Below are 72,089 nucleotides of genomic sequence, written 5' to 3' on the forward strand. Positions count from 1 at the left end.
AGCTGGGACCAAATTAGTGTTCTAAATAGGTTTGGCTAAACTTTTGTGCTTTTGTTTTAGGTGTCTTTATTTTCTGAAACCCAGAACCGTGTGTTTTATTTCTGGCTTGGGGAACCCCTTCTGCCATGTTTGAAGATTAGTGTATAAATGCCCCAGGGCCAGGATTTTACATTGCTCAATTGTGTAATGGTCTTTGATGGGCTGGTCTGGAATCTCGATGTTGCCATGTGAACAAAGAACATTCGACTTTGTTTTATTAACAAAGTTATTGATTACTAACACTACACTAACGAATAACTAAAATGTCTAAGATGAATACAGTTGGAAATAAATGTCTACCACTAACTTACACTAAGATACAACTGAGCTGCTCTAATCTGCGACTGCTATCAACTCCGTACAAACACCTTCTGAAGGAACAAATGGTGCATCCGGGTCCCGGGTCTCTGTACTCGCTCCACCTGCTGGTCGGATGCTAAAACTACAACAGTAAAACATATAACTTATAATACACATGCAGATCATAGATCATAAAATATACAGTGATGATAAACTACTCATATTATACACAGATTATAGTCTACCTACCATCACAAATTGAGCATGCGCCAGACCCAGGAGCCCGCAAAATCGCTGAAGACATTGGGTGCACTTACTGACATCGTCACGCACCCACACAATCTTGGGCGCACTCAAGAATTGGAATCGAGCCCGCCCACAACAAAACAGGCAACTTGGTTCATTAAGGAACAATTGGGCGCAATTTTAGGTGACCTGTCTGCTTTTATAGTTGACAAGCAGGCTGATTGGCTAGGCAGCATTTACATTTTAGCTGCTACCTCAAAAAGTCAGGGCCTGAAATAAACTTTAAAAGGTTTCTGGGGACTGAAGTTTCTGTTTGAATGAGTTGTCTATAATAATTTTTATTATTGTCACAATTACATCCCCTGTGAAAATCCCCTAGTCGCCTGGTCGGGTACACAGAGGGAGAATTCAGAATGTCCCAATTCACCTAACAAGCACGTCTTTCAGGACTTGTAGGAAGAAACCGGAGCACCCAGAGGAAACCCACACAGACACGGGGAGAGCATGCAGACTCCGTACAGACAGTGACCCAAGCCGGGAATCCAACTTTGGCACTCTTTGCATAGTTACTTTCATTCCTATTTATTTTTCTACCTGCTTAGAACCATCTTGGAGACATTGCTGAAGCTAATGTATTTGTTACCCTGAAGCTTGGCCTTCCCTATGTTTTCATCACCGGCCTTCTGATGCTTACCCTCTATCCCTTCCAAAATGCCCCCAACACCTCCAGCTCTTTTACCCATCATCCCTGTCCATATTTCTTTTTAATTATTCATTTTTACGCGATGTGGCCTTCGCTGGTTCGGCCAGCATTTGTTTTCCATCCCTAAAATTCCTTGCAAAGGTGTTGGTGAATGGTCTTCTTGAACCGCTGCAGTCCATGTGGAAGTGGCATTGTATGATCCATTGTATGATTAGGAAGAGAATTCCAGAATTTTGACCCAGTGACAGTGAAGGAGCTGCAATTTAATTTCCAATCGGGATAGTGAGCGATTTGGAGGGGAACTTCCACGTGGTGGGGTTTGCAGGTATCTGCTGCTCTTGTCCCTCTTATTGGTAGTGGTCATACGTCTGGAAGGTGCCTTGGTGAGTTACTGCGGTGCATCTTGTAGATGGTACACACGGCTACTTCATCGGTGGTGGAGGGAGTGAATGTTTGTGGAAGGGGTGCCAATTAAGTGGGATGTCTTCTCCTGGATGGTGTTGAGCTTCTTGAGTGTTGGAGATGCACCCATCCAGGAAAGTGGGGGATATTCCATCACACTCCTAACTTGTGCCTTGTGGACAGACTTTGGGGAGTCAGGAGGTGAATTTCTCACCACAGGATTCCCAGCCTCTGACATGCTCTTGTAAAAACAGTATTAATGTGGCTAGTCCAGTTCAGCTTCTGGTCAATGGTAACCCCCAGGATGTTGACGGTTGGAGATTCAGTGATGGTAATGTCATTGAATGTCAAGGAGTGAGATGATCATTGCCTGGCATGTGCATGGTGTGAATATTTGGGGGCCGCACGGTAGCACAAGTGGATAGCACTGGAGCTTCACATCGCCAGGGTCCCAGGTTCGATTCCCCCACTGGGTCGCTGTCTGTGAGGAATCTGCACGTTCTCCCCGTGTGTGCGTGGGTTTCCTCCAGGAGCTCCGGTAAGACGTGCAGGTTAGGTGGATTGGCCATGCTAAATTGGCCTGAGTGACCAAAAAGGTTAGGAGGGGTTATTGGGTTACGGAGATAGGGTGGAATGAATGAATGAAAATCGCTTATTGTCACGCGTAGGCTTCAATGAAGTTACTGTGAAAAGCCTCTAGTCGCCACATTCCAGCGCCTGTTCGGGGAGGCTGGTATGGGAATTGAATCGTGCTGCTGGCCTGCCTTGGTCTGCTTTAAAAGCCAACAATTTAGCCCAGTGTGCTAAACCAGTGTGAAGGCTTAAGTCGGTCGGTGCAGACTCGATGGGCCGAATGGCCTCCTTCTGCACTGTTTGTTCTATGTTACTTGCCATTTGTCAACCCAAGCCTGGATATTGTCCAGGTCTTGCTGCATTTGCACGTGTACTGCTTTCGTCTCAGAGTGTCGCAAATGGTGCTGGACATTATGCAATCATCAGCGAACATCCCCACATCTGACCTGATGTAGGGAGGTCATTGATGAAGCTGCTGGAGATGGTTGGGCCTAGGACACTGTAGTAATCCACGGGAGGCAGGAGTTCCGTCACCACACCAATATTTATTTACAATAACGATATTACAGGAGCAGCTACAAACAGTGCTGCTAGCAGTCCAGTCAACTTAAGACTGCTCACAAAGCCTACACAGGTGATTATATGGGCCCTCTCAATGAGCTATCATTGAGGGAGCTTATACTCCAATTGGCCAACCAATAAAGCCAATTGGAGTTCATTACACCCCTCCCCCCCCCCCCCCCAAGGTCCGAGGAATTCCTGCCAGCTGGCATTCCTCTGAGCTTCTTCCTGCTCCTCATGTCTGGGTCTGTCACCTCTGTGTCGTCCGCCGGGTCGTTCTCCGACGTGGGCGGGGTGTACCTTATAGGTGCCCGTCTTTTCCTTGACGACCTCCTTGGAAGTTGTTCTTCCTCCTCCTTGGGGAGAGGTGTCACGGCGGCCTCGTCGAGCGTGTCCATCTCCGACTCTGACGACTGGATGACGGGGTCTGGAGAAATTGCTCGGGGCTGGGGTGTGGGTATCCTTTCCGTCTGGGCTATCCCAGCTTGAGGCGGTCCTGCTTCGCCTGCCTCCAGGTGTGGTTCCGCTGCTCTTATTTGGTCTAGGTGTTTCTTCAGCACCTTACCTCCTATTGAAACCTCATAGGATATGGGCCCTGTTTGGGACTCTACCATGCCTTTGACCCACATTGGTCCATTCCCATAATTCCTGACCCAAACCGGTGCCCTCACCTGGAAATGTCTCTGCTGCCGACTATTATCATCCCCCCTGCGTTGTGCCTCCTGTTGTTTCTCCACTTTCCCCGTTAAATTTGGGAAAAGGAGACTCAGCCTCGTTCGCAGCCGCCTTCCCATTAAGAGTTCAGCTGGCGGTATACCCGTTGTGGAATGCGGTATGGTCCTGTAATCAAACAGCCAACGGGAGAGCTTTGTGTCCATTGACACTGCCGGCTGCTTCTTGAGTTCCGCTTTAAGTGTCTGGACCGCTCTCTCTACCAGGCCGTTGGTCGCTGGATGGTAAGGGGCCGTTTTGATGTGACGGACTCCGTTTTCCTTCAGGAATTTCCCAAATTCCCTACTTGTGAATGCTGTTCCGTTGTCCGACATCAATACCTCCGGAAATCCATGTGTTACAAACGAGGCCCTGAACTTTTCAATTGTCGATGCTGTGCTTGCCGTGTTTACCCGGTGGACGTCCAACCATTTAGAGTGGGCGTCCACTATCACCAAAAATATTGAGCCCATGAAAGGGCCGGCGTGGTCAATATGCAGGCGGGTCCACGGTCTGCCTGGCCATTCCCACGGGTGCAGTGGCGCCACTGGTGGCACTCTTTGCCCCTGTTGGCACTCCTGGCACCGACGTACCAAGGCTGCTATGTCTGTGTCCAAACCTGGCCACCAAACGTAGCTTCGAGCTAGCATCTTCATTTTCGACACCCCTGGGTGTCCGTGATGTAACTCGGTTAAGATTGCCTGACGGCCCTGAGTTGGGACGATTACCCGGGCTCCCCATAATAGGATACCGTCTTCTACGGTTATTTGGTCCCTTCTGCTCCAGTATGGGTGCATCTGGGGTTCCACTGGTCTTTCCAGTTCCCCTGTTAGCAGTAAATGCTTCATCTTGGCTAAAACTGGGTCTTTTTGCGTCCACAACCGAATATGTTGTGCGTCTACTGGTAGGGTGTCCAGAAAATTTAGAGTCATTACTGTCTCCTCTACTTTTGGTATTTGCGGCGGAGTGTCCGGGAGGGGAAGTCTGCTCAAAGCATCTGCATGTGCTACTCGCGTTCCTGGTCTGTGCTCCAGAACGTATCTATATGCCGCCAGTAGCAACGCCCAGCGTTGGATTCTAGCTGATGCAATCGGGGGTATTGACTTGTCTTCTTTTAATAACCCTAATAACGGCTTATGGTCCGTCACTATGGTGAATTTCCGCCCGTACAGATACTGGTGAAATTTTTTTACTGCGAATATCACCGCCAGTCCTTCCTTCTCGATTTGGGCGTACTTCCTCTCAGCCATCGCCAAGGTCCTCGAAGCGTAGGCTATTGGCCGTTCTTCCCCATTCCTTCCTCTATGGGCTAAGACGGCTCCTACCCCGTAGGCGGATGCATCACAAGTGACCACCAACTCCTTCCTTGGGTCATAATGCTCTAGGACATTTTCGGATGACAGCTGTTCCTTAATGTCCCTAAATGCTCGGTTTTGGCGGGTGGACCATTTCCATTCTTGCCTCTTTTTTAGTAGCTGGTGGAGGGGTTCGAGGATGGACGCCCTATTTTCTATAAATTTTCCATAATAGGTTACCAACCCTAGAAATGATCGTAACTCCTGGACCGTGGTGGGAGCTGGGGCTTCTTTTATTGCCCTTACTTGGTCTTCTAATGGGTGTAAGCCTGACTCGTCTACTTTAAATCCCATCCCCGTCGCCACTGTAGTAATCCATGGGAGGCAGGAGTTCCGTCACCACACCAATATTTATTTACAATAACGATATTACAGGAGCAGCTACAAACAGTGCTGCTAGCAGTCCAGTCAACTTAAGACTGCTCATAAAGCCTACACAGGTGATTATATGGGCCCCCTCAATGAGCTATCATTGAGGGAGCTCATACTCCAATTGGCCAACCAATAAAGCCAATTGGAGTTCATTACAGATACTAACCCGAGGGGCTCCTGCACTGGGCCCCATTTCCCAGCACATTGAATTCAAGATCCTCATCCTTGCTGCCAGCCTTACATTCCAGCATGTTTTCCATTATTCTTGTGCTGGTCCACTTGTACACCTCCATTCCATGAGGTGAAAGATCATTGATCGACCACATTAATTCTACTTCTCTTTCTACAGCTACTGTCTGCCCTGCTGAGTACTCCCAGCATTATCTCCCCTTATTTCAGGTGTACAGCATCTGCTGCAGTTGACGTCACACATCTGTGCAGCATCGTGCAATAATATTTCAATGAAAGGTGCTTATGTGTGCAACCTGGTCTGGATCATTTGAGGCTCACGGCAATGGAGGTGTTACATATTAATATGAAGTAACTCTGTCGTAAATTCAAACACTTTTACTAAATTGAAAACACAACTTGTGCAATGTTTTTGTGTGACTTCATACAATAAATCTATTCAGCTTCCTGGAAGTGCTTTGGGTTTTAAGTAGGTATTATTTTTAATACACCCTTTTAGACTGAACAAAATATTTTACTTACTGTTCTCTTCAAATAACTATAATCTCATCTATCTTTTCCATTTCCTTTCATTACATCCCCTAATTGGCTTTCTTATTCTATTTGGCACATGTTGCACCTCTGGAGAACATTGTCGTGCTGCTTGCTCATTGAAGGTGCTTTATAAATTCAATTTGATTTGGATCTGGATCGGGTTCAGAGAGGCCAAATGTGATTAACTGCAGATAAATGGAAGATTTGTGTATCAGGACAGATTTTATCAACCTGCAGTTGATTTCTTTTAGGAGATGTGAAGAATGAAAGGATTCTGATTTCCTCTATCGATCATTTACTGTTAGTTTCTTGTTGATGTGCATCAGTTATTAATAAAGATAATCAGCCGGGGAGACATTGAATGATCTGACGACACAATTGAGTCATGCGGAAAAGAGATAGGCTGCCTCCTGCCTCACGTTTGATCAGTCGATAGGCAGCCGGGTTTAATTCCCTCAGTGAGGTATTCGTTACTAGCTGGTTCTTGAATTCCTCTCTGCATTATGTCACACTTCAGTAGACTTTTTTTTCTGATTTGGATTGATGGCTGCTTCAGGAATCTGATGTAAACATGTTCACCAGTGTTTTGAAGCAGTGTACAAAAGGAACTAAACCTATCTGGAGACGACAAGTCATCGCCGTATGCATAGGGCGTGATTTTCCATCCCCGTCCTCTGCCAGGATCTTCCAGTCCCGCACAAAGTTAATGGACCTTTGGCAGGTGCAGAAGATCACACCGTGGCCGGATGGAAAATCCCGGCCATCATACCCGGAAAATTGCCTCAACTCCGAAAAACAGCAGCAACCTACATTTCTAAAAAATTCATCTACGGGATGTGGGAGTCGCTGGTTAGGCGAGCATTTATTGCCCATCCCTGGATGCCCTTCAGAATGTGGAGGTGCGTTGCCTTCTTGAACCGCTGCACTCCCTGAAGTGTAGCTACACCCACTGTGCTGCTAGGGAGGGAGTTCCAGGATTTTGGCTCAATGACAGTGAAGGAGCGGGGATATATTTCCAAGTCAGGATGGTGAGTGACTTGGAGGGGAACCTTCAGGTGGTGGGGTTCCCAGGTATCTGCTGCTCTTGCCCTTCTAGATGGTAGTGATTGTGGGTTTGGAAGGTCCTGCCTAAGGAACCTGGCGAGTTACTGCAGTGTATCTTGTAGATGGTATGCATGGCTGCCACTGTTTGTTGTTAGAGGAGAGATTGAATGTTTGTGGAAGGTAGAGCAATCAAGCGGGCTGCTTTGTCCTGGATGGTGTTGAGCTTCTTGAACGTTGTTGGAGCTGCACTCATCCAGGCAAGTGGAGAGTACTCTATGACGCTCCTGACTTGTGCCTTGCAGGTGGTGGGCAGGCTTTGGGGGGTCAGGAGGTGAGTTACCCGACGTAGGATTCCTATCCTTTGGCCTATTAATGTGGCTAGTCCAGTTCAGTTTCTGATCAATGGTAACCCCCAGGATATTGACTGTGGTGGATTCAGCAGTGGTAATGCCATTGAATGTCAAGTAACAGTGGTTAGACCCTCTCTTGTGGGAGATGGTCATTGCTTGGTACTTAATCTGGCCTGAATGTAACTTGTCGCTTGTCAGCCCAAGCCTGGATATTGTTCAGGTCTTGCTGCATTTGGACATGGACTGCTTCATTATCTGAGGAGTTGCGAATGGCGAGAACATTGTGCAGTCATTCACGAACATAATAAAAGTGTAATATAGATTTTCCAACCAGAAGGGACGTTTGTCTTCATTCACAGCCGCCTCCTCTCCCCCACACACCCCCTCTCCCCACCACCCTCCACTACCGCAAACCTAGTTAATGCAGCTTGAGACATAAGACCGTAAGGCCATAAGACATAGGAGCAGAGTTAGGCCACTCGGCCCATCGAGCCTTCTCCGCCATTTAATCATGGCTCATATTTTCTCATCCCCATTCTCCTGCCTTCTCCCCATAACCCCTGATCCCCTTATTAATCAAGAACCTATCTATCTCTGTCTTAAAGACACTCAGTGAATTGGCCTCCACAGCCTTCTGCGAATCTTAACTAATCCTCCCCAAAAAATGTATCCTCCTATATCTCGTGGCACCTTTCCTATAGCTGACCCAGTGAACTATTCATCTTGTAGGAGAACCTAGAACTAGGGGTCACTGTATCAGACAAGGGTTCATTCATTTAACACAGAGATGAGCCTCCTTCAGAAGGTCGCTGAGTCGTTGGAACTCTCTTCCTGTAAAGACAGTGGAAGCAGAGTCTTTGAATGTTTATAAGACAAAGGTGGATAGATTCTTGATTGACAAGGGGGTGAAAGGTCAGCGGGTGTAGGTGGGAATGTGGAGTTGAGGTTACAATCAGATAAGCCATGATCCTATTAAATGGCGGAACAGACACCTACTCCCTTCTGAAGCCCGCAAGCAGGTCTGGCACAGTTTATTTTTCACACGCCCTGAGTGGTAACTGCGCCAACCTGAGACCATTAAGTGGGCATTAGTTACCCATTTGAGTGCATAAGTTTGTATCTGGGTTGAGTGGCTATTGACGAGCCTTCTCACTCCAGGGTTAAATGGGTGGAAATGGGTAGGCAGCGGGGTCCCCATCCCGTACCCTCCTGCTATGTTAAATGCACCCACCTCCAAACTTACTGCTGTGGGGAATTAAAGTCCACCAATCATTTGCGAACGACAGAATGGTTAAGACTCAACAGGGTTTTTTGGAAACAAGGAAAGACTTGTCTTTGCATTGCAGATGGCGCGTGAACTACAAAGCATCTGGCGCAATCCACATGTCATTGTTTTAAATTGCAGGGATTGTGTGATGAAAGTGTCCAAGCTTTTCGAATGTAGCAACAACCTGCAAACAGCAATGAGATGTGTGACTACTTACTTTGTTTATCATGTCATTGGTTCTACCTGAAACTTGAACTTGGTCATCAGGTGATAATGGAGAATGGTGAATGAAACCATCACGCTCCTATAATACAGGCTGCTTTCCTGTGACTGGGTTTAAATTAAGGCAGATACCAAAGCATTCATTTCTATGACTGATCGAGTGTCCATGCTGTTCATCGTTCAAATCAAATGCGTTTCATTCTCAGACCTTCCTTTGAAAAAAAAGTCGGCGTATTTTATTGCAACAACAAATTAATTGATGTCCTAACCTGGGGCAAGCAAGGGGAAATGGGGTTTGAATTTCAACCAGGCACCAGATGTAAATGTGACGCTGTGGGTTGACAACCTGCTGGATAAACCCAGCCAATTGTCTTGAAAATACAGCCTCTTGATTGAAACATACCGAGCTGGATTCTCTGGTACGCCAGCCGCACTTTTCGAGGCGGCGCACCCTCTCCAAAGGGATTTCCCATTCTGGCCACCCCACACCCCCAGGAAAGCCGCGGGCTTGGGTGCGCTGCCAGCGCAATGGAGAATCCCGCTGACCACGTCAGTCATGCAGAATTCTCAGTTCTGAGGCGCACGATTTTGTGTTCAAATCCCGCTTCAGAGAATGTGAGCACAATATTTATTCTGGTACTCCAGTGCAGTGCAGAGGGAGCGCTGCACGGTTGATGATGCTGGGCTGGATTCTCTGCCACATCGGAAACACTGCTACTGGCAGCGGGCGTGAAGAATCCAACGCGGGCAGCAAACGGGACCGATGCCCGGCGCCCATCCCATTACAATGCTCTGGTCCCCCGCTGGCATCAGTTTTGTGCCCTGTACCAGTGAACGGGATGGTGCAAACAGGTAATTGTTATGCCATCTTGGGCAAGTGCTTGGTCAATTATAACATAGAACAGTACAGCACAGAACAGGCCCTTCGGCCCTCGATGTTGTGCCGTACTTTGTCCGAAAACCAAGATCAAGCTATCCCACTCCCTGTCATTCTGATGTGCTCCATGTGCCTATCCAATAACCGCTTGGAAGTTCCTAAAGTGTCCGACTCCACTATCACAGCAGGCAGTCCATTCCACACCCTAACCACTCTCTGAGTAAAGAACCTACCTCAGACATCCCTCCTACATCTCCCACCCCGAACCTTATAGTTATGCCCCCTTGTAACAGCTAAATCCACCTGAGGAAATAGTCTCTGAATGTCCACTCTATCTATCCCCCTCATCATTTTATAAACTTCTATTGAGTCGCCTCTCATCCTCCTTTGCTCCAATGAGTAAAGCCCTAGCTCCCTCAACCTTTCCTCATAAGACCTATCCTGCAAACCAGGCAGAATCCTTTGCCCCCTTTCCAATGCTTCCACATCCTTCCTATAATGAGGTAACCAGAACTGCACACAATACTCCAAATGTGGTCTCACCAGGGTCGTGTACAGTTGCAGCATAACCCCACGGCTCTTAAACTCAAGCCCCCTGTTAATAAACGCTAACACACTATAGGCATTGTTCACGGCTCCAACCACTTGAGTGGCAACCTTCAGAGATCTGTGGACATAAACCCCAAGATCTCTCTGTTCCTCCACATTCCTCAGGACCCTGCTGTTGACCCTGTAAACTGCATTCAAATTTGTCCTACAAAATGAATCACCTCGCACTTATCAGACGTAAACTCCATCTGCCATTTTTCGGCCCAGCTCTGCATCCTATCAATGTCTCTTTGCAGCCGACAACAGCCCTCCACCTCATCCACTACTCCACCAATCTTGGTGTCAATTCCAGCCCCTTTGCTCTCCAGAGTCGCAGCACAAGTGAATTAGCCAATAATTGCAGGTTTACTCCACAGTAAGCTTGTAAATCACAGCCTTTTTTTGCTGTCCGTGCTCACAATTTTCCTAGTGAGACAGAGTTCTTGTTTCGCCATATTTTGCTCTCAGTTTATGGCCTGCCTTCAGGCCCTGGCTTCAGGGATCCAACACCAACAGGCTTATTGAAGAGAAATTTAGCTGGGTCTTTTTTTTTTGAAGAGCCTGAGCAGCAACTTTCTCTAAAGATTTAACTGGATCTTTTACCTCCGTGCTGACAAAATTAAAAGTGAAAGCAAAATGGAACCTTGTTGCTCTGTAAAACAGTCCAGTGGGATAATATCCAATCACCGCCTGTTACCAGGCAGAGCACAGCCTTTTGGGCCAATTCATTGACCATCAGCCAAATCCATAAAACCGAGCCATCCCTGATGCCAGTCAATTGGCAACCGCCAGTCTAAAACAGCAGGGCCTTCCGTTTGAATTAAAGGAACAGGCTACTGCTTCCTTCTATTGATTATCTGGTCTATAATCACATTGCTGTGGGATCTTGCTGTGTGAAACTTGGGTGCTGTGTTTCCTACATTACAATAGTGACCACACTTCAAAAGTGGACCTTTGGTTGCAAAATGCTTCGGAACAGCCTGAGGTTGTGGTAGGCGCTATATAAATGCACGTTCCTTCTTTTCGCACAACACAGTGGCGGGAATTGGCCATTGAAGGGAATATATGTCCTGCTCTGTTCTGGCGACCAGGGGGTTGACTGCAGGGTACCAGGTGGAAGACTCAGGGGAGACCAGGGTGGGAGACTCCAGGGTCCGGGGTTCAATTGCTCTTTCCCGGTGAGAGGATCAACAGCGTTGCTGCACAGGCTGGTGTTGGGAGAGGGGATGAGGATCTCCTCTCTGCACCCCCTCCTACCCACTCCGCAACGCCCATCAGAGGCTCTCTCCCGGCAAGATCAACCTTCCCTGGCCTCTTGAACCTGGTTCCCAGTCCCTGCTCACTCCCCTTCGTCAAGACTGGAAAGGTCCTGACCTGTTGGACTTCCATTTAGTTGCGTTACTTCCTGAGGCTAAGGAAATCCAGCCAGCCAGCATTAAATCTAAAATCCACCATCATTAAGATATTTAAATGGGTGCCACGTGGTAGCACATTGGTTAGCATTGTTGCTTCACAGCGCCAGGGTCCCAGGTTCGATATGCGATTCCCAGCTTGGGTCACTGTCTGTGCGGAGTCTGCACGTTCTCCCCGTGTCTGCATGGGTTTCCTCCAGGTGCTCCGGTTTCCTCCCACAAGTCCTGAAAGACGTTCTGTTAGATGAATTGGACATTCTGAATTCTCCCTCTGTGTACCCGAACAGGCGCCGGAATGTGGCGACTTGGGGCTTTTCACAGTAACTTCATTGCAGTGTTAATGTAAGCCGATTTGGGATAATACAAAGATTATTATTGAATAACCCACCTCCTGAGAGTGGGTTTTTTAAATGTTCCCACACCCACTCCAACCAAGTGGGCAGGTTGGAGTTGGCCTGGCATCAGGTTTGAGAGGATGTCAAACGTTTACATTCCATCCAACCCCAATGCATCCGTCCTCCCCTCATTATATATCCCTGTTGCTTTGTGCAGGAGTGAGTGTGTGTCCCCAGCCCCCACCCCCCACCCCCCATTCCATCTCTTTCTTTGGCTCTTTCTTTGGCTTGGTGGCTGTGTGTCTGTGTGTGAACCAGAACCATCCCAGTATAATTAGCATTTGACCGGGATTTTCTGCCTGGGATATTCGAGTCCCGCCGAAGTCTGTGGGCCTTCGAGTAGCTCACACGTCCTGCTGCTGGGGAACTTGTCAACAGGGGTCAACTTCAGCGGGAGAAAGTCCCATCCTTTACGTTGGGCCAATAATACATGTTTGAAAGCAGATACGTAAAAATAATTTTCCGACTGCGCCATTCCTTAAACATCACTTTGTCTACAAAATATGTGTAACTCGTTCCTTATTGTGGTCTTCGGCTATTTCAACTGAAAAAGCAGGCAACCCTCCAAATCATTGGGTGAGATTTTCCCGAAAAAGGTAATGCCGGGCGAGCAAAGCGGTGTTGATCCCTCGACGGCAATGGCGTCTTTTTCCACCAACTTGCACGGCACTTACTGCCAAAGATTTTCATGCACGGGTTTGACGCCGGATTGCGGGCAGGGTGACCTCGGTTTTCCCACCCCGCCATCCCCTCAGCGCTGCAATCATCTGGAAGCCATGTTCAAAGGCTGCCCCAAGTGTACACCAGCCATACTTTGGAGGTCACAAGTTAAGTGATGACTGGGAGGAAATCGGCTCCCAAGTTCTCAGACGCCCCTCATGGAGCCACTCCTGGATGCAGTGGAGGCCCAACATGATGTCCTCCATCTGTGCACAGGAAGGAAAGCGGCCAGCAAGGTCACCACCACCCCAGCATGGGAGGCGAAGGCAGCTGTCATGAGTGACAGCTCCCTGCGGAAGAGGACAGCCATCCAGTGCAGGAAGAGGGTGAATGATTTTCTCCGTTCTGTCAGGTTAAGTCAATGTTCTCATCACTCTCAAATCAGACGCTCACACAACCATTACAGATCCACAGAGATCTCACTCGCTGCCAGCTAAAGAGACACCACCATTCGCTCTCCCACACACATTTCCATCTGCCCTGCGGCTCATGCTCTCATCAGCTCACTGGTCTCACTCACCATCCACACATGCCAGCCATCCTTATCATCAGCCCTGGCACGCGTCCTGCTCAGATTCTCGCCATCTGTTTTCATGCAGGGAAAGTTGGCTCAGACAAGAGGGAAAGATCGCAGACAGGTGGAGGAATGCCAGAATTGAAGGTTCTCACGGACGCTGAGGACAGAGCCCTCTATCTGGCCTGGGAGGACATTGGCCATTCCTGTGGTGATGGTGAGGCCATTTGACAAAGAACCATAAGACCATAAGACATAGGAGCAGAATTAGGCCACTCGGCCCATCGAGTCTGTTCCGCCATTCAATCATGGCTGATATTTTCTCAGCCCCATTCTCCTGCCTTCTCCCCATAACTCGTGATCCCCTTATTGATCAAGAACCTATCTATCTCTGCCTTAAAGACACTCAGTGAATTGGCCTCCACAGCCTTCTGCGTCAAAGAGTTCCACAGATTCACCACCCTCTGGCTGAAGAAATTCCTCCTCATCTCTGTTTTAAAGGATCGTCCCTTTAGTCTGAGATGGTGTCCTCTGGTTCTAGTTTTTCCTACAAGTGGAAACATCCTCTTCACATCCACTCTATCCAGGCCTCGCAGTATCCTGTAAGTTTCAATAAGATCCCCCCCTCATCCTTCTAAACTCCAACGAGTACAGACCCAGAGTCCTCAACCGTTCCTCATACGACAAGTTCTTCATTCCAGGGATCATTCTTGTGAATCCCCTCTGGACCCTTTCCAAGGCCAGCACATCCTTCCTTAGATACGGGGCCAAAAACTGCTCACAATACTCCAAATAGGGTCTGACCAGTCTTATACAGCCTCAGAAGCACATCCCTGGTCTTGTACTCTAGCCCTCTTGACATGAATGCTAACATTGTATTTGCCTTCTTAACTGCCGACTGAACCTGCACATTGACCTTAAGAGAATCTTGAGCAAGGACTCACAAGTCTCTTTGTGCTTCTGCTTTCCGAAGCATTTCCCCATTTAGAAAATAGTCTATGCCTAAATTCCTCCTTCCAAAGTGCATAACCTCACACTTTTCCACATTGTATTTCATTTGCCACTTCATTGTCCACTCTCCTAGCTTGTCCAAATCCTTCTGCAGCCCCCTTGCTTCCTCAATACTACCTGTCCCTCTACAGATCTTTGTATCTTCTGAAAACTTAGCAACAGTGCCTTCAGTTCCTTCTTCCAGATCATTTGTGTATATTGTGAAAAGTTGTGGTCCCAGCACAGACCCCTGAGGCCCACCACTAGCCACCGGCTGCCATCCTGAAAAAGACCCCTTTATCCCCACTCCCTGCCTTCTGCCAGTCATCCAATCCTCTATCCATGTCAGGATCTTACCCTTAACACCATGTGCTCTTAACTTATTTCACAGTCTCCTATGCGGCACCTTGTCAAAGGCCTTCTGGAAATCGAAACAACTCGGCTCCAGCACCGCATCATCCAGCAGACAACAATGCTGCCACTTCCGGTAATGGGGATGGGCTGAGTGGACACAGGAAAGATGGCTTTCCCACTGGAACCTCAAAATTAGGCACTGTTTAGCCCGCTAAACCTGGGACAAAAACCCCCACCCTCCTCCAATACCACCACAATGAACGAAACATGCCAGGCAACAACAACCTGAGGAGCCGAACAGACGGCAGAGACAGTAAAAGCCTGGAGAGAAAGACCAAGGCGATTGCGATCACGTGGGGCGACAAGGTCCTGGCCACACCTGAACGGGGTAGACTGCCTATTCCGGGCTACCTCCTAATGAACAAATGGAGGGAATTCCTAACACAGGAACTCCAAGAGCTCAAGGGCGCTGGCGAATGATGGTGATGGTAAAAGGGGCGGTAGCGGATGCACTGGTCACCTTGCAAGCAGCCCTGGAAAAGGTGGAGTGGCGTCTAGAGACACAGGAGGTGACGATCAGAGAGGTGGGGAATGTGGCGAGCGACCAGAGTGATTGGATCGCCTCACTGGAGACAGAGATGGCAAGGTTGGTGGTGACGCAAAGGACACTAAGGTCGAGGACCAAGAGAACCAGTCGCGTTGCCAAAACCTCCGTAATTCGGGCCTACCGGAGAATCCGGAGAACAGGAACTCTACGGGATATGTAGCACAGATGCTGGGGAAGATGGTTGGAGGGGGAAGCTTCCCGACACCCCCAGAAGTGGACAGAGCCCACAGGTCACTCCGGCTAAAGCCCAAGGCCGGGAAGCAGACGGGAGCCATCATTGCGAAACTGCACCAGTACCAAACTGACAAGCATTCTGCAAACAGATATCCCAGACCATAGACGGGTATGTTACCAACAGCCAGAACGGGGAGATCTCACCCTCCAAGTTCTGGGAGGCGCTGAAGGCAGTGTTAAGGGGGGAAATTATTGCATACAAAGCGTGTAAAGATAGGAAGGAGAGGGCTGCCAGTCAGCGGCTGGTTGACTGCGGTACTCCTCGACCCCGGCCGGAGAGCTACTGGCAGGAAGGAAGAAGCTACAAATAGACTTGGACCTGTCCTCCACTTGGAGAGCAGTGCACCAGCTCCACCAGATACGGGGGGATCTTCTACAAACATGGAGACAAGGCCAGCTGCCTGCTGACCCTCCAACTGAGAAAGCAGGCAACTATGAGGGAAATAGCCCAGGTTACGGACAACAGCGGAGGCTCGTGGCCATGCCAGAAAGGTTCAATAAGGCCTTCGAGTCCTTTTACCAGCGGCTGTGCACCTCTGAGTCCTCTGAAGGGGAAATGGGGATGAAACAGTTCCTCAACAGACTGGACATGTCGGTTGCGGGGAAGAGAAGAGGCGGATCTGGAAGCAGCACTAGAACTGGGAGAAGACATGGAGAGTATCGTCTCCATGCATGCGGGGAAGGCGCCGGGACCAGATGGATTCCCGGCGGACTTCTACAAAAAATTTGCAACAGCATTCGCCAAGCACCTCTGAAAGATGTTTGTAGACTCGCTCGTTAAGGTCAACATAGACGCAAAAATCCTGACAAAGGCCCTGACAAGGCGGCTGGAGAGTTACGTACCAGAGGTAGTCACGGAGGACCAGACGGGCTTCGTCTAGGGTAGGCAGCTGACTGCAAACGTGATAATGACCACATCCGAGGAGAGAACACCAGATGTGATCATCTCCCTGGACGCAGAAAAGGTCTTCAACAGGGTCGAATGAAAGTACTTCATAGATATCCTGGAATGGTTTGGGTTTGAACCAGGGTCACCTCCTGGGTGAAACTGCTGCACAGCACTCCCATGGTGAGCGTACAGACAAACACCACCACCTCTGAATACTTCGAACTGCACAGAGGGACAAGGCAGGGATGTCCATTGTCCCTGCTGCTGTTTACTCGGGGAACCGAGCCACTGGCGATCCACCCTCAGAGTGGCAAAGTGATAGGGAGGTAGTCTGAAAGTATAGAGTTTGATTCTGCGGGGATGATCTGCTCCTTTACATCTCAAACCCCCTGGGCCAGCATGGGCGGGTTAATCAAACAATCAAAGGAGTTCGGAGCCTTCTCGGGTTACAAATTTAACCTGAGCAAAAGTGAGATCTTCACTGTGAACTTGCAGGGAGGAGGGACAGAGCTGGATGCACTGCCGTTCAAACAAACCCAGACCAAATTCTGTGACTTGGGGATTCAAATAGCCCACAACTGGATATGCATTCACAAATAGAACTTGGATGAGTCTGGGGGAGGAAGTCAAAAGGGGCCTGGAAAGGTCGGGCCCACTCCCACTCTCGCTTGCTGGAAGAGTGCAGGCAATCAAAATGAACGTATTGCCCAGGTTCCTCTTCCTGTTCGTATCCCACCCAATCTACATTCCCAAGGCCTTTTTTAACATGGTAGACAAACGAACCATGGCATTTGTGTGGGGTGTGGGGTGGGGGGGGGTGTGGAGAACACGAGAACCAAGATAAGAACCTACAAAGGAAAAGAAAATGGGAGGCCTGGCCCTCGCAAACCTACAGTTCTACCTCTGGATCTCTCCCCATTGCGGGTAAAATACCAGCAGGGGGTGATATGAGGCACTTAAGTCACCATTATTTGGTCACTTCAGGCCTTCAGTGGGCTCAAGGGCCGGCAGCATGCACCACACCACCCCCACACTTTTATCAAATTTCCAACGGGTCGGGAGCAGGCAGATAGGTGTTGGGCAAGCGACTGTTGGATTTTACAAGCCCCCCCTCCTCCCCCCCCCTTCAAACCTGCTGGTGGGGGAGTGTAAAATCCAACCCAATCCACCTACCCTTTCAAATCCTCCAATCATCTCAAACGTCTCAATTAAAAGACTCCTTTTCCACTCTCAAGCGAGCACAAGTATCATTCGTAAAATTCATCCCATTCCCTTGGCGCGACTTGTCCACAGAAGTAAAGATTTGTGAAAAAAGGGTGTCACCTGAATGATAAAGAATCGGAAAAACTGAAAGGACCGGAACAAATCTTCAAGAACAGGAAGTTTGTCTCTTGTCTGGCAATCATTCAATGAAATAACACAATGCAAATTATTCATCTTGTTTTTATAATAAAAAGTCAAGGACGGACAGTGAAAATGGGATGTTTTTTCCAGACTGGTGTTTGCTTTGGTCCCAGTCCCAGTGGTGGTGTCCCACAGTCGCTGACTTGCTTTTGATAGTTTAACCTGATTTTAAAAATAGAAGCACACGTCACGGGCCGAAGAAGAAAAAGGAACAGCATTTATGCAGCTCCTTACATGTCCGGACATGTCAAAGCACTTTAGCGCCAATGAATTATGGTTACTGTTGTAACATAGGAAATACAGCAGCCAATTTACACACAGCAACATCCCACCAACAGCCAAGCGATGATTCTTCTTTTTATGAAGTTGGTTGAAGGATAAATTTTGGCCAACGCACCGGGATTAACTCCCTTGGTCTTTGGAAAAAGTACCACGGGGTCTTTTATTTCTACCCTGGGTTAACGTGGCATCCGGGAGGCAGCTCCGCTGACAATGTGGCACTCCTTCCGAACCGAACTGGATGTAGCACATAGAACATACAGTGCAGAAGGAGGCCATTCGGCCCATCGCGACTGCACCGACCCACTTAAGCCCTCACCTCCACCCCATCCCCGTAACCAAATAACCTCTCCCAACCTTTTTGGTCACGAAAGACAATTTATCATGGCCAATCCATATAACCTGCACGTCTTTGGACTGTGGAGGAAACCGGACTACCCGGAAGAAACCCACGCAGACACGGGGAGAACGTGCAGACACCGAACAAGCAGTGACCCAGCGGGAAATCAAACCTGGCGCTGTGAAGCTACAGTGCTATCCACTTGTGCTGCCCAGTTTTTGGCAGCCTAGTTTTTCTGCGCTTCGGGTTCTGAGGCAGGACATAAACAGTCCGACTCAGAGACGAAAGTGCTGCCTTCTGAGCCCGCATTGACACACACATCAGCGATCATAACCAATCGCATTTTGAGATGGGGCCTTGGAAAGTCAGAGAGTCGGAAAAATCAAAGGCACAAAAAGAAGCTAGTGTGCCCATCAATAATAATATTTTATTGTCTGATGCACTATCAATTACGACAAGACGAGGGTAGAGTGTAATCGAGGCTTTATTACGCAGAGATGTTTTGACTCCTATAGCTGCTGCCGAAATGGCTGCAGCTCGGAGAGCCCACACATTTATACTCCGCCTACTGGGTGGAGCCAGCAGGCAGGGATCTACCCCCATACCTGTAATACAGGGGCCTTACCGTAATACCCTCGTATGCAGTATACACAATACAACAGTGGTGACTACCACATTCACCCCCTGTTTAAAAAGAGTCCAGCTGGGGTGGTGGAAAACTATTTACATACAGGTTGTTTAACATTTAAGAAAGAGATTACAAATTTAGATGATCGGGCGCCTTGATCCGTCATTGTGAGCGCCGCAGTTCTGGTGGCGATTCAGGCGTCAGTTCAGCCTTCGGTGACTCCGGGAACGTGGCGACCTCATCTTCATCCCTGGGTGGGACCAAGGGGAGGACGGATCATCCTGGAGCGGGGGCTGTGGTGGAGTGTGCCAGGGGGAGGGAGGGTGGTGCCGGAGCAGAGGGGGGGGGGTGTGTGGGGACCCAGCTGGCACCAGGTCCCTGAGGGAGCGGCGTACTGCGGGTTGGCGTGGAGTAGCTGTACCCTCATAACCAACGGGTCCGCCTTATGGAGCCGCACGTGCTTGTGGAGGAGAACGGGTCCTGGAGCTGCCAGCCATGTTGGGAGCGAAACCCCAGAGGTGGACTTCCTGGGGAAGGCAAAGAGACATTCATGGGGGGCTTTTGTTAGTCGCGGTGCACAGGAGCGACCGAATGGAGTGAAGGGCGTCGGGAAGGACCTCCTGCCAGCGGGAGGCCGAGAGATTTCTGGACCGTAGGGCCAGTTGGACGGCCTTCCAGACCGTCCCATTCTCCCGCTCCACCTGCCCGTTTCCCCAGGGGTTGTAGCTGGTCATCCTGCTCGAGGCAATGCCCCTGCTGAGCAGGAACTGACACAGCTCATCGCTCATCAATGAGGATTCCCGGTTGCTGTGGATGTAGGCGGGGAAACCGAACAGAGCAAAGATAGTGTTGAGGGCTTTGATGATGGTGGCAGACGTCATATCAGGGTATGGGATGGCGAAGGGGAATCTTGAATATTCGTCGACCACATTGAGAAAGTACGTGTTGCGATCGGTGGAGGGGAGGGACCCTTTGAAGTCTAGGGTGCGGGAAACGAATGCCACGGGCCTGCCTGCCTGGTTGAGGGTGACGGCCAAAGCGACGTCTGATGCATCGCACTCGACTTGGAAGGGTAGCGTCTCGTCGACCGCGTGCATCGCGCCCTTGTCGATGTCGTCAGGGGGAAAACTGTGGAGTGGATAAGTGGGCTGGCCTTTTCCGCATAGTTAGGGACCCACTGGGCTTTGTACGAGAAGAACCCCAGGCATCGTGTGAGGGCCTTGGGGCAGTGGGGAGGGGAATTCCTTGAAGGGCCACATGCGATCGGGGTCGGGCCTTAGAAATCCGTTCTGAACCACATAGCCAAGGACGCACGTCTCCTTGTTGTAGGTTGGGTTGAGGAGTTAGGTGGAGGAATTTGGAAAGGTTAGCGTCGTGGTCCTGCTGGTCGTGGCCGCAGATGGTGACGTTATCCAGGTACAGGAAAGTGGCCCGCAGTCCGTACCGGTCAACCATTCGATCCATCTCCCGTTGGAAGACCGAGACCCCGTTAATGACGCCCAAGGGAACCCTAAGGAATTGGTAAATGCGGCCATCCACCTCAAACACGGTGTACTGGCGGTCCGCCTTGCGAATGGGGAGCTGGTGGTAGGCAGATTTTTGGTCCACTGTCGAGAAGACCCGGTACTGTGCAATCTGATTGACCATATCAGATATGCTTGGAAGGGGTACGCGTCGAGCTGCGTGTACCGATTGATGGTCTGACTGTAGTCAACAACTATCCTGTTTTTCTCCCAAGTTTTCACCACTACCACTTGGGCTCTCCAGGGGCTGTTGCTGGCCTCGATAATGCCTTCCCACAGCAGCCACTGGACCTCAGACCTGATGAAGGTCCTGTCCTGGGCACTGTACCGTCTGCTCCTGGTGGCGACGGGTTTGCAATCCGGTGTGAGGTTCGCAAACAGGCAAACACGACCTTAAGGGTCGTGAGGCCACATACAGTAAGGGGTGGTAGGGGCCCGCCAAATTTCAGAGTTAAGCTCTGGAGGTTGCACTGGAAGTCCAGGCCGAGTAGCAAGGCAGCGCAGAGGTTGGGGAGGACGTAGAGCCGGAAGCCGCTGAACTCTACGCCCTGGACGGTGAGGGTGGTGGTGCAGTACCCCCGGATCGCCACGGAGTGGGATCCGGAGGCCAGGGAGATTCTCTGGTTGATGGGGTGGACCATGAGGGAGCAGTGACTTACCGTATCGGGGTGAATGAAGCTCTCAGTGCTCCCGGAGTCCAGAAGGCAGGATATCTTGCGCCCGTCGACCTTCACTGTTGTTGACGTAGTCGCGAGATTGTGCGGTCGTGACTGGTCGATCGAGATGGAGGCCAGGCATAGATGGTTGGCGGCAGTTGCAGGCAATGAGTGGCCCGATGAGGTGCCCGACGAGCAGGGATTCTGAGGCAGGGAACATGGCGGCGCCCATGGGCCGGATGTGTCCTGAGGCAGGCAAGATGGCAGCGCACACGGGCCGCGCGTGTTGTGAGGGGAGCAAGATGGCGGCGCCCATGGGCTGCACGTGGCCTGAGGCGAGGAAGATGGCGGCGCCTGCAGGTCGCACATGTGGGGTTTTAAAATCTCTGCGTAATAAATTGATGCACTATCAATTACGACAAGACGAGAGTAGAGTGTAATCGAGGCTTTATTACGCAGAGATGTGGAGCCTCCCACAACTGCTGCCAAAATGGCTGCAGCTTGGAGAGCCCACACATTTATACTCCACCTACTGGGTGGAGCCAGCAGGCAGGGAACTACCCCCGTACCTATAGTACAGGGGCCTTACCGTAATACCCTCGTATGCAGTACACATAATACAACAGTGGTGACTACCACATTGTCACAAGTATGAAGTTACTGTGAAAAGCTCCTAGTCGACATATTCCGGCACCTGTTCGGGGAGGCTGGTACGGGGATTGAACCTGTGCTGCTGGCCTTGTTCTGCATCACAAACCAGCTGTCTAGCCCATTGACCTAAACTAGCTCTCGACTGTGTATTCCAGCTGGGTTATAGCAACATGGCATCCCTGCCACCGCCCCGAGGATTTATTCCAATACTTTCTCTCACTGTTACGGATGTTGAGTTTAACAATAACGCCTGACCAGGGCTGGCCTGTAAATTACACCAATACCAGAAGAGGGGCAGGGGGATTTCCCGAACTGCCGCCATTTTAGCCGCAACTTCAGTGATGCAGATGTAACCCAGAGACTTTTTTGTCCTCAGAATTGTCCACGATGTTCAGAACTACAGCAGAGGTGAAGAAAGGCAAAGGAAGACAAATCAGATAGATTGCAAAAACACTTATCATTGCTCATAACTGGGAACCCCTGTTTGGACCCTAGTTCCAGTTGGGAAGGTGTGTCAGAATGTTGTGGGTGTCTATGGCAAAGAGATTTGTCATTCGCCATAGCTTGGCTTGCAATTCCTTGGATATCTGAAATTTAGTGGTCATCTGCTCGAGGTGTTTAACATGGTAAAAAGGATCTGGGGCGGGATTCTCCGACCCCCCCAGTCGGCGGGCCCCCCGTGCCAGTCGGGGGGCCCCCAACGGCGATTCTCCAGCCCGCGATGGGCCGAAGTCCTGCCGCTGACAGGCGTCTCCCACCGGCGTGGATTAAACCACCTACCTGACCAGCGGGATTGGCGGCGCCAACGGGCTCTGGGGTCCTGGGGGGCGGGGGGGGGGGGACGATCTGACCCCAGGGGATGCCCCCACGGTGGCCTGGCCCGCGATCGGGGCCCACCGATCGGCGGGCGGGCGATTGCCGTGGGGGCACTCTTTTTCTTCCGCCTTTGCCGTGGTCTTCACCATGGTGGAGGCGGAAGAGACCCCCTCCCCTGCGCATGCGCCGGGTTGAGGTCAGCAACTGCTGACGCTCCGGCGCATGCGCGGACTTACGCCGGCCGGCGAAGTCCTTTCGGCCCCGGCTGGCGTGGCGCCAAAGGCCGTTCACGCCAGCCAGCGGAGTGGGAACCACTCCGGCGTGGGCCTAGCCCCTCAATGTGAGGGCTTGGCCCCTAAAGGTGCGGAGACTTCCGCACCTTTGGGGCGGCCCGACGCCGGAGTGGTTGGCGCCACTCAGCTACGCCAGGACCCCCCCGCCCCACCGGGTAGGGGTGAATCCAGGCCAGGGTAACTGCAGAGCAATTGCTTTTTAGTCGGGAATTCAAGTATGAATTGGAGCCAAGCCATTCAGAAGTGAAACCCGGAAGTATTTCTTTACACAAAGGGTGGTAAAAATTTACTCCCCCAAAAGGCTATGGATGTTGGGACAATTGGAGCTTTTGAGACAGGCGACACAGTGGCTTCAGGTCTTGGGTGGCTGTCTTGCTGGAGTTTTCACATTCTCCTCTTGTCCGTGAGAGTTTCCTCCAGGTCCTCCCGTTTCCTCCCATAGTCCAAAGATTTGCAGGGTAGTGAATTGGCGTGATCAATTGTCCCTAAATGTCTGAAAGGTTAGGTGCGGTTATGGGGTTACAGGGATAGGGCGGGGAAGTGGGCCTAGGTCGGGAGCTCTTTCTGAGGGTTTGTGTAGACTCGATGGGCTGAATTGTCTCCTTCTGCACTGCATTTTCTGATTCTAAGATTGATAAATATTTCTGTTAGGCAAGAGACATATAGAAAAGATTTTATTGGTAGAGGAATTGAGTTTCGGAGCCATGAGGTCATGTTGCAGTTGTACAAAACTCTGGTGCGGCCGCATTTGGAGTATTGCGTGCAGTTCTGGTTCGCCGCATTATAGGAAAGATGTGGAAGCATTGGAAAGGGTACAGAGGAGATTTACCAGCAAGTTGCCTGGTATGGAGGGAAGAACCTGATGGAACCATCAATTCATGAGACACATGCTTTAAGATATGAACAGTGGTTTTAATCTACTTACTACAGAGCCAGCCTGTTACCCATTGAACTCTCGATGAACTGCAGGCTGGCTCTGGACACGGTTATTTATACAGCAGTCAAGGGGGAGGAGTCGTGGGCGAAGCCAAGGGTGGACCCCTGTACAAACGCCAGAGCATTGCCAGAGCTACTCTCCCTAGTGGTCGGATAACGCTACTGCGCTTACAATGGTATTGGTAAATACAGTGTGAATTACTAAGTTACATTCACCACATTCACCCCCTGCAAAAAAATCATGTCCGGCGGGGGTGGTGGTCTACAAAGTAAGTCTGCCCGGTGGTCGAACTGTCCGCTGTGATCTGCGCAGCACCGGGGTTGCAGCCTCTTGCGGTGGCTGGATGGGTGTTGTGTGCTTGGGTACAATGGCGGACTCCAGGGAGGGTTGTGTCCGAGCTTCATACTCTTCTGGTTCGACCGGGGACTGGGGGCACTGGGGGCTGGCCGGCGCAGGTGCACGGAACTGGTGGAGCGAGCTTGTGGGCTCGGGAGCGCGAGGGGGCGGCAGCACGGGGTGTAAGGTTAGGGGTCCTTCTGTGGGGGTAGAGGGGGCGCTGGATCCGGTGGGTGCCAGATCCCGGAGGGATACTGTCCTGGCGGCCGTCAGGGAACTCGACGAAGGCGTACTGGGGGTTGGAGTGGAGCAGGCGCACCTTCTCAACAAGGGGGTCAGTTTTGTGTACCCTGACGTGTTTCCTCAGGAGTACCGGGCCCGGTGTCCTCAGCCATGCCGGAAGTGAGACCCCCGTGGTAGTGCCCCTGGAAAAAATGAAGAGCCTCTCGTGAGGGGTCTGATTGGTCGCTGTGCATAAGAGGGACCTACTAGCGTGGAGCGTGTCTGGGAGGACTTCCTGCCACTGGTAGACTTGGAGCTTTCTAGACTGGAGGGTCAGTAGGACGGTCTTCCAGACCGTCGCATTCTCCCTCTCCACCTGCCCGTTCCCCCTGGGGTTGTAGCTGATAGTCCTGCTCGAGGCAATGCCCTTGTCAAGCAGGTACTGACACAGCTCGTCGCTCATGAAGGATGAACCCCGGTCGCTGTGCACGTAGCTGGGGAAACCAAACAGGGTGAAGATGCTATGTAGGGCCCTAATGACTGTGTGGGAGGTCATGTCGGGGCACGGGGTAGCAAATGGGAAACGGGAGAACTAATCTACAACGTTTAGAAAGTAAACGTTCTTGTTAGTTGAGGGGAGTGGCCCTTTGAAATCAATCGCGAGGCGTTCAAAGGGCCTAGAAGGCTTGACCAGGTGGGCCCTGTCTGGTCTATAGAAGTGCGGTTTGCACTCTGCACAGATCGGGCAGTCCCTGGTGACCGCTTTTACCTCCTCGTTGGAGAAAGGCAGGTTTCGGGCTCTGATGTAGTGGGCGAGCCGGGTGATCCCCGGGTGGCAGAGGTCGTTGTAGATGACTTTCAGTCGGTCAATTTGCGCGCTGGCGCATGTCCCGCGGAATAGGGCATCCGGAGGCTCGTTGAGCTTCCCAGGTCGATACTTAATATCGTAGTTATAGGTGGAGAGTTCAATCCTCCACCGAAGAATTTTATCATTTTTTATTTTGCCCCTTTGCAAGTTATCAAACATAAAGGCAACCGATCTTTGGTCGGTGATGAGGGTGAACCTCCAACCTGCGAGGTAGTGCCTCCAGTAACGAATAGCCTCCACAATGGCTTGTGCTTCTTTCTCGACTGAGGAGTGTCGGAGCTCTGAAGCGGAGAGGGTACGGGAGAAAAATGCGACGGGTCTCCCTGCCTGATTTAGTGTGGCTGCTAGAGCTACCTCTGAGGCGTCGCTCTCTACCTGGAATGGAGTGGATTCATCCACCGCCCGCATGGCCGCTTTGGCGATGTCCTCCTTGATGCAGTTGAAGGCCTGGCGTGCTTCAGCTGACAGGGGAAATCGTGTGGCCTTACAGAGTGGGCGGGCTTTGTCCGCATATTGAGGGACCCACTGGGCGTAGTAGGAGAAGAAGCCCAAGCACTGTTTGAGGGCCTTGGGACAATGGGGGAGGGGGATACGGTCCGGGTCTGGGCCCAGGGCTCCGTTTTCCACGATGCAGCCGAGGATGGCCAGTCTGTTTGTGCGGAAAACGCATTTCTCTTTGTTGTAGGTGATGTTTAATTTCTGTGCCGTCTGGAGAAAATGGTGGAGGTTGGCGTCGTGGTCCTGAGGGTCATAGCCGCAGATGGTGACATTGTCCAAGAACGGAAACGTGGCCCGCAGCCCGTACTGGTCCACAATTCGGTCCATTGCTCATTGGAACACCAAGACCCCATTAGTGACGCCGAAGGGGCCCGGAGGAAATGGAAGAGGCGGCCATCGGCCTCGAATGCCGTGTAGTGGCGGTCCTCCGGGCGGACTTCAGAGCCACCGTGGAAAAGAGCCGATACTGGCCAATCTGATTTACCATGTCTGCAATCCTGGGGAGGGGATACGCGTCGAGGAGCGTAAATCTATTTATGGTCTGACTATAGTTGACAACCATGCAGAATTTTTCCCCGGTCTTAACGACCACCACCTGAGATCTCCAGGGACTATTGCTGGCCTCTATAATCCCCTCACTGAGAAGCCTTCGGACCTCTGATCTGATAAATACCCTATCCTGCAGGCTGTGTCACCTGCTATGAGTGGTTACGGGTTTACAGTCCTTTGTGAGTTTGGCGAAGAGAGGAGGGGGGGAGATTCGCAGCGTAGCGAGGCTGCAGATAGTGAGTGGGGGCAGGGGCCCGCCGAAGCTGAGGGTGCGGCTCTTAAGGTTACTCTGAAAATCTAGGCCTAATAAGAGTGGCGCGCAGAGGTCGGGCAAAACGTAGAGTTGAAATTTTGAGTAGCTAGCGCCTCGGATTGTGAGTGTCGCGGCGGTGCGCCCCTGGATCTGGACAGAATGGGAGCCTGAAGCGAGTGAGACAGTTTGCCGCATGGGGAAAAAGGGGAGCGAACAGTGTCTTACCAGGTCTGGGTGTGTGAAGCTCTCAGTGCTCCGTTGCTGGCTGGGGCAGCATAGTGGCTGGCTGGGGCAGCATGGTGGCTGGGCGGCCGCGTGGCACAGGCCTGGGGGAGTCGCTGGTCGGGGGCCTATGGTTAGGTCGCGGGGTCCGGGGGGAATGAGGTGAGGCTGCGGAAGGAGACCTCCATCGTGGTAGCAATTTCCGCAGTTGTTTCTAAGTCTTGGGCCCCTTTTTCCAGCAGTCTTTGGCGCACATAATTAGACCTGAGGCCCGCTACAAAAACATCGTGTACAGCAAGTTCTCTATGTTCAGCCGCGGTAGCCGCTTGATAGTTACAGTCATTTGATAGATTATTGAGCTCTCTTAAAAATTCGGCGAGTGATTCTGTAGGCCGCTGGCGGCGAGTCGTGAACACATGGCGTGCGTAAACTTAGTTAATGAACCTTACATACATCTTATCGAGTATCGCTAGCGCTGCAGTATATGAACCGGCTGAGTTTAGTTGCGTAGAGATTCTGTGGTTCACTCTCACGTGCAATAGACTTAACTTCTGTTCCTCTGTTGTTTCGGCTGTGCTCGCTTCTGCCAGGTAGGCCTTAAAGCACCGCAGCCAGTGGAAGAAGATTTCTTTTGCCTCTGCATCCTGTGGGTCGAGTTCCAGGCGTCCAGGCTTGAGGGCTGATTCCATGATCGATCCTGACTGTTCTTAAGTAGATTAAATTGATGGAACCATCAATTCACGAGACACATACTTTAAGATATGAACAGTGGTTTTAATCTACTTACTACAGAGCCAGCCTGTTACCCGTTGAACTCTCAATGAACTGCAGGCTGGCTCTGGACACGGTTATTTATACAGTAGTCCAGGGGGAGGAGTCATGGGCAGAGCCAAGGGTGGAGCCCTGTACAAACTCCAGAGCATTCCCAGAGCTACTCCCCCTAGTGGTTGGATAACGCTACTGTGCTTACAATGGTATTGGTAAATACAGTGTGAATTAGTAAGTCACGTTCACCACAGAACCTATGAGGAAAGGGACTTGAGGCTGTTTTTGTTAAAGAGAAGAAGGTTAAGAGGTGACTTAATTGAGGCATACAAGATGATCAGAGGATTAGATAGGGTGGACAGTGAGAGCCTTTCACCTCGGATGGTGATGTGTAGCACGAGGGGACATAGCTTTAAATTGAGGGCAGATAGATCTAGGACAGATGTCAGAGGTAGATTCTTTACTCAGAGAGTAGTAAGGGTGTGGAATGCCCTGCCTGCAACAGTAGTGGACTCGTCAACACTAAACGCATTCAAATGGTCATTGGATAGACATATGGACGATAAGGGAATAGTGGAGATGGGCTTTAGAGGGGTTTCACTGGTCGGCGCAACATCGAGGGCCGAAGGGCCTGTACTGTGCTGTAATGTTCTATGTTCTAAATGGAGTTAGTCATAGAGTCATAAAGCTTTACAACATAAAATGAGGCTTGTCAGCCCATCGTGTCTGTGTCAGCTATCAGGCAGCTATCTACTCTGATCCCATTTTCCAGCACTCAGTCTGTAGCCTTGTATGCTATGGTAGTTAAAGTACTCATCTAAATGCTTCTTCAGTGTTGTGAGGATTCCTGTCTGTACCGCCCTTTCAGACAGCGAGCTAAATCAGAAGGCGAATGTTGATGTGAGGGAAGGGAGATGGATGGAAGGCAAGACGTCCAAACAGGTTTGTTTCAGTTGCCTGGGCAGCTAGTTCATGATACAGAGTGAGGCCAACAGCATGGGTTCAAATCCCACACTGGCTGAGGTTATTCGTGAAAACCTGCCCTTCGCTGGACGTTTCCAAATGGGAAAAGGCTTCAGGTGTCTGAAGCACAAAGGGACTTTGGAGTCCTTGTTCACGGTCCTCTTAAGGTTAACATGCAGGTTCAGTCGGCAGTTAGGAAGGCAAATTGAATGTTAGCATTCATGTCGAGAGGGCTGGAATACAGGAGCAGGGATGTAATGTTGAGGCTGTGTAAAGCTCTGGTCAGACCCCATTTGGAGTCTTGTGAGCAGTTTTGGGCCCCGTATCAAAGGAAGGATGTGTTGCCTTGGAGAGGGCCCACTGGAGTTCACAAGAATGACTCCTGGAATTAAGGCTTTGTCATACAAGGAGTAGTTGAGGACTCGATGGAGTTTGGAAGGATGAGGGGGGATCTCATTGAAACTTACAGGCCTACATAGAGTGAGTGTGGAGAGGATGTTTCCACTGGTAGGAGAAACTAGAACCTGAGGGCACAGCCTAAGACTGAAGGCAAAGTCTCCTTTAAAACAGAGATGAGGAGGAACTCCTTCAGCCAGAAGGTGGTGAATGTGTGAAACACATTGCTGCAGAAGGCTTCGGAGGCCAAATCACTGAGTGTCTTTATGACAGTGATAGATAGGTTCTTGATTAATAAGGGGATCAGGAGTTATGGGGGGGAAGGCAGGAAAATGGGCATGACTGAATGGAGGAGCAGAATCGATGGGCCGAATGGTCTAATTATGCTCTCATTTCTTATTACATAGAATTTACAGTGCAGAAGGAGGCCATTCGGCCCATCGAGTCTGCACCGGCTCCTGGAAAGAGCACCCTACCCAAGGTCAACACCTCCACCCTATCCCCATAACCCAGTAACCCCATCCAACACCAAGGGCAATCCTGGACACTAAGGGCAATTTATCATGGCCAATCCACCTAACCTGCACATATTTGGACTGTGGGATGAAACCCGAGCACCCGGAGGAAACCCACGCACACACGGGGAGGATGTGCAGACTCCGCACAGACAGTGACCCAAGCCGGAATCGAACCTGGGACCCTGGAGCTGTGAAGCGATTGTGCTATTATCCACAATGCTACCGTGCTGCCCCTTATGGTCTTATGGAAGTGTGGTGATTGTCAGGTTACATTGCCACCCAGTCAGCTCCCCCCTCAAAGGGGAAAGCACCCTATGGTCATCTAGGACCATGGCAACTTTACTTAAGACATAGTACCATTGGGTGGTTTCAGTTTGGCATTGGCAAAGTCTATTAAGCCGTTCACGCGTATATATTTCTAAATATATAAATGAGGATGAGGATGTTAAGTCAGTGAATGAGGGATAGAGACCATGTGGATGGGAATGATGGGTCAGGGCTTGGGTTTGGACATGTTGGCATGACGTGAAACCCTGAGGCTACTGAGGAAAGCATTGGGGAAATCAAACTGGAAGGAAAGAAAAGAAAGGATTTGGATTCCAGTGTTGTGAAGTGAGGTCAGGGATGGAGCTGGGGTTGGTCGGGAGGGGTGACCTCAAACAGGTCTTGGTGGTGAATAAAATGTCGGATTTGAAGCTGAACTGACGGTCAAATAGGACATTGGGTTCTGAGTGAGGATTCATTCCTCTTGATGCCAACCAAGCCAGCTGCGAAGCAGAAACAAAGACACAAAGCATTTTATATTCAGAGAGATTATCGACTTGTTCAGTCTCACAGCTCACCTTCCACAACACCAGGGTCCCAGCCATCCCCTCCTTATATGTGCTCTGTAACCCATCATTTGTTTCTCTTAACCTTGAGTCTAATTGACATTAACGAATCTTCAGGTAATTAATAAGACATTAACATCTAGTCCTATCAGATTGTGGGTGCAGGGCCGGCCCAAGGTACCGGCAACTCGGGCAGTCGCCCGGGGCGCCATGTGCTGGGGGGCGCCAGAGACTCGGGTCCCGCGCATGCACAGTTGGGCCGGTGTCAACCAGCGCATGCGCGGTGGCCGCCCTCCCCCAGGGCGGCCCCCTCCGCCCCCCCTCCGGCCGCACCCCCCTCGGCCCTGCCCCCCCCCTCGGCCCCGCCCCCCGCCTCTACTGGGATTTTAAAAAAAAAATTATTGTCACAAGTAGGCTTACATTAACACAGCAATGAAGTTACTGTGAAAAGCCCGTAGTCGCCACATGCCGGTGCCTGTTCGGGTACACTGAGGGAGAATTCAGAATGTCCAAATTACCTAACAGCACGTCTTTCGGGACTTGTGGGAGGAAACCGGAGCACCCGGAGGGAACCCACGCATACACAGGGAGAACGTGCAGACTCCGTACAGACAGCGGCCCAAGCTGGGAATCGAACCTGGGACTCTGGCGCTGTGAAGCCGTAGTGCTAACCACTATACTATGTTTATCAAAGGTTACACTTGAAATCTTTATTCTTGCAGAAGATGTCTGTAGTCATAGCTGGACCTATCACTTATTTATGAACCGCTTTGATGCCAAATCAGGTGACATTTTGTTCTTGTCTCTGGCAATGATTGGCGAATTCAGGTATGCCAAAGAACAGACAAGCTCATCGGCCCACAATAACCTTTGGCAGTTCCTTACACTCGCAAACCATACTTCCATCAACGGATACCAGATAAAACTCCGCAGGATAATCAATTTTGGGATAGAGGCTGCTCTTAAGGAAGCAGAACTTCATCAAAATCAGACAGCTTAGCAGCTCCATCACTTCAGGTTGAACATATTTGAAGGCTGCAGAAGTTCAGAACTCCCATTGAGCAATCTAGTTTCTCAACCCAGACGGAATCATTTCAGGCTGGTGCTTGCTGGCGAAAACCAGTGGCACCCTTAATCCATCTGTGATTTATCATTTGCTTAACAAAAATGTCAGATGCAATGCCAAGAAGTCTGGCATTCTGCACGGGTGTTTTGAACAGAAGGTGAAAACTCAATGTTTCTTTGCGTGTCTGTCCACAGCTCACTGAAATCCCCTCGGGTGCCTCGGAGAAGCTGGTTGATTGACAATGTAACAATGTAAGTGTTACTCAGGCAGGAGGCATATTCTTTTTTTCAGAATCATTAATTTCCAAGATGAAAACTAAAGATTGCACGGTGGCTCTCAAATTTTGATTCAATCAATCCACGTCCCCCCCCCCCCCCCCCCCCCCCACGTCGAACCCTAAATCTAATAATTTACCCTTTTACTTGAAACAATACTCTCGTGGGAGGCGTTGCTATAGATTCCTGAACTGAGATCTGTCAGCTTTCCTCACATAGAACATACATATTCTCAGGGTTAGCCAGAGATTGCCAGTTCAGAGCTATCCCTGTTTCACGTCACTCTGCTCGACAGGCAAAACAAAGTCCTGATTTTTTTTCCCTAAGAAGGAAAAACTCTTCCAACACAGAAGGGGGCCATTTGACCCATCATACAATCCTTACAGTGCAGAAGGAGGCCATTTTGTCCTACGAGTCTGCGCCACGCTTCCGAAAGAGCATCCTACCTAGGCCCACACCCCCAACCTATCCCTGTGACCCAGCAACCCGACCTAACCTTTTGGGCACTAAGGGGCAATTTAGCATGGCCAATCCACGTAACCTGCACATCTTTGGACTGGGGGAGGAAACCGGAGCACCCGGAGAAAACGTACGCCGACACGGAGAGAACGTAGAAACTCCACGCAGTCAGCCAAGGCTGGAACTGAACCCGTGCCCCTGGCGCTGTGTGTGAGCAGTGCTAAGCACTGTGCCACCTTGCCGCCCGTTACTTCTGCTGGCTTTTTGAATATATTAATACACAAATCAGTGTCAGGAATAGGCCTCTCGAGCTTGCTCTGCCATTCAATTGGGTCATGGTTGATCTGATTGTAACCTCAACCCCACATCCCCACCTATCCCTCACAGCCTTTCACCCCCGCCCCTTGTTAATGAAGAATCACTCACCTGCTCTTTCCCCACAGCCTTGCAAATTCTTCTCTTCGAGTATGTATCCAATTCAGCCACTTAAAGTTAAAATTGAACACTTTTACAAGCCGTGCATTCCATGCCACAGCAACCTGCTGCCAAGAAAGAATTTTTCCTAATCCCCTGTTTGGTTTTCCTGCCAATTATCTTAAAGTTGCACTCTCTGAGTGACAACCTTCCAGCCATCGGAATCAGCTGCTGCTTATTTGCTCGATCAAACCCCTCCCGATTTGAAGCATCTCGGCTGAATCTCCACTTGACCTTCGCTGTTCTCAGGAGATGGTCCCTGCTTCTCGAGTCATAAAACTCATCTCCGTGAGTGATGGGAAGGCAAATGAAGAAAGTGAATTGCTGTAACGCTGCGAGCTCGTGAAAATTATTTTTGGCTGAATATTTAGAAAGAGGACATTAATGATTCTTGGCACTGCATTGCGTAATTCTGTTGTGCTGTTAAGGAGCGATTATCATATTGTTTTACACAACAAGAAATCCTCTCCTGTTTGCTCATATTATAATGTTTGACTGTCCCCTGTTACAGAAAGTATTATGCTGAGCTCCTACTAAACCCCACTGCAGGATTGTAGTTTGTGGGAGCTTTCTCTGTGCAAATTGGCTGTCACATAGCCTATTGTACAACAATGACAACACTTCAGACGTATTTCATTCGCCTTGTGGAGGCCTGAAACTGTGCAAGGCATTATATAATTGCAAGTCTTTTTTTTTTCTGTACTCACCCTGCATCCAGTCCCTTGCTCACACAGAACCTGATTACTGCTGAAAAGACAAACCTGCTGTCAAAGCTTTTCACCTACTACTCATCAAGACAAATGTGGGGTTGCCAAATTTAAAACGATCACAGCAATTACAGGATTTGTTGGCAAATTATCTTTGATAGGCCAAGGCATTGCCATGCCCCATGGTTCTGGGGTATTTCTAAAAAGCCGCAAGGCTTGAACATATTCCTTTTGTTTGCAGAGCATGGGTCCCTGCACATGACTCTCCACTTCCCTATTACTTGAGGGGGCCGGTTTAGATTGGTGGGCTAGCCAACTGGTTGGTGATGCAGAGTGAGACCAGCAGCACAGGTTTAATTCCATACCAGCTGAGGTTATTCAAGAAGACCCCGCCTTCTCAACCTCGCCTCTCGCCCGAGGTGTGGTGATTCTCAGGTTAAGCCACCAGTCAGCTCTCCCCCTCAAAGGGGAAAGCAGCCTATGGTCATCTGGGACTATGGCGACTTTACCTTTATTACTTTCTCCATGGCAACGCCTCGGCCTATTAGAGATGATTTGCCAACCAGTCAGAAGCCTTTTATCCTGTGGAAGAAATCGTTATGATCGTTTGAAATTCAGCATTCTTGTACTTGTCCTAATGAGCGCAAGAAAATTGGAATTGCCCAACGCCTGCATTAACCAGAGGAGGATGAGGCTTTACACATATCCCCATCCTCAATGCTTTTGGAGCCCAGCACATCAGTACAACAGGAGAGGCTGAAGCATTCGCAATCATCTTCAGTCAGAAGTGCCGAGTGGATGATTCGTCCCGGACTCCTCCTGAGATCCCAGCACCACAGATGCCGGTCTTCAGCCAATTCGATTGAATCAAGGGATATCAAGAAACAGCTGAAGGCACTGGATGCAGCAAAGGGCCCTGACAACATCTGGCAGCAGCACCTGTACTTCAGAACTTGACACGTCCCGAGCCAAGCTGTTCCAAAGCAGCAGCTGCAACATTGGAAATTAGGTGACAATGTGGAGAATTACCCAGGATGTCCCTTCCACAAGAAGCAAATCAAACCTGGCCAATTACCACCCTTCCGGACTACTCTCCATCATCATCAAAGTGAAGGAAGTCGTCTGTAGTATCCTGACAGATGGGCAGCCACCAGGTTGATTAACGAATAATGGTTCTTGAAGTCGTAACCATATACAGAGAGTAAGATAAAAGGCTGCCATGTTCCAAGGTTTCAAACTCCTAACTAACTGGGAGACCCCCGCTCAGTCCCCAGAGTTTGCGCGCGCTGGCCCGATTCACTGATTGGGTCATATGACTCTCCGGGAACTCACCCCTTTAAAGGGGCAAGTTACCCCAGGGTCATTGGTGATGCTATCAAGTGACGGTTACACAACAATAACCTGGTCATTGATTTCAGTTTGGGCTCCACCAGGGTCACTCGGCTCCTGATCTCATTACAGCCTTGGTCCACACATGGTTAAATAGTTGAATTCAGAAGGCAAGGTGAGAGTGACTGCCCTTGGCAGCAAGACAGTTTTTGACCAAGTTTGGCATTGAGGAACCCGAGCACAAATTAAGTCAATGGGAATAATGGGGAAAGATCGACATGTTTAAGGCATACCTAACACAGAGGAAGATAGTTGTAGTTATTGGAAGCCAGGCAGCACAGTCCCAGGACATAACTGCAGGAGTTCCTCAGGGTAATATCCAAGGCATAACTGTTCGGAGGTACTTCATCAATTTATCCATCATAAGCTTTACCAATAGCAGTATAGAATACAAGAGCAAGGAGGTTATGGTGAACTTGTATTAGTCACTAGTTCAGCTTCAGCAAGAGCACTGTATCCAGTTTGATAATGACTTGAGTAAGTATGTGAAGAAAGGATGCAGAAAGAAATTACGAGCATAGTTTGAGGGATGAGAAACTGCAGTTATGAAGATAGATTGGGGAAGTTAGGACTGTTTTCCTTAGAGAAAAGAAGATATTCAAAATCATGCAAGGTCTGGACTGAGTAGATTGAGAGAAACTGTTCCCACTCATGGGGGATCGGGAATGAGAGGGTGCAGATTGAAAGCAATCCGTAAAAGAAACAAATGCAATATCAGAAGAGGTTTTATACACATTGAGTGGTTAGGGTCTGGATGGCACTGCTTGAGTATGTGGTGGAGGCAGGTTCAATCGAAGCATTCAAAAGGGAATTGGATTGTCAAATAAAAAGGAAGAACGTGCAGCGTTATGGAAGGCAGGCAGGATAATGGCACTAGCTGAGTTGTTCATTCAGAGAGCTGTGCAGATACGATGGGCCAAATGGCCTCCCTCTCCACCAGAGCAATTATGTGACTCTGTGAAGTGGGGATGGTTCCTGATGAATGCACAATGTTCTGTACCATTCATAACATCTCAGATACTGAAGCACATGCAGAAACCCCTGGACAACATTCAACCTTCGGCAAAGAAGTGGCAAGTAATTTTCAAACTATATAAGTATCACGCATTAAGAATCTCTAAGAAGACAGAATCTAACCCTTGACATTCAATGGCATTACCATCACTGAATCCTTCACTATCAGAATCCTGAACTGGACTGTCCTGATATCATGGTTGTGCTGTAATTCACCAACTGTCCACTAGGAGGTCTCATTGGTACATAAGTGAATGTCAGGTGATCTCAGACTGACTAGGGAGCTGAGAGTGAGGATGCTTGTGCATGTTCATATTGTTATTCATCTGTTGCTTTGTATATATTTGACCCACAGTTAATGTTATTCAATCGCTTATAGCTTTAGTTTGGATTGGATTGGATTTGTTTATTGTCACGTGTACCAAGGTACAGTGAAAAGTATTTTTCTGTGAGCAGCTGATTTAGTGCATGAAACGAAAATAAAATAAAAAGAAAATACATAAAGGCAACACAAGGTACACAATGTAAATAAATAGACATCGGCATCGGGTGAAGTATACGGGAGTGTAGTATTAATCAGGTCAGTCCATAAGAGTATCGTTTAGGAGTCTGGTAACAGTGGGGAAGAAGCTGTTTTTGAATCTGTTCATGCGCGTTTGCAGACTTTTGTATCTCCTGCCCGATGGAAGAAGTTGGAAGAGTGAGTAAGCCGGGTGTGAGGGGTCTTTAATTATGCTGTCCACTTTCCCCAGGCAGTGGGAGGTGTAGATAATCAATGGATGGGAAGCAGGTTTGTGTGATGGACTACAAGTGTTCTTGTAATATAAATCAGGTCATCTGACAAGATCATTACATGGTACCAGGTTGGGGGGGGGGTGGTATTACACTGAGAAAAAACTATCAGTCTGCCATGAGGTCCACAGAGATTTGAAGATTTTGCAGACAGCAAGAATTAACAACATGGAGCTGTTGAAGCCTCCAATGTCTCTCAGATTTCAAAGAAATGTGGACAGCAACTGGTGTGTGTTTCAACAACAATTTAATCTATTTCTTCCTGCAGTAAATTTAGGAGATCAATTAGATTTGCGTAAGGTAGCGATGCTCCTAACAGCGGCAGGGCCCGAAGCAATTGCTAGGCTTAATATTTGCAAACGGTGAAAATGGTAAAGCATTTTAACAAAATAATTTGATGATTTAATGACTATTGCACCCCCATAAAAGTGAAATTTATGAATGCTATGTGTTTAGATCATGTTTACAGAAGAGAGTCCATGGATAATTTCATCACTGATTTGAAGTTGAAAGCTAAAACCTGTAATTTTTCTGCGGTGGAATCTTCCATGATTCGGAACCAAATTGGGTTTGGTGTTAAAGAAAATTAGCTGAAGGAACAGGTTGCTAAGGGAATTGAACCTGTCCTTGGGACATACAGTTAAGATTTGTCAGGCCCACGATCTAGCAGCACAGAATTCTAAAATGTTTCTCTGTAATGGCGGCATCTTCTTGGAGGAAAGCACTCCAGTTACCGCCCTTTTCCCAAAAAGACGGAAAACGTTCATAAAGAGGCGGGAATTCCTGCAGCTCCTCGTGCACCAACGGACAGGTTAAAGATCAGGACAAAGTATTTCTTTGCAAACGATATGGTCAAAGGCACAAATTAAGGCAGTGTCCAGCATTTGGCAAGTTTTGTTCCAGGTGCAAAGGAAAAAAATTCACTTTGCTCAGAATTGTTTCTCGAAGCTCAACCACAGATCAGGCAGCACAATGCAGGACACAGGGCGGGATTCTCCGATTGACGATGCCAGAATTGCGTTCGGTGAATGTCCAGAGAGTCTGTTTTTACGCCGAAATCAGGGGCGGCGCTGTTTTTCGGATGCTCCGACCCCTCAAAAACGTTGTAATCACTGAGGATGCTGCATGCCATTGGGAAAGCCTGAGGATGTCATATGAGGACCACCCCCGGTATGTATTTATTGCAGATACCTAATTGCCCTTGAGTCGGGAGGGGGGGGGGCGGGGGGGGCGAGGGGGGGACTGCTGCAACCGATGCGGTGTAGGCACACGTAACGTACTGTTAGGAAGGGAGTTCCATGATTTTAAAGGAGATATTAGGAGCAATAGTAAAAATTTGTTAAAACAAATGAGTTATATGAAAGCTATAAAAATGGATTCAAAGGAACCGGGGAGCTTCAGCAGTGGCCTAAACCAAAGGTTTGTGAGTCAGGTTCCCTCCAGGAACTGAAGCACAAAATCTAGGCCTACAATCCAGTGCAGTGCCGATCAAGTGCTGCATTGTTGAAGGTGCCATCCTTCAGCTCCGACTTTGAACTGCGACCCCGTCTACCCCTCTGGGGCACACCTAAACTGTCCAATGACGCTATTTTGAAGAAGAGCAGAGTTTTTGTTGGTGCCCTGGCTGACATGTTAACCCTCAAAACACCTGAAAAAAGAACAGATTATCTGGTCATTGCTGTTTGTCGAATGTTACACATTGTCTATCACAGTTCCTTGATCATAAGAATGTCTGTATTTCTCAGAACGTAGTTAATCTTTTGGGGCACCTTGATGTCAAGAAAGGTGTTGTCCAAATCCAAATCTTTATCTCTTTACTGGCATTTAAAAGCAAGGGGGAGGCAGTGGCGTAGTGGTATTGTCACGGGATCAGAGATCCAGGGTGATCTTCTGGGGTAACGATGTTCGAATCTCACTCCGGCAGATGGGAAAATTTGAATTCAATAAAAATCTGGAATTTAAAGTCTAACAATGACCATGAAAATGTTGTCAATTTGGTTCACTTAGTGCCTTTCGGGAAAGGAAATCAACTGGTCTGGCAGACTGACCCACAGCAATTTGGTTGACTCTTATTAGGAATGGGCAATAAATGTTGCCCAGCCAGAGGCGCCCACATCCCTGTGAATGAGCTTTAAAAAAATAAGCACACAAGGATTAATTCTATGGTTGCCTTGTTTGTGTCTGGATTTTCCTTGGCAGGCTATCACTGTGCCTAAAACCTGGAAATGTAATACAACCCTCCTTTTGCATCCTGAATCGCAGGAATTCATGACTAAGCAGGGTGACCTTTATTATGTCGGGAATGGGAATTCCCTCCAATTTTCCAAATGAGCAGATGGGATTCAGCCAAGGGGCTTTTGCCGTCCCAGAATGAGCTGAAGTGGCTTAAGTTCAGGAAGCAGAAAGACAACGTGCATACATTGAGCTCGAAAAGGCTGGATCGATTATCCGACACTAACAGAAAGCAGTTTGAAGGTTTGATTCAGCCTCAGGTTTTTGCACGCATGTCGCAAGTCAAGAAAGAATTAAATATTTTATTCACCCCCTCTGCTGCTGAATCCATACCTCAACCATACAAATCAACGTTACATAACAAAATGGCAGTGGATATGAAAAAAGCGCTTTGATTTAATAGACAGACGAAAGCTGTGTTTAATTTAATTAGATCAAAATCATGACATAATCCTTTCCCTGCCATAAGAGCCACTATTTAACTCTCCGCAAAACAATCTTGCAGTGGGCACATCCACTGCCCCAAATATCAGAAAGAACAAGTCGAAAGTTTGATTGTTCCTCTGGTGGGTTAAAGGATGGAAATAGTACTGGCAGTGATGCAGATAGTTCCCAGAGGGGGAAGGTTTTCCATTTCATTACCTAACAATTCTTTCCTTCTATGACACACGCACGAGGGTCCATTTAAGATTGGCCGCCCATCCTCCGCCCAAAAGTACCTTCCTTGATTCTATTAAGAGAAAGGACCACGAGATCATGGTTAATTATAGAATTTTCCAATTCAAATCTAATTTTAGCTAATATCCTTCATTAACCTAGACGGAACAGTTCCCGATTGGGTTAACCTCGGCAGGCACTCAGAGGATTTTATCCGATTCATAATTGGACCATGTAATGCAGAAGGATGCCATTCAGCCTATCATATCTGGGCCAGCTCGTTGACAAGTCTGTCTTTTAGTCTGACACACCTCCTCGTTCTTGGCACAGTAACACAGTGGTTAGCACTGTTGCTTCACAGCACCAGGGACCCTGGGTTCGATTCCCGGCTTGGGTCACTGTCCGTGCGGAGTCTGCACGTTCCCCCCTGTCTCTGCGTGGGTTTCCTCCCACAAGACCCGAAAGACGCGCTTGTTAGGTGAATTGGACATTCTGAATTCTCCCTCTGTGTACCCGGACAGGCGCCGGAGTGTGGCGACTAGGGGCGTTTCACAGTAACATCATTGCAGTGTTGATGTAAGCCGACTTGTGATATTAATAAAGATTATTATGTAGACCTGAAAATGTTTTGGAAAGTTACGATTGAATCTTTTTGATTTTGCAATGCGGGCAAAGGCTTTTAGAATAATGAACGTTTTTAATAGAGGGAACTGGGAAAATTCTACGGCTGGGATTTTCCAGCCTCGGCATTGACAGGCATTGTCGTGGGTGGGCCAAGAATACTTGGAGAGCCGCTAACAGCTCTCCAAATTTTCCAGCCCCGCCCGCAGCAATGCCCGCCGTTGTTGTGGCCAAAAACACCCGCCATGCCCTGTTTTGGGAAGAGAGTGGGAGGGAGTAGATGCCTGTGGAGGAAGTGAGGGGCTGACTAGACCCATGTAGTATCTTAAAAAAAAAATTTAGGGTACCCAGTTCATTTTTTCCAAATTAAGGAGCAATTTAGCGTGGCCAATCCACCTATCCAGCGCATCATTGGGTTGTGGGGGCGAAACCCACGCAAATACGGGGAGAATGTGCAAACTCCACACGGACAATGACCCAGAGGCGGGATCGAACCTGGGACCTCGGCACCATAAGGCGACAATGCTAACCATTGCGCCACCCTGCTGCCACCCATGTAGTATCTTGAAAGACTGGCAACCAGCAAGCAGATTAATGAATTAACAGTTTATTGGGCAGCACGGTGGCGCAGTGATAGCACTGCAGTCTCATGGCGCCGAGGTCCCAGGTTTGATCTCGGCTCTGGATCACTGTCTGTGTGGAGTTTGCACATTCTCCCCGTGTTTGCGTGGGTTTGGCCCCCACAACCCAAAGATGTGCAAAGTAGGTGGATTGAACACGTTAAATTGCCCCTTAATTGGAAAAAATGAATTGGGTACTCTGAATTTTAAAAAAAGTTTTAGGGCAGCACGGTAGCATTGTGGATGTAACAATTGCTTCACAGCTCCAGGGTCCCAGGTTCGATTCCGGCTTGGGTCACAGTCTGTGCGGAGTCTGCACATCCTCCCCGTGTGTGCGTGGGTTTCCTCCGGATGCTCCATTTTCCTCCCACAGTCCAAAAGATGTGCAGGTTAGGTGGATTGGCCATGATAAATTGCCCTTAGTGTCCAAAATTGCCCTTAGTGTTGGGTGGGGTTACTGGGTTATGTGGATAGGGTGGAGGTGTTGACCTCGGGTAGGGTGCTCTTTCCAAGAGCCGGTGCAGACTCGATGGGCCGAGTGGCCTCCTTCTGCACTGTACATTCTATGATAATCTATTAAGGTAGATAACTATTACCAGAGAGTGAGATAAAGCTACCATACACCGTGACTGCAGGCTGCAAATTGGCGAAGAAAACCCGTGCTCAGCCCTGGGATTCGCGTACTCCAGCACGTTTGGCCGAATGGGTTAAGTGACCAACCGAGAACACGCCCCTTAAAGGGCCATGCTACCTGATTAACACATTTCAATAACCATGGAACTATTTGGAATGTTATAGAACAAATAGATCGCAACAGCGCAAAGGTAGGTTGATCCAGGGACTTACTGATTCCTTGGGAGCATTGTAATTCACTAGCAGATACTCCCGCAGTAGCAATAAATTCGGTTTGATCCTCAATGGGTTGACTCTCGATTTGCGAGAGTTGTCAGTGCAGATAACCTCTCCAGTTCCCCCTGGAACATTAATGGCTTCTTCCTCGGGGTAACTTGCTGCAGCATTACTTTCATCAGTAGCCATATCGCTGACGGGCGGACTGGGGGCAGACTGTCCCACTGGCTCAGTGTACAATTCTCTTCTTGTCCAATGGTCCGGGTGTTTCTTCACCCATTTCTCTTGGATGTCTATTTTCACGCAACACTGGACCTCTTCTGGCCACGACCATTCCAGGGATCCAATTGGAGTCAGCACCAAAATTCCTTACATGTACCAAGCCGCCCACCTCAAATGTTCTCTCATTTTGTTTGAGTTGTTCTGGGGCTGTTTCGCACAGTGAGCTAAACAGCTGGCTTGTAATGCAGAACACGAACAGCAGCGCGGGTTCAATTCCCGTACCGGCCTACCCGAACAGGCGCCGGAATGTGGCGACTAGGGGTTTTTCACAGTAACTTCATTAAAGCCTACTTGTGACAATAAGCTATTATTATTATTGTGATCTTTCTTTTGTGCATTCACTCTCCCTGCCAAATTTGGAAATACCAGATCCAATCTTGTTCTAATGCACCTGTCCATTAGTCACTCGGCAGATGTAACACCTGTGGTGACATGGGTGTTGTTCTATGATCAGGAAACGAGGCAACTCTGATTTGTAGAGAGGCTGATGCTGATTCTTCATGGCGGTTTGATGGTTGGATGGTTCTCACAGCCAGTCCATTTGAAGCAGGGTGGGTAGGGAGCAGTTCAAATATTTTCAACATTGTTGGTTCTCATGCAATGTTGGAACACCCCAAGGAATTTGAAACTGCTAACCATCTCCACCTCGGCCCCGTTGATGCTGACAGGGGTGTGTACAGTACTTTGCTTCCTGAAGTCAATGACCAGCTCTTTAGTTTGGCTGACATTGAGGGAGAGATTGTTGACACTGCAACACTCCACTAGGTTCTCTATCTCCCTCCTTTATTCTGACTCGTCGTTATTCGAGATGCGGCCCACTACGGTCGTATCATCAGCAAACTTGTAGATGGAGTTGGAACCAAATTTTGCCACGACTCTGCAGTCGTGTGTGTACAGGGAGTAGAGTAGGGGGCTAAGTATGCAGCCTTGCGGGGCCCCGGTATTGAGGACTATTGTGGAGGAGGTGTTGTTGCTCATTCTTACAGATTGTGGTCTGTGGGCCAGAAAGTCGAGGATCCAGTTGCAGAGTGGGGAGCCAAGTCCTAGGTTTTGGAGCTTTGATATGAGGTTGGCTGGGATTATGGTGTTGAAGGCGTAGCTGTATTCAATAAATAGGCATCTGATATAGGACTCCTTGTTGTTGAGATGCTCTAGGGATGAGTGTAGGGCGAGAAAAGTGGCGTCTGCTGTGGACCGGTTGTGGCGGTATGCGAATTGCAGTGGATCAAGGCATTCTGGGAGTATGGAGGTGATGCACTTCATGACCAACCTCTCGAAGCACTTCATTACAACTGAAGTCAGGGCCACCGGACGGTAGTCATTGAGGCACATTGCCTGGTTCTTCTTTGGCACCGGTATGATGGTGGTCTTGAAGCAGGTGGGGACCTCGGAGTGGAGTAGGGACAGGTTAAAGATGTCCGTGAACACCTCTGCCAGCTGGTCCGTGCAGGCTCTGAGTTCACGACCAGGGATCCCGTCCGAGCCCGTCGCCTTCCGAGGGTTCACTTTCAGGAAGGCCGATCTGACTTTGGAAGCTGTGATGGTGGGTATGGGTGAATTATGGGCTGCTGGGGCACTTGACAGCGATTGTTGGTTTCCTGTTCGAACCGAGCATAGAATGCATTGAGTTCATCGGGGAGGGGTGCACTGCTGCTGGAGATGCTGCTCGGCTTCGCTTTGTAGCCCGTTATGTTGTTTAGTCCTTGCCACAACCGTCGAGAGTTTGTCTGTGACTCTAGCTTGGTTTGATGTTCTCTCTTGGCATCTCGGATGGCTTTACAGAGGTCGTACCTGGATTTCTTATATAGGCCAGGGTCGTCTGAGTCCCTGTATTCTAAGTCCGGGGAGAAGTAGGCCGCCACATCCAAGCACCAGGAGGAGTTGATGAGGATGCACACCCGTCCACCCTTTGCTTTGCCTGAAGATGCCGTGCGGTCCGCCCGGTGAATTGAGAAGCCTTGAGGTTGTATGGCACAGTCCGGTGAGATGGGGGTGAGCCATGTCTCTGTGAAACAGAGCACACAACAGTCAGGGGATTTTGAGATCTGGAAGTCCCTAGCTTTGAACCGGCACATAAGTGGTAGAGTTTGATTCTCATTCTTGGAAGAGGAAAAGGAGAGCATTTCAGCAGCTTTCTTCATGACTGACAGCCCTCTTCAGGATCCACTCTGCTCACTCTGTATTGGGAAAAGGCAGATATGGTGCCTGAAAAATAGTTCCTGCTGGAAAACCGCATCCAGGAGGCTCATCTACATCTGGTCAGAAAATTATAGTTAACTGGATTTTGGAGCCTTGAATGTCGGAAACCTCATGAATATTAAGCAAAACAATCGACCAGAACGATGAACTCAGGCACTTCAACATTTACATCGCTGCCCTGAAAAATACCCAGGCAAAGGCCAGCTGAGGAAAGATAGCAGCGGTTACACCTTCTTCTGGAGAGGAAAACCTGAGGATCAGCCCCGGATACATTGAATTGGATTCTCCATCAGGAACAAACACATCAACTGCCCTCCAAGTCCCCTGTCACCAAAAGCTTCATGAATTTCAGTCTACAACTTCTTCACAACCAGTAGGCAACAGTCATGAGTGTCTACGCCCCGGCACTTGATGCCAATGATGAGCCCAAAGAAGGCTTCTATTCCACCCCTGGACACCATACTCTCCAACATTCCAAAGGAAGATAAGATCATCCTCCTTGGGGACTTCAACACCAGGGTTGGAAAGGACTCCCAACTCTGGAAAGGAACCATCGGAAAGGAAGTTTGGAATTGCAATTCCATTGCCATTCTGCTCAACAAATCCATGGAACACCAACTTTTCATCACTAACACACTGTTCCACTTCCTGGAGACACCTCCAATCAAAGCACTGGCACATGATCAACTTCATCGTCGTCTGATCCCGAGACCATAAGGATGTCCTCATCACCAAAGCGGTGACCAGTGCAGGTGATTGTTGGACAGGCCAGCAGATCATCCACTCCTCTACATCCATCAAACTCCACCAGAAGCAGCGGAAGATGTAGAAACAGCTCAGAAAAAAGATCAACGTGGGGCGGCTTCAAAAGCCAAGCATGTTGGAAAACGTCCAACAATATCGTCTCCAAAATGTGCAAAGTGTCTATCCTAACGGAGTGGAGGAAAACCGGAAAGAGTTGAAGACAGCCATCATCGTCAGCTGCGAAGAAGCCATCAGCTTCCAGACCAGGAAACACCAAGACTTGTTCGAAGAGATTGTCCACACCATCCAAGACCTCGTCGACAAGCAGAGGAAAACTCTTCCTGGCTGGCAAGACAAAAAGGAGAGCCCATCAATCAGCTAAGGTGGAACTACAAAGAAGAACTAGGAAAATCAAAGTCCAATGGTGGACTGAGAAAGCTGGGGAGCTGCAACTCCTCTCTGACAAGCATAAAACCTTGGGCTTCTTCAGTGCTACCAAGGCAACAAATGGGCCCAATACTGTAGGCCTCAAACCAGTGCAGAATCCTCGTGAGAGACAAAGAAACAATCGGCCATTGATGGAGAGAAGACTTAAAAGAACATCTAAACAATGACGCAATCATGGATGAGGATGTATTTGAGGAAATCCCCAAAACGCCAATCAAAGATGGCCTTGGACGCCCAATAAGCCCAGATGAAGTCACAGCCGCCATTAAACACGCCATTAAACATGAATAATGGTAAAGCTGCAGGAGAATTTCAAACTTGAAGAAGAGTTCATTATCTCCATCAGCTGTACCTGAAACTCTGGGACAGAGAAAAAATTCCTGCCAACATCAGGATGCTGTCATCACCACCATCTTCAAGAAAGGTGACAAAGAGGACTGTGGGACATACCGAGGAACCTCCCTCCTCTCCATCGCCGGGAAGATAATCACCCAAATCCTCGCGAGCCACCTTCTCCCAGTCTCTGAAGACATCCTTCCAGAAAGCCGGTGTGACTTCCAACCAAATCGTGGAACAGGGGTCATCATTTTCACTGCTTGGCAACTTCAAGAGAAATGTCAGCAGCAACATCAACCACTCGACATGGCCTTCGTTGATCTGACCAAGGCTTATGACTCAGTCAATTAGAATGTGCTTTGGGAGACCCTGTCAAAGGCCGGCTTCCACAGACGTTCATCAACATCCTCTGATTCCTCCACGGCAATATGTTGGCGACAGTGCTCACCCATGGAAATAAAACAGACACCTTCAAGGGCGAGACTGGAGTCAAGCAGGATTGTACACACCCTCGTGGTACATCGCTCGTGGAACTTCAGTATGTGGGTGACATCGCCATCTCCACTCTCTCAGAAGCGAATCACCAAGACATGCTTGACAAACTCGCAGAAGAATACCGAAGAATCGGTCTCAGCCTCAACCTCAAGACCAACCCATCTGGGGCAAAATCTAGTATCTTCCTCAATCAAGATCAGCGAAGAAACCCTCCAAAATATGGAACATTTCCCACACCTAGGTAGCCACCTCTCCTCAAAAGCTGACATCAATGCAGAAATCCAGCACTGTATTCAATCCGCGAGAGCCTCCTTTGGATTTAAGGATGAGTCTTTAATGACCACAACATCTGTGCTGACAGCAAGATCCTCATGTATGTGGCAGTCATCGTCCCAACTCTTTTACATGGCTCAGAATCTTGGATTACGTACAGACGTCACCTCAATGTCCTGAAGAGGTGCCATCAATGCTGTCTGAGACAGATTCTGCGCCTCAGCTGGAAGGACAGGCGGACTAACATCAGCATCCTTGATGGAGCCAAGAGCACCAGCATTAAGGCCATGGTCATCTGAAGTCAACTCAACTGGACCGGCCACATGCTGCGGATATCATAGTCCTGACTGTCAAAGCAAACCTTCTGTGCCCAGCTCAATGAAGGCTCCCGAAGAAGAGGAGGGCAAAGGAAGAGGTGTGGGCAGCCCCCCCGGTGGAAATGCATGCAGATACGGGGAGAATATGCGAACTCCAGACAGACAAGCCTGGAATTGAACCCGTGTCCCTGGCCCTGTGAGGCTGCAGTGCTGACCACTGTGCTACCATGCCATGAGGAGATTATCCCTCGAAGAAATCTCCAGCCAAAGTTAAAGTGACAGGCCAAACAATAGAATCCGCTTTTGACGAGTTTGTCAGGAATTTTGGATTAAAAGGAAAAACAGACAGTGGCCTGAATTTACGCATGCAGTGTGGGGAAAATTCCCAACTCTGCAAATCCAACTTCGGAGAAAGTTGTTCGGTTGTTCTAATTTTCAGTCCATGGGGTGGTTTCTGGGGCTGCCAACTATGGAGGTTGGCTGTCTGAAAGACCTGACTCAGCAATCTGGGGCTTTATCTTAATGGTAACAAAAAGCACAGCCCGCTAGCCCTCACCCCCTCTCACCCCCATCAAACACTCGGTACGCCCCGTCCATGCTAATTCACACCAACCATGCCCTCCCACCTACACCCCATGGCCCCTCAAACCCTGGCTGGGCCAGAATTTGTTGCCCACCCCTGAGGGCATTTGAGAGTCAACCACATTGCTGTGGGTCTGGAGTCACATGTAGGCCAGACCAAGTAAGGATGACAGATTTCCTTCCCTAAAGGACACTAGCAAACCAGTTGGGTTTTTACGACAATGCTTTCATGGCCATCATTAAACTTTTCATTACAGATTTTTATTGAATTGAAATTTTACCATTTGCCATGGTGGGGTTCGAACCTGGTACCCAGAACATTTCCCTGGGTCTTTGGATTATTAGTCCAGTGACAATACCACAACGCCACTGCCTCCCGTAATATCGAGTAGCACACTGGGAAAATGTCCCTGCTGGTTTAATCTTCCATTGGAAAGTCCTCACTATGATATCAGGCATGGGCAAATTGTCTGCTGTGTTTCCCACGCTAGACAGTGACTGTCCTGCAAGAGAAGCTGGTTGCCTGTAAAGTGCTTTTTAGCTGCACTGAGGTTGTCAAAGGCGCTATATAAATGCATTTCCTCTCAAGGCTTTATATGATTTCTTTTGTAACAGTTTATGAAACTTCAGTTTAGCTCACTAGTTGGAATTTTCAACTGTGAGGTGGAAGGTGGGATGGGTAACCTGATGCGCAATCGTTTAATTAGGCTAATATTTTGGTGCAGCTCAGCGAGCTGAATTTGGAAGTGTCAACTTCCAGAGGAGATATTGAAACCGAAGTTCTGTCTCCTTTCCAAATCAACACGGAATAACCTTGTGGTCCTCCATGACTAAAATCTTTGGCATCCCGTCAGTGTCCTGGTCAACATTCCTCCTCAACAAACATCATCAAAACAGATTAATGGCTCAGTCATCTCAAGTGCTATTTGTGGGGTCTTGATTGGCTGTCCTCGTTGCTCATAAAACAACAGCCACTGCAATAAAAATGCTAATTGTAGGTGTAGCACTTAGCAACGCTCTCAACAAATGATCAACTGCTACATCAATGGCAAATCTGTTCTTTTGTCAATGGATTGCATTGTAACCAGTCCCAAGGCCAGACGAGGAAGCAATCTTTTGCAATAGGTCAAATCATTAACCCTTCACCTCTGGGACCTCTGGGCCGAATCAGAAGGGTGAAAATCTTTATTTACAAGGCCGCTAAATTTGAAGTAGCCTCGACCCAGTTTCAGTGATGATAGATTATGACAATGAGCCATTTTTTGCGAGCGGCCGAATGGCAGAAGAAATATTGCACCCTAAATCAGAACCTGTCCTCGTGTCTTGTCAAGAGTTATCGATGGGTGAATTTGGCAACTGTCCAAGGGAAATATTCCTCAACTGTCAGATTGAGGATAAAGATGTTTTAGCAGAACTGAATCTGGAAACAGAGGGGAAAAAGAGCTTGCCTTTGAAACTGCACAGCCAGCATCCGACTGTACCACAGCCTCCATGAGCAAATGTTACACATGATGCATAGATGGCACTGCCTACCTGGAATTATCCTTTGGAGCTGAAGTATTATTTCCATGGTCTCATTAACCCTAAAGTAAACTGGACTCACAGCCATGGAGCCTCCATGGGCTGAAGATTTACCTCCAGGGCATAAACGCAAGCAAAACCAGGAGAAAAATAATTGCCATTAAATGAACTTCTTTAAATTTCTTTCAATATTCCTATTATTAAGTACAAAAACATTGGGGATAGGGAAGAAGCCGTTGGAACGATAATAGGCAGCATGGTAGCACAGTGGTTAGCACCATTGATTTACGGCGCCAGGGTCCCTGGTTTGATTCCTGGCTTGGGTCACTGTCTGTGCGAAGTCTGCACGTTCCCCCCGTGTCTGCGTGGGTTTCCTCCGGGTGCTCCGGTTTCCTCCCACAAGTCCCGAAAGACGTTCTTGTGAGGTGAATCGGACATTCTGAATTCTCCCTCAGTGTACCCGAACAGGCGCCGGAGTGTGGCGACTAGGGGACAGCGCCATTGCCTCTGTTCAATCTTTCCCTTGGAGCATGTCTTCTTCAGTCCCAGTGCAAGGCCACGTTTATCGATCATTCCTCATTGTCCTGTGAAATTGGCCAAGATGTTCCTCCAGTAAATGCCATGGCCCTTGTGGTCATGAATTAAAGGGAATTCCAGGATATTCTGGTGAAGGAATGACAATAGCTATCCTAATCAGGCTGGAGGGTAGGGGTAGGAGGAACTTAGCGGTGATGGTTGCTATGACACCGGAATGAACTGTTTTATGTGAAAACATCTTTCACAAGCAGTGAAAGGAAAGATGCAATTTGAAAACTACCTTTGATAGGAATACATGGGAGCAATGTCTGAATCCAAAATTAATGATGGAGTGATTCCCTGTTGATTCATGCAGCAAGATTATTTGTACTTTATTGATATCAAACGAAACAGGGTATAAAAGAAAGCTAAATGGAATACTAATGCAAGACATGAACCAGTTAGAGATACAAATTATCCTAATGAACTTATGTTCCAGCTTTCATGTTCTATGCAAAGGATGCAGTTATGTTCTGTAATCTTTATTTAATGCTTTAATGCATTGATTAGATTATGTTAAGTAACACCCACTCAGTGAATCAGTGGTGTAATTGGGGTGGGGGGGAGAATTTCCTTGGGTTGGGAGGGTGGACGATAGAAAGCACGAGTACTGTACAGAAGCAAAGTACTGTACACACCCCTATCTGCTTCAATGGGTCGAGGTGGAGATGGTTGACAGCTTCAAATTCCTAGGGTACACATCACCAAAAATCTGTCCTGGTCCACCCACGTCGATGTTACCACCAAGAAAGCATAACAGCGCCTGTACTTCGTCAGGAAACAAAGGAAGTGCGACATGTGCACACTGACTCTTACCAGCTTTTACAGACGTACCATAGAAAGCATCCTACCTGGCTGCATCACAGCCTGGTATGGCAACTGCTCGGCCCAAGACCATTAGAAATTTCAGAGAGTCGTAAACACAGCCCAGTCCATCACACAAACCTGCCTCCCATCTATTGACTCTGTCTACACCTCCCGCTACCTGGGGAAAGCGGGCAACATAATGAATGACCCCTCCCACCCAGCTTACTCACTCTTCCAATTTTCTCCGGGCAGGAGATACAAAAGTCTGAGAACACGCATGAACAGACTCAAAAACATCCTCTTCCCCGCTGTTACCAGACTCCTAAACGACCTTGTTATGGACTGACATGATTAATACTACACTCCTGTATGCTTCACCTGATACCATGTCTATGTTTTTATATTGTGTACCTTGTGTAACCTATTATGTATTTTCTTTTCATTTCTTTTCATGTACTAAACGATCTGTTTGAGCTGCTCGCAGAAAAATACTTCACTGTACCTCGGTACACATGACAATAAACAAATCCAATCCAATCCAACCATGTGGATTTTAACCAGGCATAAAGCTTTGGGAATAAAAATTTAAACAGGGTTCAGGATAACCTGAAGTCTCAATGAAACAGATGTCACCTGACTACGCCACATTTATTGTCTACCCCAGGTTGCCATGTTGGCAACTGTGTGATAACCTCACTTCTGTGAAGAAATAAAGAAAGAAACACATGCATTCATATTGCACTTCCCATGACCACCAGATGTCTCAAAACACTTAACAACCAATGAAGTACTTTTTTTTTAATTAGTCACTGTGTCATGTCAGAAATGGGCCAGCTAATTTGTGCACAACAAACTCCCACAAACAGCACTGTCATAATGTCCAGATAATTTCTAATCTTTTGTGATGTTGATTGAGGGATAAATATTGTCGAGGACACGGGGGGAGAAATCCCCTTTTCTTCTTTGAATAATACCATGAGATCTTGTCTTATCTGAAAGTCCTGTAGTGCAGCACTCTCTCAGTACTACACTAGAGTGTCAGCCTGGAATTGTGTGCTCAAACCCTGGAGTAGGACTTCAAAGTAATTGGTCAGCTGATTTGCCGGTCAATCCGACTGTTTTAGTGGTCATTTTTAGATGATACCTGACAAACAGCAACTCCTAAACATAGATTACATAGAATTTACAGTGCAGAAGGAGGCCATTCGGCCCATCGAGTCTGCACCGGCTCCTGGAAAGAGAACCCTACCCAAGGTTAACACCTCCACCCTATCCCCATAACCCAGTAACCCACCCAACACTAAGGGCAATTTTGGACACTAAGGGCAATTTATCATCTCCAATCCACCTAACTTGCACATCTTTGGACTTGGCCTTCACCAAAGGAACATGGAGGCATAAGATTTAGGAGCACGAGCAATCATTCAGCCTTGTGAGTCTGCTCCGCCAGTTGATAAGATCATGGCTGATCCGATTGTAGTCTCAAATCCACCCACCTGTCTGTCCCCCCCCCCTAACCCATGACCCCCGTAGCCTGTCTAACTCTACCCTGAAGAACTTCAATGAAGCGGCCTCCGCTGCTTTCTGGGAAAGAGGATTCCACAGACGGGCGACCTTCAGAGGGTGACGGGGCAGGAAGTCCATGAGAAACACGATCGCTTTCTAGTTCTAATCCAAATTACACGTGATGCTGATTTTAGACATTTGTCGGCCTTTCCTTCATTACGGTTGGGCCAAATTCATGGCCTTCCCTACCTAACATCGCAGTGGGAGTACATGCATCAGAGCCCACCCCGCCAGTGTGATTTCGACCTCTCGCTGGATTTTCCATCCTTTCACCATTCACACCTGATAAGAACGGGAGCGGAAAATCCCAGCCTTAGTTTTCAAAGGGATCAATATTTCTAAAGATATCTTATGCATACGGTTGAGGAAGCTGATGCCACCAGACTAAAATAATAAACAATCCATTCAATGGCTTTAGGTGGTGCAATATGAATGGTTATGATGGCACCAGGAGCACGGTGGCGCAGTGGGTTAGCTCTGTTGCCTCACGGCGCCGAGGTCCCAGGTTCGATCCCGGCTCTGGATCACTGTCCGTGTGGAGTTTGCACGTTCTCCCCGTGTTTGTGTGGGTTTCGCCCCCACAACCCAAAGATGTGCAAGGTAGGTGGATTGAACACGCTAAAATTGCCCCTTAATTAGAAAAAAATGAATTGGGCACTCTAAATTTATTTTTAAAATAAAAAAATGAAATGATGGCACCAGGAATGGAGGACTCAGGGCAGGTATTCAGCGCATGGCCGGTGGTCTAACCTGGCTGGCCACAGCTACAGTTTGAACTGCCTCCCAAGTTCCACTTGCAGAGCAAGTGGGCACATTGTCCCTGACTCATCCTCAACTGATGGAGCTTCACCCAGGTTTTCCATGGAAGGTTCAAAGCTACATATGAATTGGGAGCAGGCGTAGGCCCCTTGAGCCTGCTCCGCTATTCAATAAGATCATGGCTGGTTGGATTGGAAACTCAACTCTCCATTTCCAGCCAGCCCCAATAACCTTCCAATGCCTAACTTATCAAGAATCTTTCCATCTATGCCTTAAAAATATGCAAAGACTCTGCTTCCACAGCCTTTTGTGGAAGAAACTCACAACCTTTTTGAGAAAAAATATTTCCCCCCCCCGTCTCTGTCTTAAATGGACAACCTCTTATTTTGAAACAATGGCCCCTAGTTCTAGATTCTTCCACCTCTTACGCTTCTGAACTCCAGTGGCTACAAGCCTAGCCATACCAACCTTTCCTCATAGAAATAGAACATAGAACATAGAACAGTACAGCACAGAACAGGCCCTTCGGCCCTCGATGTTGTGCCGAGCAATGATCACCCTACTCAAACCTACGTATCCACCCCATACCCACAACCCAACAACCCTCCCCCTTTAACCTTACTTTTAAGGACACTACGGGCAATTTAGCATGGCCAATCCACCTAACCCGCACATCTTTGGACTATAGAAATATAGAAGTTAAGTGCAGGAGTAGGCCATTCAGCCCTTCAAGCCTGCACCACCATTCAATATGATCATGGCTGATCATGCAAATTCAGTGTCCCATTCCCACTTTCTCGCCATACCCCTTGATCCCTTTAGTCACAAGGGCCACATCCAGCTCCCTCTTGAATATATCCAACAAACTGGCCCCAACAGCTTTCTGCGGTAGAGAAATTCCACAAGTTCACAACTCTCTGAGAGAAGAGGTTCTTCCTCATCTCAGTCCTGAATGGCTTAACCCTTATTCTTAGGCTGTGACCCCCAGTTCTTAATTTCTCCAACATTTTGATTGTATTTGATTTATTATTGTCACATGTATTAGTATACAGTGAAAAGTACTGTTTCTTGCACGCTGTCCAAACAATGCATGCCGTACATAGGGAAGGAAGGAGAGACTGCAGAATATAATGTTACAGTTATAGCAAGGTGTCGAGAAAAGATCAACTTAATACGAGGTAGGTCCATTCAAAAGTCTGATGGCAGCAGGGAAGAAGCTGTTCTTGAGTCGGTTGGTACGTGATCTCAAACGTTGGTATCTTTTTCCTGACGAAAGAAGGTGGAAGAGAGTATGTCCGGGGTGCGTGGGGTCCTTAATTATGCTGGCTGCCTTTCCGAGGCAGCGGGAATTATAGACAGGGCCGATGGATGGGAGGCTGGTTTGCGTGATGGATTGGGCTACATTCACGACCTTTTGTAGTTTCCTGCCGTCTTGTGCAGAGCAGGATCCATATCAAGCTGTGATACAACCAGAAAGAATGCTTTCTGTGGTACATCTGTAGAAGTTGGTGAGAGTCGTAGGTGACATGCCAAATTTCCTTCGTCTTCTGAGAAAGTTGAGTCGTTGGTGGGCTTTCTTAACTATAGTGTCGGCATGGGGGGGCATGACAGGTTGTTGGTGATCTAAACACCTAAAAACTTGAAGCTCACGATCCTTTCTACTTCATTCCCATTGATGTAGACAGGGGCATGTTCTCCACTACACTTCCTGAAGTTGATGCCAATCTCCTTCGTTTTGTTGACATTGAGGGAGAAATTATTGTTGTCATGCCAGTTCACCAGATTCTCTATCTCATTCCTGTACTCTGTCTCGTCGTTGTTTGTGATCCGACCCAGTACGGTGGTGCCATCAGAAAATTTGAAAATCGAGTTGGAGGGGAATTTGGCCACACAGTCATAGGTGTATAAGGAGTATAGTAAGGAGCTGAGGACACAGCCTTGTGAGGCACCGGTGTTGAGGATGATTGTGGAGGAGGTGTTTTTGCCTATCCTTACTGATTGTGGCCTGTGGGTTAGAAAGTTCAGGATCCAGTCGCAGAGGGAGGAGCCGAGGCCAAGTCCACGGAGTTTGGAGATGAGTTGTGTAGGAATGATGGTGTTGAAGGCTGAGCTGTAGTCGATAAATAGGAGTCTGACATAGGTGTCTTTGTTATCTAGGTGTTCCAGGGTAGAGTGCAGGGCCATGGAGATGGCATCTGCTGTGGACCTGTTGCAGCCGTAGGCGAATTGTAGTGGATCAAGGCAATCCGGGAGGCTGGAGTTGATTTATGCCATGACTAATCTTTCGAAGCACTTCATGATGACAGATGTCAGAGCCACTGGACGATAGTCATTAAGGCACGCTGCTTGGCTTTTTTTGGTACAGGGATGATGGTCATCTTCCTGAAGCAGATAGGGACCTCAGATTGTTGTAAAGAGAAGTTGAAGATGTCTGCGAATACCCCTGCCAGCTGATCTGCGCAAGACCTGAGTGCCCGTCCAGGTACCCCATCCGGGCGGGAACATTCTTCCCACATTTATCCTGTCCAGTCCCATGAGGATTTTATACGTTTCTATGAGATCCCCACTCATTCTTCCAGTCAGTACAAGCCCAGTCTATCCAGCCATTCTTCATGTGTCAGTCCTGCCATCCCAGGAATTAGTCTGGTGAACCTTCACTGGACACCCTCAATAACAAGAACGTCCTTCCTCAAACTAGGAGACCAAAACTGCGCACAATACTCAAGGTGTGGCCTCACCAAGGCCCTGTATAACTGCAGCAAGACATCCCTACTCCGATACTCCAATCCTCTCGCTATGAAGGCCACCATGTCATTAGATTTCCTCACTGCCTGCTGTACCTGCATACCAACCTTCAGCGACTGTTCCACCATGACACCCAGGTCTCGTCGCACTTCTCCTTTTCCTAAACTACCACCAATCAGATAATAATCTGCCTTCCTGTTTTTGCCACCAAAGTGGATAACCTCACATTTACCCACTTTATATTGCATTTGCCAAGTATTTGCCCACTCAGCCAGCCTGTCCAAGTCACCCTGCAGCCTCTTTGCATTCTCTTTGCATAGTTTTTGCATTAGACTAGTGAACCATTAATGAACTGCTCCTAATGCAGTTACATCCTTCCTTTGATAAGGAGACCAATAATGTGCACATTACTCCAGATGTGGCCTTGTATAATCAACGCATAACCTCCCTACTTTTGTATTCAATTCCACTCACAATAAACAATGACATTCTATCTATCAGCTTCCCCTGTTTCTTGCTGTACCTGCAGGCTAACCTGTTGTGTTTCATGCACTAAGACAGCCAGATCCATCTGCAACTCAGAGCTCTTTAACCATTTAGATAATGGGCTTATTTTTCCATTCTTTTGCTAAAATGGACAATTTCACATTTTCCTACATTATGGCCCATTTGCCAGGTCTTTGCTCACTCCCTCAACTTATCTATATCCCTATGCAGCCTCCTTATGTCCTCTTCATAACTTACTCTCCTACCTATCTTCATACCATTAGCAAATTTAGGGGCTTCACCACTTGGATCAGGTTCCAGCTTGTGGTTGGTGACTGTTGGGGTCAACCAGGAGGTGTGCTATTAAGTGGTGTGGCTGCTGTCAGTCTGCAGGATGTGGCGTGTGTCCCTGTAGGGACTGCAGGATTTCAGAGATGGCTGCGCGGGCTTTTCATTTGAGATTCTTTGTTAGCTGTCAGCCAGTGGTGTTCTTTGAGGATGAACTTTTCCCATTGGACATCAGGAAGTTCAATTTGTGCTAGCACGGGAAGCAACTCAAGCAGTGTTGATAGCAGCTAAATTCTGGAGCTGAATTTTCAATGCTGGGGGCGGAGGGGGGAGAGGGGGGGGGGGGGGGCAGAAGGGGGCGGGGGCAGCCAGTTTCTTCTCGATGGCTTGGCATCAATTTTGGTGAGTTGATAAATCCCTTGGGATGCACTTTGGTGAGGTTATCTGAAAAGCACGATATAGATACAACTTGTTATTGAGATCAGCATGAACCGAGGTTCAAACTGGGACTTCTTTGGACTTTGAAAGGTAATTATTTACTGGGAGAAAAATCAGCTTTACGCCTTCCGGAGACTCTGTTTCATTTTTAAAAGCAAGCTCCTTTACACAGGTGCAACAAAGCAATTTTGAGCATTCTATTTATCTCACTGTGGTCTTGGATTTATAAGCCAGAGGCTCTTTGCAAAACATTTAGGTATGGCTGGTTTTATAGTTGGATTCAATTCATGGAAAAAATGAGCAAGGAAACTACATCACCTTGATGCCATATTATGATTGATAGTGTAGCCAGCTTCTTAAAGAGCCACTGTTTTCAAATAGCATTGTGCGAAATCTACTTTTTTTTTAATCTTGAAGGCATTTATTCACATCCGTAACATCATAGGTAGCTTGCATCACTCTGACACAGGTTAGATTTCATCATTTTTGTTTTCATTCGGAAGGAATACATTTGTTAAATGAATCATAGGAATCAGAAGAGAGTGAATCATTCAGCTCATTCCGTCTGTGCCCAAAGAGCCCCCCCTCTATCCCTCCATTTTCTTTTTACTTTCCAACTCTTCATCCAATTCCTTTTGAATGTTATTATCCAACCTGCTTCCATCAGCCTTCCAGGCAGTGCATTCCAGGTCACAGCAACACATTGCATTGAATAAAACACTTCTTTCCCCATGTTTTTTTTTTGTGGCAATTTTCTTCAACCTGTGTCGTCTGGTTATTAATCTTCCTTCCACTGAGAACTGTTTCTCTTTATTTATCCAATCAAAACTTTCTTTATTTTGAACACCTCCCTTAACCCTCCCACTAACCTTCTCTGGTCTGAGGAGAACAATCACACTTTTCCAAGCCGATTGATCTAACTGATGATTTTATTACAGAAGTGTACATGAGCAGATGTTTAACTCCCTGGTCTGACATCTGTTATTTTGGTTTTCAGTTTGGTTGAAATCGTCCAGACCAAGACTGGGGAGGTAAATATACATTTGGGTGCCGGAGAAACAATTACAGTGGGCAATACTCGAATGGGTTTGGTGTTGGTGTTGTCGCTTGCTTCTCCTGGACGGATCTCGCGCTCATCTCCGCTTCTGCCGTTCCTCCCATCTTTCGTCTTTATTCTCCTCGTTCCCGGCTCCTGGAGATGCCATGTTCATTACTGTATCCCGTGCCTTCCTTCCGGCTCTCATTTCCATTGCCTCCCCCCTACCTCCCTGGTTCTCCTCTCTTGTTCCCTGCCTCTTCCCTCTCCCCCCACTCCTGTGATTCGACTTTCTTTCCTCTTAGGTTTAGCTGTCCCGTTCGCCAGGGCCAGATGGCATCTATCCTAGATTACTGAGGGTAACAAGAGATGAAATCACTGGGCCTCTGACAGGATCTTTGTGTCCTCATTGGACACAGGTGAGATCCCAGAGGATTGGAGGATAGCCAACGTTTGACCATTATTTAAGAAGGGATGAAGGACAATCTGGGTAATTATAGGGCAGTGAGCTTGACATCAGCGATAGTGAAATTGTTGGAAAAGATTCTCAGAGATAGGCACATTTGGAAGTGAATGGGCTTATTAGTAACAGACAGCATGGTTTTGTACGAGGGAGGTCATGTCTCACTAATTTAATTTAATTTTTTGAGGAGGTGACAAAAATGATTGACAAGGGAAGGACTGTGGATGTTGTCTACATGGACCTCAGTAAAGCATTTGACAAGGTCCCTCATGGCAGATTGATGCTAAAGATTACATCACATACAATCAGGGGTGAACTAGCTGGATGGATCCAGAACTGGCTTGGCCATAGAAGACAGAGGGTAGCAGTGGAAGGGTATTTTGCCGAATGGAGGTCTGTAACTAGTAGTGTTCCACAGGGATCAGTACCGGAACCTCTGTTCTTTGTGATATATTTAAATGACTTGGAAGAAAACATAACGGGTCTGATTAGCAAGTTTGTGGACGACACTAAGATTGCAGGAGTTGTGGATAGTGATGAAGATTGTCAGAGAATACAGCAGGATATAGATAGGCTGCAAAATTGGGCAGAAAAGTGGCGGATGGAACTTAACCCGGACAAATGTGAGGTGATGCATTTTGGTAGATCCAATTCAGTTGGGAGCTATAAAATAAATGGCAGAACCATCAGGAGCATAGACACACAGAGAGATCAGGGCATGCAGGTCTGCAGATCCTTAAAAGTGGCAGCACAGGTGGAAATAGTGCTGGTTATATTACCATTCATGGTAATATGTTGTGTTCTTTGTCTTTTCTTCCAGAATGATCCAATGTGCCGTTTACAGAGAATTCACCAATCAAAAGATTGAAAGAAAACAAATTAATTATAACACTATTAATGAAATGAAGTTTGCACACTCTACTGAGCTACAGATAATAATTAAGTAATATTGAATCTGTCTTACAGTAATCAATAATCTAAATAGTCATGAACTACACTATGATCTAACCTCATGTTAACTCTGTCTAATCTAATCTTCTCCTTATGCTATCACCATGCTTTCTCCTTCAGCTTCTCCCATAATTCCCTCAAGGCCTGACTTAAATGCAGAGAACTGGTAGCATCCTCTAGTGTTTGAATTACACAGAGATGTAATACTTAAACCCTTCACTGGCCTGACTATAGTAAGAAGTCTAACAACACCAGGTTAAAGTCCAACAGGTTTGTTTCAAACACTAGCTTTCGGAGCACTGCTCCTTCCTCAGGTGAATGAGGAAGGAGCAGTGCTCCAAAAGCTAGTGTTTGAAACAAGCATGTTGGACTTTAACCTGGTGTTGTAAGACTTCTTACTGTGCTCACCCCAGTGTAACGCCAGCATCTCCACATCATGGCCTGACTATATACATCTCATTACATCCCCTTTTTTTCAACATTTCTTTTCTATTAACAAAGGAAAAATATATAATATATATAATAATGTACACAATACATGATAAGTATATGAATTTGACATGTAGTGAAAAAGTCAATAATGAAAATGTTCAACAGGTACGATTCACAAATTGAGTCTGTACGACTTCCTTCTATTCCTGGTTGATCTTCTTAAACCATGAAGGGGAGACTCAGAAGTTCTGAACGTCTTCTGTGAATCTTCAATAACTTTGGAAGATGCCATCGTATCTTTGAAAATACTTTCATGGAGTTGTAGAACTGTAAAAATCTTGTTCGACTGTTTGACTTTCAAAAGTGCTTGTTGATTACGTCGAACAATTGATCCTTCATTTGTTTGAATGATACAGGAGCAGTTGCTGCTTGACAAATAACTTTTGCAGTAGCAGACCATCCTCCATCGGGGCTTGATCTACTGGAGTCAGTGTTTCCAGTGTAGTTGCATGTTGATTGTAGTACAGTTGTTGTTTATCTTGTTGACGTTGTATCTTTTTGATTACAGATATATGTTCCTGATCAGGTAATTTAATGGACGGTAGAGTAGTCGTTAACTCCCGGTTCATCAACAATTGTGCTGGTGATAAACCCGTGGCAAGCGGAGTTGCTCTGTAGCTGAGTAAAGCAAGACTCACGTCAGCATGAGAATCAAAGGATTTGGGAAGAAGTTGCTTCATGATGTGAACCCCTTTCTCCGCTTTCCCATTTGATTGCGCATCATGCGGATTTGATGTCCTGTGAGCAAAATTATATTCTCTGGTGAATTCAGCCCATTCATGACTGTCAAAGCACGGTCTGTTGTCAGATATTACAGTGTTCAGAATACCATGTCTGGCAAAGATTTCTTTTGTAGCTTTTATAACAGGTCAAGAAGTTAAATTGAACAACTTGATGACTTCAGGATAATTCAAAAAGTAGCCAATGATTAATACATAATCACGACCATTGCAATGAAACAAATCAGTTTCTACTTTCGACCATGGAGATTTCTCCATTGCATGTGGTAGAAGTTTTTCTTCCCATTGTGCAGGTTACAATTTTTGACATGTTCACACTCGAGTATCAGATTGGTGATGTCTTGGTTGAGACCTGGCCAATACACAGCTTTTCTTGCTCTTTTGTATTTTTCAATGCCAAGGTGACCTTCATGTATCTGGTTCAGCATCATGGGTTGGAGAGACAAAGGTATTACTATTCGATCAAGTCGAAGTAGCAACCCATCTACAACCGTTAGTTCAGCTTGGGGCTGATTTAGCTCACTGGGCTAAATCGCTGGCTTTTAAAGCAGGCCAAGCAGGCCAGCAGCACTGTTCGATTCCCGTACCAGCCTCCCCGGACAGGCGCCGGAATGTGGCAACTAGGGGCTTTTCACAGTAACTTCATTGAAGCCTACTCGTGACAATAAGCGATTTTCATTTAATTTCATTTCATTTTTCATTTCATATTCCTAAACTTGGAACAATGCCCTTTTGGCCAACCATTGTTTAGATGGTCTATGACTCTTTGTAACATTGAATCCTTCTTGGTTTCTTCATTGATAAGGTTCAGTTTTACATCTGGTACAGGTAGAGTTTCAGCTCGAAGCTGCACTTGAGCTTCTATCTGCTGTATAAATTCAGATGGTTGCTCTTCTGAATTAACAGAATGTGATAACGCATCAGCAATTATCAATTCCTTGCCTAGAGTACATACAAGTCGGAAGTCATATCTACGTAGCTTCATCTGGATTCGCTGTAACCTTGGTGTCAAATAATTAAAATCCTTATGAAAGATGTAGGTAAGTGGTCTGTGATCAGTTTCAACTGTGAAGGTGCAAAGACCATAAACATAATCGTGAAACTTGAGAACACCCGTCAGTAAACCCAAGCATTCCTTCTCTATTTGTGCCATTGCTCTGGAAGCGTAAGCAACTGGTAACCATAGCGAATTGTCATCTTTCTGTAGCAGAACTGTTCCAATTCCGCTTTGACTTGCATCCGTTGAGATTTTTGTTTCTCTGTCGCGGTCAAAGACCGAAAGAAGAGGTGCGGTCGTCAGTTGAGACTTTAAATCGAGTCATTCCTTTTGATGATTGTCAGTCCATTTAAACGTGGTAGACTTTTTGATGAGATTTCTTAGAGCAGTAGTTCTGGATGAGAGGAATAAACCACATTCGACCTTGCTTTAAGCGAAGTCGGTTTGAAATTACTGGCAGTCACGTTCAAGAGACAAGAGCAACGTAGCACAACTTAGGAGGAGTCGACCTTCAACTTATTACCCATGAGTGCAAACGTGTTTGAAGATCAGTGCCCATCATAGAAACTGACAAATTGTCAATTGCATTGATTTCAGCACAAATTAAATTTCGGCAGCTTCTATAGTGGCCGGTTTCTATAACGATCAGTTTCTATGATGATCGGTTTATATAACGATTGTTTTTTTACATTGATTAGTGCTAACTTTTTTATTAATTAATGTTGGCAAGTTTTAAATCAATCATTTAAATGAATGCCACAGGCATTTCATTTCTTAAAGGGACACAAACCACCGAACTGGATTGAAAACAAGCAAACATAACAAATCAAATTAATACTCTTCTGATGATTGCTATTCCTCCGGTGCCTACTAGACAAGGATGGAAGACCTCAAGCATGCCAGCAGTTACACCTTGCTCCCTCACCAGGGGCACCCAGGCGCAGAGACACCCATGGAAGGAGGCAGGTTGGTGGGTCAGGTGAAACCCTCGTTGTCCTCTGCCCGGATGGGCGGATTGCCACCTCAGCCAGACCCAGGAACAGTCCAACAAGGAGGCCCATCCATCTGCCCACTCTCCTCCGCGCACTGTCAAACTTCAGGAATTTGGGACTTAAGTATAACCAGAAAATGAGGAGAAACCCTGTCAATAATGGAAGGTGTGGTGGCAACGTCGCACATGCCCCAGATTACGTGAAACTCACAGGGATTACAGATGGCTTGGATGTTTCTGAGACGCCTAAAATATTTATTACATGGGACTGCTCTGTGCAGTTCCATGATTGGTTTCTGTTCAGTTCAGTTTCTATACACCGTGGTTTCGATAATGAGCAGTCAATCTGCATTGCCGGATATAGTTGCTGAAATTCTGGTCAGACAATGTCCTGATAAACCATTAATCCTTCTGCACCAATATCATCAGGGGGAACTTCACAGTTTTTAGCAAGAGGGAAAACCCCAGAGAGGTTGAGTGAACAAAATGGCAGGAGACAGTGGCCTGGTGGTCAATAGGGAAAGTGCTGGAAAATCTCAGCAGGTCTGGCAGCATCTGTAATGAGCGAAAAGAGCTAATGGTTCGAGTCCAGATGACCCTTGGTCAAAGCTTTTTCAAAACAGCGGCCACCCTGTGAGCCATGGTGGACTTGGACAGCGTATCCCCCCCTCCCCCCTCCCCCCCCCCCCCCCCCCCGCCCCCACCCCCGAGGTGACGCGCGCCCGCGGATCCTAGCAGCCAGGTCGCTGTGCCCTGGCCGCCCATGAGGCCCCATCCCCCCCCGGTACTCGATCCCCCCCCCCCCATCAGGACAGCCTCGGACTGAGTCCGTTGCCGCCACCCGAGATTCCCGACTGGCGATACGTGGTTAGAATCACGCCGTCGGGAACTCGGCATGTTTTGCCAGGAGAATCACTGGGGTGGGGGTGGGGGGGGGGGGGGGGGGGCCTCTGTCAATGGCTCCCCAGCCACGGCGCGTAATCCGCAGGCGGGCAATTCTCCGGGGACCGGAGAATCACGGGAGAAGAGCTGGGCATGATTCCCGGGTAAACGGGATTTTGGCGCGGGGCTGTGGAGAATCCAGCCCAGGGTTAAAGTTTCAAGTCCATGTGACTCTTCTTCAGGGCTGGGGACAGGAGAAATCCGATGGATTTAAGCCGGGATGGAGAAGGTGGAGCAAAATAGAAGGGATAACTGGGAGCTGGGAGAGATTTGAGAAGGGTATCATGGGCACAAGATAAAGAGAGTGTTAATAGTTGAGTTAAAGACTAAAGAAGGTGCTGATCGCAGCATAAAGGTACGATAGCGGAATGTGTTAATAGCAGTTAGTAACGTGATGCCTGGGCAGGCAGCTGACATTGTAAATACTGTATAGAAAGTATATTTCTACTGACCTCAACTCTGTTGCTATTAAAGTAAGTTCCTCTCTGTTCCCTCTGCAGTGACACTTTGGCCCTTATCATATATAGAAAGTCAGAGAGATCTGTGCAGGTCCAATGATCTTTGAAGATGACAGCACAAGTGGACAAGGTAGTCAAGAAAGCATACGGAATTCTTGCCTTCATTGGACGGGGCATCGAGAACAAATGCTACAGTTGTATAGAAACTTGGTACGGCTGCACTTGGAATATTGCGCATAATTCTGGTCGCCACACTACCAGAAGAATGTAGAGGCTTTGGAGAGAGTGCAGAGGAGGTTTACCAGGATGTTGTCTGGTCTAGAGGGTGTTAGTGGAGAGGCTGAATAGGCTTGGACTGTTTTCATTAGATAGATGGAGGTTGAGGGGTGATCTGGTAGAGGTCTACAAGATTATGAGGGGCATGGATAGAGTGGATGGGCAGGGACTCTTTCCCAGGGTGAAGGGGTCAGTCACCAGGAGGCATAGGTTTAAAGTCCGTGGGGCAAAGTTTAGAGATGTGCGAGGCAGGTTTTTTATGCAGAGGGTGGTGACTGCCTGGATCGCGCTAACAGCATTCAAAAGAACATGATAGAACAAAGAACAGAGGACAATGCAGCCCAGGAATAGACCCTTTGGCGCTCCAAGCCTGTACCGGCCATGATACCAACCTTTGCCAAAACACGTTAGCGCTGGTGCCACTGCGCATGCGCGGACCCCGCAGAGCCCAGTTGATGCCGGGATCAGCAGCTGGAGAGGTGTAGGCCGCTCCAGTACCGTACTGGCCCCCTACAGGGGCCAGAATTGCTGATCCTGAGGCCACTTTGAGGCCGTTGGGAAACGCAACGGCGTTTACGACGGCGTCAACACTGAGCCTCAGGATCAAGAATCCCGCCCAAGTCTGATGTAGCTGTACCTGGCGAGTTCCAGGTTAATTTCTTGATAACATGGTCTTTTGTGGCTGCTTCACAGCTTTCCCCGGCCTGTTCTCATGACACGACACTAGCAATTGTTCTATTCTGTACTCGGCCAAGGCAGGAGACTCCCAGGAGGAAAGCCGGAAACATTTTAATGATGTCCTCTAAGAATCCCTGACCAAAATGGAGAACGTTCAACCAGGAAGGCACTGAAACACATCAAGAGACTTTGTCAGGGACATGCAGTGGTGAAGTTAAGGCATCGGGGTTGGGGGGGGGGGGAGGGGGGGGGGGGTGGCAACATGCCCTACATGTGGCAGAATCTGCAGGTCACTCATTAGACTCATCAGTCATCTCAGAACCGTCTTCTCATCACCACATCATAACGTGTATGTGGCCATGGAGTGGAAACCAGTCACCCTCGAGTCCGAGGGATTGCCTCAGAAGATATTGCACTGGTGTGAAGAGCACTCTGATTGGACAATGAAATGAACTGAGGGGTTTAGCCAGGGCTGAGAGGAAACCAGTGGTCTTGGCAGAGCATCAAAGGTCACAAAACAATTTGGGGCTTAGACTGCTAAACAGAATTGAGGCACAGCCATGATCTAAATGAATGGCAAAGCAGGTTTGTGGGATAAATGGCATGTTTCCATTTCTATAGTCCTCTGCCCTCTGTTCCTCTGCCACATGCTTTGCACTGAGTGCTGAATTTGGGTGCATTTGCGTGCTATAGTGAGAGTTTGGTGACTGAGGGAGTTATGTGAGGAGGGAGTAAGGTACTCCTTTCATTTCATTTCCTGCATTTCCTCAAAGAGCGAGAAGGGAGCCAGGAGTTTACACAGACTGTAGCTGACTGTGAGCAGAGTCGGAGGGCGGAGTTCCAGTTGGTCCACAGGGCAGCTATATTCTGTAAGGTAAGAGGGGATGGAGGTGAGGGCAGTTGCATGCTCCTCCTGTAGGATGTGGGTGGTGAGGGATGCCACCGGTGTCCCCGCAGACTCAACCTGCGGGAAGTGCACCCAACTCCAGCTCCTCAGAGACCGTGTTAGGGAACTGGAGCTGGAGCTCGATGAACTTTGGATCATCCAGGAGGCACAGGGGGTTATAGAGAAGAGTTACAGGGAGGTAACCACACCCAAAGTACAGGACAAGAGTAGCTGGGTTACAGTCAGGGGAAAGAAAACGAACGGGCAGACAGTGCAGGGATCCCTTGTGTCCGTTCCCCTTCAAACCAAGTATACCGTTTTGGATGCTGTTGGGGGGGATGACCTACCGGGGGAAGGCCCTGGCGGCCAGGTCTCTGGCACTGAGTCTGGCTCTGGTGCTCAGAAGGGATGGAGGGAGAATAGAAAAGCAATAGTGATAGGGGACTCGATGGTTAGGGGAATAGATAGGAGATTCTGTGGTCGCGGGTGAGACTCCCGGAAAGTATGTTGCCTCCCGGGTGCCAGGGCCAGGGATGTCTCGGATCGTGTCTTCAGGATCCTTAAGGGGGAGGGGGAGCAGCCAGAAGTCGTGGTGCACATTGGTACCAACGACATAGGTAGGAAAAAGGGTGTGGATGTAATTAGCGAGTTTAGGAAGTTCAGCTGAAAGTTAAAAGCCAGGACAGACAGAGTTGTCATCTCTGGTTTGTTGCCGGTGCAACGTGATAGCGAGGCTAGGAATAGGGAGAGAGTGCAGTTGAACACATGGCTGCAGGAATGGTGTAGGAGGGAGGGCTTCAGGTATTTGGATAATTGGAGCGCATTCTGGGGAAGGTGGGACCTGTACAAGCAGGACGGGTTGCATCTGAACCAGAGGGGCACCAATATCCTGGGGGGGAGGTTTTCTAGTACTCTTCGGGAGGGTTTAAACTAATTTGGCAAGGGAATGGGAACCAGATTTGTAGTCCAGCAACTAAGGAAGCCGATATTCAGGACGCCAAAGCACGTAGTGATGCAATGGGGAAGGTAACACTGACAAAGGAGAGTACTTGCAGGCAAGGAGATGGGTTGAAGTGTGTATACTTCAATGCAAGAAGCATCAGGAATAAGGTGGGTGAACTTAAGGCATGGATCGGTACTTGGGACTACGATGTGGTGGCCATCATGGAAACTTGGATAGAAGAGGGGCAGAAATGGTTGTTGGAGGTTCCTGGTTATAGATGTTTCAATAAGATTACGGAGGGTGGTAAAAGAGGTGGGGGGGGGGGGTTGCATTGTCAATTACAGATAGTATAACAGCTGCAGAAAGGCAGTTCGAGGAGGATCTGCCTACTGAGGTAGTATGGGTTGAAGTCAGAAATAGGAAAGGAGCAGTCACCTTGTTGGGAGTATTCTATAGACCTCCCAATAGCAGCAGAGATGTGGAGGAACAGATTGGGAAACAGATTTTGGAAAGGTGCAGAAGTCACAGGGTAGTAGTCATGGGTGACTTCAACTTCCCAAATATTGAGTGGAAACTCTTTAGATCAAATAGTTTGGATGGGGTGGTGTTTATGCAGTGTGTCCAGGAAGCTTTTCTAACACGGTATATAGATTTTCCAACCAGGGGGGAGGCCATATTGGATTTGGTACTTGGTAATGAACCAGGGCAAGTGATAGATTTGTTCGTGGGGGAGCATTTTCGAGATAGTGACCACAATTCTGTGACTTTCACTTTAGTTATGGAGAGGGATAGGTGCGTGCAACAGGGCAAGGTTTACAATTGGGGGAAGGGTAAATACGATGCTGTCAGACAAGAACTGAAGTGCATAAATTGGGAACATTGGCCATCAGGGAAGGACACAATTGAAGTGTGGAACTTGTTCAATGAACAATGTCCTTGATATGTATGTCCCTGTCAGGTAGGGAAGAGATGGTTGAATGAGGGAACCATGGTTGACAAGAGAAGGTGAATGTCTTGTTAAGAGGAAGAAGGATACTTATGTAAGGCTGAGGAAACAAGGTTCAGACAGGTCGCTGGAGTGATACAAGATAGCCAGGAGGGAAATGAAGAAAGGGATTAGAAGAGCTAAGAGAGGGCATGAAAAATCTTTGACGGGTAGAATCAAGGAAAACCCCAAGGCCTTTTACACATATGTGAGAAATATGTGAATGACTAGAGCGAGGGTAGGTCCGATCAAGGACAGCAGCGGAAGATTGTGTATTGAGTCTGAAGAGATAGGAGAGCCTTGAATGAGTACTTTTCTTCAGTATTTACGAATGAGAGGGGCCATATTGTTGGAGAGGACAGTGTGAAACAGACTGGCAAGCTCGAGGAGATACTTGTTAGGAAGGAAGATGTGTTGGGCATTTTGAAAAACCTGAGGATAGACAAGGCCCCCGGCCTGACGGGATATGTTCTAGGATTCTATGGGAAGCAAGAGATGAAATTGCAGAGCTGTTGGCAATGATCTTTTCATCCTCACTGTCAACAGGGGTGGTACCAGGGGATTGGAGAGTGGCGAATTTCGTGCCCCTGTTCAAAAAAGGGAATAGAGATAACCCTGGGAATTACAGGCCAGTTAGTCTTACTTCGGTAGTTGGCAAAATAATGGAAAGGGTACTGAGGGATAGGATTTCTGAGCATCTGGAAAGACACTGCTTGATTAGGGATAGTCAGCACGGATTTGTGAGGGGTTGGTCTTGCCTCACAAGTCTTACTGAATTCTTTGAGGAGGTGACCAGGGACGTAGATGAAGGTAAAGCAGTGGATGTGGTGTACATGGATTTTAGTAAGGCATTTGATGAGGTTCCCCATGGTAGGCTTATGCAGAAAGTAAGGAGGCATGGGATAGTGGGAAATTTGGCCAGTTGAATAACGAACTGGCTAACCAATAGCAGTCAGAGAGTGGTGGTGGATGGCAAATATTCAGCCTGGAGCCCAGTTACCAGTGGCATACCGCAGGGATCTGTTCTGGGTCCTCTGCTGTTTGTGATTTTCATTAATGACTTGGATGAAGGAGTTGAAGGGTGGGTCAGTAAATTTGCAGACAATATGAAGATTTGTGGAGTTGTGGATAGTGAGGAGGGATGTTGTCGGCTGCAAAGAGACATAGGTAGGATGCAGAGCTGGGCTGAGAAGTGGCAGATGGAGTTTAACCCTGAACAGTATGAGGTTGTACATTTTGGAAGGACAAATATGAATGCGGAATACAGGGTTAACGGTAGGGTTCTTGACAATGTGGAGGAGCAGAGAGATCTTGGGGTCTATGTTCATAGATCTTTGAAAGTTGCCACTCAAGTGGATAGAGCTGTGAAGAAGGCCTATGGTGTGCTAGCGTTCATTAGCAGAGGGATTGAAATTAAGAGCCGTGAGGTGATGATATAGCTGAACAAAACCTTGGTAAGGCCACATTTGGAGTACTGTGTGCAGTTCTGGGCGCCTCATTTTAGGAAGGATGTGGAAGCTTTGGAAAAGGTGCAAAGGAGATTTACCAGGATGTTGCCTGGAATGGAGAGCAGGCCTTACGAGGAAAGGTTGCGGGTGCTAGGCCTTTTCTCGTTTGAAGGGAGAAGGATGAGGGGCGACTTGATAGAGGTTTATAAGATGATCAGGGGAATAGATAGAGTAGACAGTCAGAGACCTTTTTCTCCGGGTGGAACAAATCATTACAAGGGGACATAAATTTAAGGTGAATAGTGGAAGATATAAGGGGGTGTCAGAGGTAGGTCCTTTACCCAGAGAGTAGTGGGGGCATGGAATGCACTGCCTGTGGAAGTAGTTGAGTCGGAAACATTAGGGACCTTCAAGCGGCTATTGGATAGGTACATGGATTACGGTAGAATGATGGGGTGTAGATTCATTTGTTCTTAATCTAGGATAAAAGTTTGGCACAACATTGTGGGCCGATGGGCCTGTTCTGTGTTGTATTTTTCTATGTTCTATATTCTATGTTGCTGTTCTTTTCCCTCTGTCTCATGGACTGACATCCTATGATGCTGTGTGCTGACACCTCTGAAGAAAGGCACAAATGTGGAGGAAAGGCAGAACCACAACACGATTCGCAACCTCTCTTTCAGATACGTCAGCAGGAAGTTGCTTAAAACAAGGGTTGGTGATTGTCTGGGGAAGGGTTTTGGAGGCAAATGGGGCTGATCTTCAACAGCACATTTCTTGCGTACGACATGGCCAGGTACACGTTATGGTGTGGCGATTAGAAAATTGTGCAACACTGTGATATTGGATACATTTATCCTTTGACTGACCAATTCTTGAATTGAGGGGGGAAATAATGTTCCTCATTCGTGATCCTATGTGGTGAATGTATTCACCAGATAGGTGATATGCCTTTAAGGATTGGGTTGGAACCCCGGTGGGCTCCGCCTCTGGCTCTGCCTCCCCGGGGCTGTATATAATGTTGCGTCCAGTGGGTGGCGCTCAGTTTGTACTGAAGTCTCGGGCTAGCTAAGTTCTTTGCGTATTTGTCATAATTGATGGTATATCAATTTAATATGCAAACAACAACACTATGGACCCCGCTCTCAAGCCAGAGAAACTCCAGCTAGATGCCCGTGCGCCTGAAGCCAAGGAGATCTTCTCGCACTGGCTTCGCTGCTTCGAGGCATATATCGGCTCCTCAGAAGCACCTATCCCCGAAACTCGCAAGCTGCAGCTCCTCCACGCCTGGGTTAGCCACAGAATCTCCATTTTAATCGAGAAGGCGGTCTCGTATGACGCTCCAGTCGAGATTCTAAAGAAGCGCTTCATCAAGCCCGTCAATGAGGTGTTCACGCGGCATCTACTCTCTACCCGGCGGCACCGCTCCGGGGAATCGCTGGACGGGTATTTGGAAAAGCTCACCATACTCGCCAGAAACTGTGATTATTACCAAGCCATGCTGGCGGAGGACTACGTGAAGCTGCAGATCTGGGATGCCTACGTGGCTGGAATCCGCTCAAACTACGTCAGGCAACGACTCCTAGAAAATGGGGCAAACGACCTGCAGGAAACGGTAAAATTAGCCACGTCGTTATAGGTGGCCTACCAGAACCTCGGCGCATACCCCACGGACCCTGCAAGCCCCACGCCGACTTCACCAGACCCAACCACACCACAGGCCTGTGCCGTGCGGCTGCCCACCCAGACCGGAGGGACCGTTGTGCTACTTCTGTGGTCAGGGCCAACATCCAAGACAGCGTTGCCCAGCCCGCTCCACGACATGTAGCGACTGCGGCAAAAAGGGGCATTTCGCTAGAGTCTGCCTGGCCAGACCAAAGGCCCAGAAGCAGAAAACTCATCAGGCCCGACCAACGGACTCACAGGCCCACAGGCCCCACAGCATGGCTGCGTGCCTGCCAGACACGGCCTTTTCCGACGCGTCATCGGCCTCGTGCGATTTGTGGGGGCGGTCATCTTGGCCGCCATCTTCTGCTCAATCCGACATCTGCGAACGATGGGGGCGGCCATTTTGTGACTCCGATTCCCCGGATGACACAGACTACCCGCATCTTGGAGCAGTCACCCTCGACCAGTCGCTGCCGAAATACCTGCAGAGCTCCATGATGGTCGTCCAAGTCAACGAGCACGAGACCCCCTGCCTCTTTGACTCCGGGAGCACAGAGAGTTTCATGCATTCAGAAACGGTAAGGAGCTGCTCCCTGCGCACCTACCCTGCCTCCCAAACAATCTCCCTCGCCTCTGGGTCCCATTCCGTCCGAATTCGGGGGTACTGTATCGCGAACCTCGCGATTCAGGGCACTGAATACGCCCGCATTGAACTCTATGTCCTCCCTCACCTCTGCGCACCTCTACTGCGTGGCCTGGATTTTCAATGTAGTCACCGAAGCCTGACCCTGAAGTTCAGCGGACCCTTACCCCCCCTCACGGTCTGTAGCCTTGCGACTCTGAAGGTCACCCCCCCCCCCCCCTCGCTCTTCGCGAACCTCACCCCCAACTGTAAGCCCATCGCCACCAGGAGCCGGCGGTACAGTGCCCAGGATATGACTTTCATCAAGTCAGAGGTCCAGCGACTCTTGAGAGAGGAGGTCATCGAGGCCAGCAACAGCCCTTGGAGAGCGCAGGTGGTGGTAATCCGGTCCGGAGGAAAGAGCCGGATGGTCGTGGATTACAGCCAGACCATAAACCGGTTCATGCAGCTTGAAGCGCACCCCCTTCCGAGCATAGTGGAGATGGTTAATCAGACCGCACAATACCAGGTTTTCTCCATGGTCGATCTGAAGTCCACCTACCACCAGCTCCCAATCCGCCCGGAGGAGCACCACTACACGGCTTTTGAAGCAGCCGGCCGACTCTTCCACTTCCTCAGGGTCCCTTTCGGCGTCACCAATGGGGTCTCGGTCTTCCAGAGAACGATGGACCGAATGGTGGACCAGTACGGGCTGCGGGCTACTTACCCGTACTTGGACAATGTCACCATCTGCAGCCATGATCAGCAGGAACACAACGCCAACCTTGAGAAGTTCCCCCAGACCGCCCAGGCTCTCAACTTAACTTACAACAAAGGAAAATACATTTTCTGCACAGCCCGGCCAGCCATCCTCGGCTATGTCGTGGGAAGTGGGGTCCTAGGGCCCGACCCCAACCGCATGCACCCCCTCAAGGAACTCCCTCTTCCCCTCAACCTCAGGGCCCTCAAAAGGTGCTTGGGGCTTTTCTCCTGTTATGCCCAGTGGGTCCCCAACTATGCGGACAAAGCCCGCCCACTTATTAAGACCACGACATTTCCCCTGACGGCTCAGGCCCGTTCAGCCTTCAGCCGTATCAAGGCT

At 48.4% G+C, this 72,089-nt stretch overlaps 1 protein-coding gene across 1 annotated transcript; it reads right to left on the reverse strand.

Moving 5' to 3' along the window:
• Positions 1-3,723: 3,723 nt before the first annotated feature.
• Positions 3,724-41,739, reverse strand: LOC119975659 (uncharacterized protein K02A2.6-like; the record flags this gene model as incomplete). The annotated part of the gene is made up of 2 exons (XM_038815441.1): positions 41,548-41,739; positions 3,724-4,275 (listed from the first exon to the last, which is right to left on the reverse strand). Coding segments are annotated over exons 1-2 (744 nt in total), but the record flags the coding sequence as incomplete, so codon positions are not given.
• Positions 41,740-72,089: the final 30,350 nt, after the last annotated feature.

The sequence above is a fragment of the Scyliorhinus canicula genome, chromosome 13 (genome assembly GCF_902713615.1).
Source record: "Scyliorhinus canicula chromosome 13, sScyCan1.1, whole genome shotgun sequence".
Classification (NCBI taxonomy): domain Eukaryota; kingdom Metazoa; phylum Chordata; class Chondrichthyes; order Carcharhiniformes; family Scyliorhinidae; genus Scyliorhinus; species Scyliorhinus canicula.